The 63,230-nt window shown below is 38.2% G+C and overlaps 2 protein-coding genes and 2 pseudogenes across 2 annotated transcripts; 3 read left to right on the top strand and 1 right to left on the bottom strand.

Annotated features, from left to right (window-relative positions):
• Positions 1 to 3,372: 3,372 nt before the first annotated feature.
• LOC100970297 (tripartite motif-containing protein 49D) lies at positions 3,373 to 11,629 on the top strand. Its single transcript, XM_008966380.5, has 6 exons — positions 3,373 to 5,549; positions 5,835 to 5,930; positions 7,666 to 7,896; positions 8,613 to 8,635; positions 9,511 to 9,608; positions 10,709 to 11,629. Exons 1-6 carry the CDS (start codon positions 5,028 to 5,030, stop codon positions 11,206 to 11,208), a joined length of 1,470 nt encoding a protein of 489 aa, XP_008964628.5. The 5' UTR covers positions 3,373 to 5,027; the 3' UTR covers positions 11,209 to 11,629.
• Positions 11,630 to 22,100: 10,471 nt separating this feature from the next.
• LOC117978336 (cell adhesion molecule-related/down-regulated by oncogenes-like) lies at positions 22,101 to 28,257 on the top strand (annotated as a pseudogene).
• A 4,044-nt stretch (positions 28,258 to 32,301) lies between these two features.
• On the bottom strand, positions 32,302 to 42,021 carry LOC117978153 (tripartite motif-containing protein 49C). The gene is made up of 7 exons (XM_063608229.1): positions 41,884 to 42,021; positions 38,840 to 39,254; positions 38,479 to 38,574; positions 36,166 to 36,396; positions 35,431 to 35,453; positions 34,179 to 34,276; positions 32,302 to 33,095 (listed from the first exon to the last, which is right to left on the bottom strand). Exons 2-7 carry the CDS (start codon positions 39,248 to 39,250, stop codon positions 32,596 to 32,598), a joined length of 1,359 nt encoding a protein of 452 aa, XP_063464299.1. The 5' UTR covers positions 39,251 to 39,254; positions 41,884 to 42,021; the 3' UTR covers positions 32,302 to 32,595.
• Positions 42,022 to 55,637: 13,616 nt separating this feature from the next.
• On the top strand, positions 55,638 to 61,858 carry LOC129393063 (tripartite motif-containing protein 49D-like; annotated as a pseudogene).
• The last annotated feature ends 1,372 nt before the right edge of the window (positions 61,859 to 63,230 follow it).

Below are 63,230 nucleotides of genomic sequence, written 5' to 3'. Positions count from 1 at the left end.
TTTAAACAACAGAGTAAAACAGATCAACTTCACAATTTAACTGAAAGATGATTTACAAATTGTCTGAAAACACTAACTAAAGCCAATAAAACTTTCTCTAGCCACAGATATGACAGCCATGAACACTTTAGGGTAACCAACAATTGTTTTGTCTATTCTCAGGTTAGAGCAGAAGGACCCTCAGGTGCCGACCAGTGGGACATGACAATGCCAAGAAATCTGGGCCACAAACCAGGCCATTCCCCTGAAAATTTGCTGTAGCTTCCTTGGAGCTAAAAAGCCAAGATTCCCAACAGTACCCATGGGCAGAGGGCTTAGGTACCTGGTCAGTTACCTCTCTAACCACTCACTGCTGCATCAAGCAAGAAAATAACCAAGAATCTCAGTCACAGGAAAGCTGCTGTGTATAGATGTCTGTTTGTGGCAGGGGGTCAAGGTATTCATGCTGCAGAAGACAAGCTGGAATCTCCCTCCACCCCCATTTCGACCCAGCCAAGGGCTCTGATTCCTTTCATAAACCTGCCTCTAGTTTTCCCCACCTTTCTCTGTTCCTATCCCATCTCTAATTGCTGGATGAGGCTGTGCTGCTGCAGCCGACTGTCTGGCCCCTGAGCATTACATCCCCATACTCCAGGCCTTTATTCATCACCAAAACAGCATGGTACTGGTATAAAAATAGGCACATAGACCAGTGGAACAGAATAGAGAACCCAGAAATGAACCCAAATACTTAACAACCAACTGATCTTTGACAAAGCAAACAAAAACATAAAGTGGGGAGAGGACACCCTATTCAGCAAATGGTGCTGGGATAATTGGCAAGCCACATGTAGGAGAATGAAACTGGACTTTGTGGCATAGACAAACTTTCTTATTGTTATTCAATGAAACACTCACGTTGGACCTACTGGGAAGGTATTTTGCAGATGTAACGAAAGGTCCTGCTCTTATAACTAGCAAGTGTACTCAGGTAAGCCTGACTTCATCAGTGAAAGTCCCTTAAAGAAAGACATAGGCATTCCTTGAGCAACATTTAAAATAGCGAATGGGACTGTAATCTTCCAATTGCCCCCTACTGACTTTGGACCAAAGCTTTGAATCCTGACCATTGGGATCCAGCCAGCTGAGGATTTTTCTTCCTAACTGACTTTAACAGGGATCTCATACTTGCTCAGGCAGCCCATCAACTGTGGAAACCGGTTCCTTGCACTTAATTCATATGTGAATCTCCCTAAGTATTCATATATATTATGGGTTCTGCTTTGATTTTTGAACCTTGACAGACTTTTTGAACCTTGACAGACATAGGGCTGACAGATTTGTCTTCACTGTTCTGACACTCTTGAATATAAGTCTTGTGGGGGCTATTGGCAAAGAATTCCTCTGTCAGAATATATTTGAGTAGCCGCTTCTTAAATCTCTTTTCTTTTTTAAATTGTCACATGACGATAAAAATATTTGTTATAGAAAGAAAAATATAATCCATCCCTATCATTTGGATTCTGTATTTGTGAATTAGCCTACGTCCTAAAACTTGTTTATAATCCCCAAATTAATTACTATATTGCATTTCTAGTCATGGCAGAACATCATGCACCATGTGGAGAAAAGCATTAAAATAATAACTCGTATTTCACCCACGAGATTGGCAAAGGTTTGTAAATTCAATAAGGGACCTCAAATTAGTAGAGTTATTTGGTTAGTCAGTGATTTCTCTTAGAGTGGTAGAAAACAAAAAAAGTTTTATCTTCCTGTTGGACTTCTCTTCGAATATCCTATAAATGTACTAAAGCAGCATTTAAGGCTGGACGAGGTGGTTTATGCCTGTACTCCCAAGCATTTTGGAAGTCCAAGACCAGAGGATCACTTGAAGACAGGAGCTGGAGAACAGCCTGGGCTACAGAGCCATACCCTGACTCTATGAAAAGTTTTAAAAAAAACATTAGCCAGGTGGGATGGTTTGAGCCTGTAGTCCTAGCTACTAGGGAGGCTGAAGCAGGAGGATCCCTTGAGCCTTGGAATTCAAGGCTGCAGTGAGCTGTGACTGTACCACTGCACTCCACAAGGAGACATTTCCCCAAGAATAAATAAATGTGCCCTTAGAGGAATGCCTGTATCTTGGATGAAGCTCAATAAACAGTATAAAATGCATCTTAGTTAATTTCCAGTGTATGTCAAATCTGATAGGATTTATGTTACATATGATTCATTTAAGTCATGGTTTTTTAAGGAGTGATGATAATTTAATCAGCGGTGCAAAGGTGTGATCTAAATACTGCATAAACCTAATCATCTTATTCTCAACCTTTCTCAATACTCCACCCACTTAAAGAGGTGGGTGTGGCCTTCACAGATTCTTATAAAAGGACATAGAAGAGACAAGCTCAGTTTTCTCCAAAGGAGAAGGAGCGCACTTAGAGGGAGCTGTGTTTTGGTGACCTCTGAAAACCAGTACTGCGGCGAATGAGCTCCTGACCTTGAGGAGTACTTAACAGAATTATTTCTCGAAGAATCATTGTGGGAACCCTTCAAAGAACCCAGCGGTGAGTGAAACTGATATTGATAAAATTATATCTTCTTTCCTTTACAAAATAATAAATTAGAGTGTTAAAAATATCTCATTATCTTAAATCTACATAATGATACCATTTGTAATTCATATTCTTACTATAGATTTTATGAATTATGAGGATACTAATTGTTGTTATTTTGCGTTTTCTATCATTCTTCAATATAGTTTTGAAAAAATGGAAATATCTAGTGTTTGCTGCAACAGATATGTATGCATAATGAATATATGGAGTTGATATTTATACATGTATGTACACATAGGTGTGTGTAAATATATGTGTAATGAGTGTATTAATATTATACAATTGAATTGAGAAGACGTTAATGAATGTTAATCCATTCATTCGGCATTTACACATCGCTTTAAATTAGTAAGGTAATGATGAGAGATGCAAAATAGTGAAACTGAAAAAAATGAGAAAGCTCCCCAAAACATCCTAGTTTGGAAATCAAAACACAATATTTTGACCAAATATATACAAAAGATATAATTTGATACGTGATGGTGGTTGCCATCTCACTTGAGTCTTAATCTTATTAAACTATGAAAAATTCCTTAAAATGACTCAGATGACCTCTGGAGAATATTTACAATTCTAAGATTTTTCATTTCTTTCACTAAAATTCAGCAGTGTTATCAAATAAAGGAGAGTAAAGAAAAGGACGTAAAATTGCCAAAGACCATAGTTTATATATGAGTCAGGGCTCTCCAGACAGACAGAATGATAGGATGTATATGTATACATGTAGAGATACATTCATGAGCCAATTCAGTCAACCATAAACCACACATGGTGGTCACATAAGATTATAATACCAGTGTGTTTACTGTACCTTTTCTGTATTTAAATATGTTTACATACTAAATAATTACCACTGTGTTACAATCGCCTAGAGTATACAGTACAGAACATGCTGTAGAGTTTTGTAGTCTAGGAGCAACAGGCTGTACTGTATACCATAGGTGTGTAGCAGGCTGTACCATCTAGGTTTGTATAAGTATATTCTATCATGTCAAAACAATACAACCGCCCGGCTAGGCACAGTGGCTCATGCCTGTGATCCCAGCACTTTTGGAGGCCGTGGCGGGCAGATCACTTGAGGCCAGGAGTTCAAGTCCAGCCTGGCCAACATGGCGAAACCTCATCTCTACTGGAAAAAAAAAAAAAATGAGAAAATTTGCCGGGTGTAGTGGCATGTTCCTATAATCCTAGGTACTCAGGAGGCTAAGGCAGGAGACTCGCTTTGACCCAGGAGGCGGAGGTTGCAGTGAGCCGAGATTGCACCACTGCACTCCAGCCTGGGTGACACAGTGAGTCTCCATCTCAAAAAGTAAATAAATAAAACCTCCTTACACATTTCTCAGAACATATATCTGTCCCCAAGCTACACGTGATTCTACACGAGAGGGAATTCATCAGGAAAATTCGTTTGCTTGATTATGGAGTCTGAGCAGTTCTAATATAGGCTGTCTTTAAGCTGATGTCCTGAGGATACCGGTATCTTGACTGAGCTCAAGGCTGAAAGCCTCAGAACCAGCTTCAGGAGAAAGAAAGAGGAAATTGCCTTTCTTCTGGCCTTTTCCTTTTATCTGAGCTACCAGCTGATTGAATGGTGCCCACTCACATTGAGGGATGATGGTCCCACTCAGCTCACCAACTCACATGTCTCTCTCCTCTGGAAACACCTTCACAGACTCACCCAGAAACAATGCTGCACCAGTTCCCTAGGTGTTGGTTAATCCAGTCAGACTGATACCTAAAATTCACCACCACACCATAGAAATATAATTACACCTCTTTAAGTTTAACAAAAATCCTACTATATGTTAGTTCAGAGCCTGGGTATCTCTAGGAGAAGTTAATTTAATCCACGAGAAAATAAAGAGGCCCAATATCTTTAATGATTTTTTCTCTTCTATTCAACCTACATTGGTTTAATTGCTGTTTTTTATTTGTTTATTTGGTTGGTTGATTGGTTTTTCTATTTTGTTTTGGTTTTGGTTTTTTATTTTACTTTAATTTTATATTATTTTAAGTCCTGAGATAAATGTGCAGGACGTGCAGGCTTGTTACACAGGTAAACATGTGCCATGGTGGTTTGCTGCCCCACTGTTGTGTCTCTCTCTCAAAATATATCCTAGGACCCTCTAGCCATCTTCTCGTATTTCTTTGGCCAAGGCAGTTTTTCCCACTCTTTCATACTCATTCGGCAGTTATATGAAAGAAGAATAGGAACAACTACAATTTATTCTAGGCCACTTAGAATCAAACCCAATTTCCAGATCCACATTCAGAAAAATGGGAAATTGAATAGATTGGTATTGTGTTACAGACAGGCACTAGGAGTAGAAGGGGTTGTGAGTCATCTAGTCAGTAATATCTACTATAAAGCCGGGAGACTCTCTGTGTGAGATTTTTATTTTTGTTACAGAAGAAATAGTTTGCTGTGCTTTAATGAACACTGTCAAGAGAACAAACTATAGCTATCACTTATCTCCACATGTTCAGAAGCTTTTCATCAACCCAGACCCCAAAATGACATGTTGCTCTTTCTTCCTCAGAAACATGAATTCTGGAATCTCGCAAGTCTTCCAGAGGGAACTCACCTGCCCCATCTGCCTGAACTACTTCATAGACCCGGTCACCATAGACTGTGGGCACAGCTTTTGCAGGCCCTGTTTCTACTTCAACTGGCAAGCCATCCCAATTCTTACTCAGTGCTTTGAATGCCTAAAGACAACACAGCAGAGAAACCTCAAAACTAACATTCGATTGAAGAAGATGGCTTCCCGTGCCAGAAAAGCCAGTCTCTGGCTATTCCTGAGCTCTGAGGAGCAAATGTGTGGCACTCACAGGGAGACAAAGAAGATATTCTGTGAAGCGGACAGGAGCCTGCTCTGTTTGCTGTGCTCCAGCTCTCAGGAGCACCGGTATCACAGACACTGTCCCGCTGAGTGGGCTGCTGAGGAACACCGGGTAAGTGATGCCTCTGAAGATGTATTTCTATAAAGGACACATGAAATTCCTGTGGGCCTATTTTCTCGGAGATTGGGTAAAGCCAACTCTGAGTCCCTTTAAGCAACTCTCTTTTGGGCTTTCTTAGCTTCAAACCTCTGAGTTTTGACGAAGCAGAAGGGAAACAGAAGAAATGCCATTTACTGGGGACTTATTTGTCTCTCATTCTGGGCCTCCTCCCTATGAAACGGTCTGCATGTTACTTTATTGTCCTCACTGGTGCTTCAATTTATGGCTCTTTTGCAGGAGAAGCTTTTAAAGAAAATGCAGTCTTTATGGGAAAAAGCTTGTGAAAATCAGAGAAACCTGAACGTGGAAACCACCAGAATCAGCCACTGGAAGGTTAGTCCTGTACTAGTCTACCTTCTCCAGGAACTTATGGTGGGCAAATGGGTGACTCTTAGAATAGGAACTTGATATCAAACCGTAATGTTTCTGGGAGTCAAAAAAAAAAAAAAAAAGAAAGAAAGAAAAGAAAACATTGAGAATAAGTGGCCTCATTTCTTATGTAGAATAGTGTGACTGTTAGATGGGATTTCTAACAAAACCGTTGATGTTACCCAAAGCATGCTGGTTTGTTTTCATACAAACCTGTAGCTATACACCAACAGATACAAGATACTGGGCCATCTCACAGCATTCTATATGTGCTGGTTGGATAAATGCTGGGCATGAGAGTTATTTGGCAGTCATGGAAAGCTCAAGTGAACCTTCTGAGCCTGGGTCAGCATTACTCTGAATGCTGGTGGACAAGTAGTATTTGGAATTGCATGGAAAATTTGAGGCAGAAAGAGTGACAGGGGAAATCTAGGGCAACCATGAAATTAAGAATCTCAACTAATTAATACTGAATACTACATAACATATGATGAGAAAAGTGGTGAGAAATATGGATTTGTGTCTTGAGGGAGACATGCAAACATGCCCGAAATATGGGAACTAGTATCTAAATATAAGGAGAACTCTGAGGACTTCAGAAAAATATTAAAAATGATTTTCTCTTTGTGGATGTATACTCTGAGGGTATGATAGCTAATAGTAGTGTGTTGAAAAGTATTTCATAAGAACCTAGTCTATGTTGAATATTAAATTAGAAAATTTGCCAGTATAGAAGAAAGAAAGCATCTTTGTCCTCACAAAACGTATAATCCAAATGAGAGGCAAAAATGGTCAACGTGCAAATATGTGCAATACATGATGTGTTCGAGTGTGGTAGGTTCTTTGTTGGAGAATAATCAAGCAGGGAAGTAGAAAAGGACAATAGAGGCCAGAAACTGGAGATTAGTGTCTGATTTTTAAATAGGGTGGTCAGAAAAAAGACTCACTGAAAAATTCAAATTGAACAAAGTTTCGAAGCGGAAGGGGAGCACGAAAGTGTGTATGGATATATATGTGCACCATGAGTGTGTATACATGTATATGTATATGTGTGTTTGTGTGTGTGTGTAAAATTCCAGTTGGAGAGAACAGTATATGCAGTAATTTTGAGTTTGTGTATATTTGGAGGCCTGGGGAACCACAAAGAAGTCTATGTTTCAGATTGGGTTGACTTAGAAAAAGAATGGAAAGAAATGAATTCAGGGAGACAAAGATGGCCAAATCATAAATGCAGCCTTATTAGGATAGGTTTTGCTGGGCGAAATGCATTTAGCTGGACATGTTAGTCTAAGGTCATTTCATATATAATGAGTTTAAGCAACTTGTTACGTATCTCAGAAATAGAAATAATTATTTCCTTTCTAGTAACTATAGCTCTATACTCCAACTCTTAACCATGAACTGTTCTTACTTTTCCATAAATATGGGTTGGAATAGAGAAATTCAAATTGTGGTTTTTTTTTTATTTCCAACTATCTTAGAACACTCATTATCTTGAATAAATTTAATGTAATTGGTCAGATACATCTATGTTGATCTTTATGCAGAAAGAAAGGAAAGGAAAAAAATTTGTGGATTCTAAGAACTGGCAAGACTGAGGTTTAAACTACTGGATGTTCGAGAGACAAAAGGAATCAGTGAGATTTAATAGGAGATGGATATATACATTTCTCTTTTGACTAACCCATTATCACTGCAGGATTATGTGAATGTAAGGCTAGAAGCTATTAGAGCTGAGTATCAGAAGATGCCTGCATTTCATCATGAAGAAGAAAAACATAATTTGGAGATGCTGAAGAAGAAGGGGAAAGATATTTTTCATCAACTTCATTTAAGTAAAACCAAAATGGCTCACAGGAGGGAGATTTTAAGAGGAACGTATGCGGAGCTGATGAAAATGTGCCATAAACCAGATGTGGAGCTACTTCAGGTACAAACTCACAATGTGGTTTCAGGTTTTTGAATATTCACATGTTTAAGTATTTTCCTCATGGCTGAAATCCATCTCCCTACCTTTATTTCCATGATGTGTTTCCAAAAACACATTCGCATAACTAATGCTACTTTATTGGGAGAGTATAGCCCCGCCAAGGGATTCTACCAGGCCAAAGATCCCTCCTACTTTATCCACCAGCCACAAAACTTTGTGGAATGGTCAAGGTAACAGCCCCAATAACTATTCCCCAACTAAGTCAATAATACATTTCGGGTTGTCAAACATGTATAAAATAGTGAGTGATTCATTTACATTTAGGTTAATTTGAGGACATGGCAAGATCAGAAGTTTTGGGAATCTAGGCTCACATTAATATTATTTTGGGATCCACTCATTTGGGTAATAGGTTCTGGGAAAGATGACTGAGTAGGTTATTCGAGGTTACCATGGAGCATAGACTCTCTGGGCCTCTTCTCCCTTCACTTCTTTAGAGAATGTCTTCAAGACTCAGACTTTCCCAGGACATTAATTAGTGACAATACGACTGACTGGGTTTTTCGTTACAGAAGAAATAGAAAATGCTTTGCAGAAGAGAAGATGGTAGGGAAATAATATCTTGAGGAACTGACTCCAAATGTCACACTGAACTTAATGAAAGATGTATCTTGTGAACTGCACTAAATCTTTCTATTTTTTTTTTTTTTTTACAGGCTTTTGGAGACATATTATACAGGTGAGAGTGTACCTGGATTTTAGCATATGTTCTTTCACTTTCCACGAATATCAAAGCAGGCTCTACCAAAGTCATGGCATAAATGATTAAGATATTGATACTACTTTATTTCTTTTTTGCATCTACTTTTGTTCCCACACCAGAAAAGACAAGACCACTAAGTAAATAAACACATAAATAAATAAATAGTGAAGTAAAATTAAAAAAAAACATGTTTATTCCTGACTTTGTTTTATTGCTTAAAAGCCTGCATAGGTGAAAGATGAAGTTTTTTTTGTGGATGGTGAGAAAGTCACCAGAGGAAGCAGGAGAGAAGTGGGAGAAGTATTTTAGCAGTGAAAAAGTTGATGATTTGTTGTTCATACCTATACACATATCAGTTAACAGTTCTGAAAAACAGATTGAAAAAACTGTGGAGTGTTAGAACTGTATAGGTCTCTAGGGAAGCTTGTTTCAAAAAGGCAGGTCTAGCTGCCTAGAACAAGTTTCACATTCTTTATCTTGAAAAGGAAGCAGCAGATGCAGCAGTCTCCCCAGAACCCCGCTATTTCAGACAAAGGTGTCAGGGGAGTCTGCCAAGAAGTGGAACTCAGAATTTCATTTCTAAATATTCTCAAGGCCATAAGGCTAAGGAACCTTAAACATTTGGGGCAAAAAATAGGAAAGATCAGACTGAATTCTGACTCAGACTCTCCCACTGTGCTTTAAAATCTGGAAACTGTAAATCGAAATTAATTTCAAAAAGGAAGGAATAATTTTTGAATTATCAAATTTGTGGGTTCAAAGGATTCTCATGAAATGTCTTTTAAACACAAGTAGTGATTTTTATTTATTTTATGGCTGTAGATGTTGTAACTGCAGGTTTTTCCTTGCAGGAGTGAGTCCGTGCTGCTGCACATGCCCCAGCCTCTGAATCTAGAGCTCAGGGCAGGGCCCATCACTGGACTGAGGGACAGGCTCAACCAATTCCGAGGTAAGTCTCCACCCACAGGCAGCACTCCCACTATCTAAATTTTCTTATTGTTAGGATCACATAGGTAATAGTTCACCCTTTATCAAATATTTTACTACTTTATAGACGTAAGTGAACAATATAATCATGCAGCCCTTTTGTATCTGTGTCTGTAGAGTCCTATTTATAGCATTAAGATTAAAAGATAGTGAAAAACAAATACATTATGGCCTCATATGTACTGAGTAATGTAATGGGAAAAAGGAGTAGTGTAGCAAATCTAAAAAAGGAGCAAATGGAACAATGCTCAGAATGAAGGTGAGTTATTTAATGTTAAATACAAAATTTTACATTTCTTTGGTGTATTCATTTGAACAGCTAAGAACTGTTCTTTTGGGGAATATAGTTCACTGGAGATTCTTGGGGTTTTTAAATTTTTTTAATGGATATATATTATGTATTTCCAAGAACATTAGTTAATGGGTAAAAATAAAAAGAAATCATTTTGTGAATACAAGTAAAATTACAAACAAAAAGAAGTTCAGTTTAATTGCAATATGAAAAGCTACATGTTAAGTCTAAAATCCAGCTTCAGCCCCAAGCTAGCATGGAGGGCCACAGAGAGACTGGTAAAAGATTTTGCAGAAATCTGCTTTAAATGATCACTTATGACATGTACTTATGGATTTTTATCCAGTTATCTAGAGCAGTTCTTGAGTAACTGAAAATCTTCACATTCTTTCCAAAATGATAGCACTAGTTTTTAAGAATAAGAAACATTTCTAAATAATGATCTTGATAACGGCATAGCATTTAGGGCATATAATGTGCAAATTTTGCTTTGAAAATTGGATTGAAAGAAGTTGGTCTTACATTTGGCTCTCAGTATGTAAGTTTTCAAAACATCTTTAATATCTGTGGTTAGCGTTTTGTTTGTCTTGTAGATAATATTAATCATCTCTATACTTTATTAGAAGTTACAAGCAAAAGTGTCCTTGTGACTTTACGTTTCCTGGTAAATTAACTGCTTGATAGAACAATTTTTGCTCATCTACACATGCCTATGCATGTTTTCTTTCTTTCTTTCTATTTATTTATTTATTTATTTATTTATTTTGCAGTGGATATTACTCTGCCTCATAATGAAGCCAACAGTCATATCTTCCGATGTGGAGATTTGAGAAGCATTTGTATTGGATGTGACCGTCAAAATGCGCCCCATATCACTGCAACACCTACAAGTTTTCTTGCGTGGGGTGCTCAGACTTTCACCTCCGGCAAATATTACTGGGAGGTCCATGTGGGGGACTCTTGGAATTGGGCCTTTGGTGTCTGTAATAAGTATTGGAAAGGGATGAATCAGAATGGCAATATACATGGAGAGGAGGGACTCTTTAGTCTTGGGTGTGTTAAGAATGACATTCAGTGCAGCCTCTTTACCACCTCCCCACTTACACTGCAGTATGTCCCAAGACCTACCAACCATGTAGGACTATTCCTGGATTGTGAAGCTAGAACTGTGAGCTTCGTTGATGTTAATCAAAGCTCCCCTATATACACCATCCCTAATTGCTCCTTCTCACCTCCTCTCAGGCCTATCTTTTGCTGTATTCACCTCTGACCAGAGATAGATCAGACATGTGTTCATCTGCTGTGGGAACCCCTTCATCCCAGAAAGCCCTCTTCCTTGTGCCTTATCAAACAGGACAAATAGGTTCTGTTTTATGTCTTGAATTGCATTCTAATGTTATTAAAACTCATTTATTGTGTTACTATTAAAGGTGGTAAAAACACTAAAAGTATATGTATTGGTTCTTTATTAATTAATTTTTGAAAAATCATTATTCATGATCATGGCATGGAATATATTCTCTGTTTTTTTTTTTCTTTATTTCTGACTGCCACTGAGTGAAATAATAGTTGACAGACATGTCTGAATGGAGTTAAAATCAGTGGAAGAGAGTCGGGATCTTTAGCTTCATGCAAAAACTTGGAGTGAAGTGTTAATGATAAATGGGAAATGTTGTTTTTCTTTCTCTTTATCTAACTATATTGCACTTATCCATCATATTTCATTGTACTAATCTATCCTTTGAGTTAATATCATTTGACCTTCCATGCTGGGCTTCATTTTGGAATTCTCACCACATATATAAATAATCCCGCATTATTAGTGTGCTCTTCTACATTGAAATACACAAGGTGATCAGAACAATGCTGGATTAATTGAATTTTTTTAAAAAAGTAACTAAATATTGACTCCTACCTCAAAACACACACAGTCATTTTCAAATAGATTCAAGTCCTGAAGGTAAGGGGAGCATGACACAATATTCTCATAAGGATTTCTTAACCAGGACAAAAATTAACAATTAAAAAAAATTAGTTGGTTTATATTCATGAGGACTTCTGTGTTTCAAAAAACATGATACAAGAATTGAAATGCAAACAATTAGTGGAGAAAGATATTCACCCGAACATATATAAAATAAAATGCAATACATGTGCATGATGAATACTTAAAATGTATTTTAAGTATTTTTCCAGATTCTTCCAGAGTGGCCTAGAAGAAACTCGGATGGCAGAGTCAATGATGAGATTAGCTGTGGAAATGGGAAACCGTTTTTTGGAGGACAGTAGTAATGCTGTGAACTTATGAAAACAACCAAGTATTCAGTAGCAACTAAAATGTGTCTCCATAACGTTATTTTACAGATGCGTATCTGAAATCTGAAATTTGGGAGAACATTCAACTAGTGTTCTCTAGTGAGAAAATACAGCTGGAAGGAAGAAGGGAGGGAAGATGAAGGAGAGAGAAACAGAATGCATTTGAGAGAAAATGTTATGTAGACTAAAATAGAATACTGCAGATACCACGTCAAAGTGGTTAAATTGTGTCTTATGGAGCAGAAGTGGCAGAAAATACCACAGTGAAGAGATTTACTATTGGATTGTTAGTTCTGGCTTGTATCCTATCAATGTTGTGGCTTCTAAACACCTCAGTGCTCTACTTTGATCCATGTGCTAATTACCAACCAACACTCTGCCCCCTCTCCCAGATTCTTTCATCATTTTAAACCTAATCTAATTCTAATCCAGCTGGTCACTGTAACAAATGTAATCATCTAAGAATTTAAAAAATATTTTTGATGAACTAGTGAATATACCTCATTCTCAACAAAAATACTGTTTGAGAGGAAAAGTCGATGGTATTTGCAACCATTTAAGTGCATCCACACATGCAGACATATACATATATATGTATGTATTTATGTATCTGAGTTAATTGCATTAATTAGAGTGGCTACCTGGTTTAGGATTACACTGGGCTTTGCTGATGAAAGAATTTGAATCTTGTTTGGTTACCCTGTAATACCTATATGAATATATTAACCCTGTAATTTTACTACTGCCGAAGCTCCCTTAGATGTAATCAAGGATGATTGTATAGGGATGTATATTGTTGCACTCTTTCCAATCATGAAAGAGAGAAAAATAAATATACAGTAACGTGGAAATTGTTTAGAAAATTAGAATGCATTTTACTAAACCCTGTAAGAACCAACACCACCTATATGTGTTAATATATTGATACTAACAGATTTTCTTTTATCTCTTACGTGACTATAATTCCTACTTTTCCACTAGTATTTTTATTATGGACAGACACAGTATTTTATTATGGATGGATATAGAAACAAAAATAATTCCCTCTACAGAGGGTATAAAAATTATATATAATCATATATATTATATGTATTTTGTATTATAGGTAAATATTTATATATTTATATTATATATAAAATATATTATATACAAATCTTTATATATTTATATTATATATAAAATACATAATATACAAATATTTATATATTTATATTTTATATAATATGTATTATATATATAAAAATTATATATCTATAATATAGGGACTCGATTAGTTTCTGCTAGTGTGAAGACAAGTCATATCATGTCTAGGGGCCAGGATGATAGGAGCAGTCAGAGGATTTCTTGCATTGTGATGAGTGAATATAAGTTAAACGAGCCACTTATCTGTAGAATTGATAGCAGGATAATGGCTAGGGTTACTTCATATGAAATTGTTTGGGCTACAGTTTGTAATGTGCCAATTAGTGCATAATTTGAATTTAATTGCTCTTCCTGATCATAGAATAGAGTAGATGGCTAGGCTTGATAAGGTTAGTAAAAATAGGAGGCCTATTTTAAAATTAATTAGAGGATCTGGTATAGGGATGGGGGTTCACAATAGAAGAGCGAAAGAAAGGGCCAGGGTTGCAACAATAATATAAAGGTTAATAGTAGATGTTGAGGGCCATAGGGGTTCTTTGCTGAAAAGTGTTATTGTGTCAGCGAATGATTGAAGCAGTCCCTAAACGCTTACAATGTTAGACCCTTTGCGTAGTTGTACGTAGCCTGAGTTTTTGTTAAATGAGTGATTTAAAATCAATACTGATAATAATGATAATTATTATTAAATAGTTATATTAATGATAACAATAAAATTATTAATACTAATTATTAATAATGACTGATATTAACAATTGATACTGATCTTATTAATTAGAAAACAATAATATTAGGTACCAATAATTAATATTAATGTTAATAATATGAAACCTTTTTGTTAGCAATTATTTCTCAATATTGATACTGGTAATTAATGTTAATGTTAATAATAAATAAGTAATAATTAATAATAATATTACTCCTAATACCGCAGTGCGTGTACACCCACCTATGATATTGTTCCTAATGTCCAGGGAGGGAGAGAGCATGGTATTACTTTCAATATTGCAGTAGGTGTACACCCACCCGGTGATATTGATCCGAGTATCCAGGGGGTGGTGTATGACGTTACTCCCAATATAGCAGTGGGTGTACATCCACCCAGTGATATTGCTCCTAATATTCACGGAAGAAGAGAATGATATTACTCCCAGTATCGCAGGGAGTGTACACCCGTTCTGTGATATTGTTCCTAATATCCGGAGGGGGAGAGGGAGATATTACTCCCAATGTTGCAGGCTATGCACACCCACCCTGTGATATTGTTGCTACTAATATCCAGGAAGGGAGAGGATGATATGATTCCCCATACAGCAGCTGAATACCCACTCTGGGATATTATTCCTAATATCCATGGAGGGTAGAGGCTGATATTACTCCCAATGTCGCAGGGGGTGTACATCCATTCTGTGATACTGTTTTTTATATTCAAAGGCGGAGAAGTTGATATTACTCCCAATATCACAGAAAGTGCTCAAACCCGTGTGATATTATTTCTACTTCCAGAAGAAGAGAAGATGATATTACTCCCCATATCGCAGGAGGTGTACACCCACTCTGTGATATTTTTCCTAATATGCAGGGCGTGAGAGGATAATATTATTGTTAATAGCGCAGGATGTGTATAGCCCCCATGTGATATTGTCCTTAACATTCCAAGGCGAAGAGGATATTACTGCCAATTTTGCAGAAAGTGTACACCACCCTAGTGATATTGTTCCCATGATCCAGGAGAGAAGAGGATGATATTCCTTTCAGTATCACATGGGGTGGGCACGCCCCCAGTGACACTGTTTTGAATTTCAACGTGGGAGAGGATGGTATTACTCCCAATATCACAGGGGATATAAACACTTCTTTGATATTGTTCCTAATATTCAGGGGTGGAGAGCATGTTATCACTCCCTATAGTTCAGAGGGTGTACACCAATCTGTGATATTGTTCATAATTTCTAGAGGGGGCATGATATTACTCACAATATCGTAAACACGCTGTGTGTCCACCGTGGGTCATGATATCCAGGTGTGGAGAGGAGGGTGATATTACTCCCCATATCGCAGGGGGTGTCCACCCCGCCTGTCACACTGTTTCTTATATGCAAGGGGGAGAGGATGATATTACTACCAATATCAAAGACTTGTACAGCCCCCCTTGTGATATTGTTCCTAATATCCACGTTGGGAGAGGATGATATTACTCCCAATATCACAGAGGGTGTACACCCCGCCTGTCCTATTATTCCTACTATCCAGAATAAGAGAGAATGATATTACTCGCAATAGTGCCGGGGTGTACAACCCCCTTGTGATATTGTTCCTAATATCCAGGGAGGGAGAGCATGATATTAATAACTCCCAATATCGCTATGGGTGTACACCCACCCTGTGATATTGCCTCTAATATCCAGGGGGTAGAGTATGACATTACTCCCAATGTAACAGTGGGTGTACATCCACCCAGGGATATTGCTCCTAATATTCATGGAAGGAGAAAATGATATTACTCCCAATAACACAGGGAGTGTACGCCCCTTCTGTGATATTGTTCCTAATACCCGGAGGGCGAGAGGATGATATTACAGCAATATCGCAGGCTGTGTACACCCACCCTGTGATATTGTCCCTAATATCCAGGAAAAGAGAGGATACGACTCCCCATATAGCAGGAGGTGTAAACCCACCGTGAGATATTGTTCCTAATATCCATGGAGGGAAAGAGCCCGATATTACTCCCAAAATCTCAGGGGCTGTACATCCCCCCTGTGATATTTCTCTTAATATTCAAAGGCGGAGAGGATGATATTACTCTCAATCTCGAAGAAAGTGTACACTCCCGAGTGATATTGTTCCTAATATCCAGAAGGGGAGAAGATGATATTACTACTCATATCGCAGAAGGTGTACACCCACTCTGCGTTATTTTTACTAATATGCAGTTTGGGGAGAGGATAACATTGCCAATATCGCAGAGAGTGTACACCCGCCCTGTGACATTGCCCTTAATATTCAAAGGCGGAGAGGATGACATTACTCCCAATATTGCAGAAAGCGTACGCTTCCCATTGATATTGGTCCCACGATCCAGGAGAAAAGAGGCTGATATTACTTTCAATATCACAGGGTGTGTACACGCCCCCAGTGATATTGTTCCTAATTTCAACGTGGGAGAGGATGATACTACCCCCAACGCTGCTGGGGGTAGAAACACTCTCCAAAAAAACTCTGGGAGTAATGTCATACTCTACCCCCTGGATATTAGGAGCAATATCACAGGGTGGGTGTACACCCATAGCGATATTGGGAGTTATTAATATCATGCTCTCCCTCCCTGGATATTAGGAACAATATCACAAGGGGGGTGTACACCCCGGCACTATTGCGAGTAATATCATTCTCTCTTATTCTGGATAGTAGAAATAATATGATAGGCGGGGTGTACACCCTCTGTGATATTGGGAGTAATATCATCCTCTCCTGATATTGTTGTTAATATCCAGGGTCAAGAGGATGCCATTACTGCAAATAGTGCAGAGGATGTACACCCTTCTATGACAGTTGGTAATCTCCAGAGGCGGAGAAGATATTACTCACAATAACGTAAACACGCTGTGTGTCCACCGTGGATTGTAATATCCTGGGTGGAGAGGAGGGGTAATATTACTCCACTACTCGGATTTTACCTCTACTGCCCCTCTTCGTTAACACCCTGGGACATTATTTTCCATATTCTAGGAGGATGGCACTACCAAAATCACAGGGGGTGTATACCCTGCTATATTATTCGTAATATTGTAGGGGAATGTTCATCCTGATGTCACAGGACTGTACACACTGTGATATTATTCACAATACCCTAGTGGGACATTAATAATAATGTCACAGTGTGTGTACTCTTTGTGCTATTATTTGTAATATCCTAAGGGGAGGTTACCTTTATTGTCACATGGGGTGTGTTCCCTTTAATACTATTTGTAATGTCCTAGAGGGATGTTTCTCCTTGTGTCACAGGGTTTGTCCACCTTATCAAATTACTTGTATAATCCTTACAAGATGTTACTCCCTATATCACAGGGTGTGTACACTCTGTGATATTATCGTAATATTCTAGGGAAATGTTACTTTTAATGTTGCAGAGGGTGTACACCTTGTGAAATTATTCGTTATAGTTTTGTGGGATGTTACTCCTAATGTCACACGGGGTGTACACACAGTGTAATATTCTATGGAAATGTTACTTGTAAATCACAGGTCCTGTACACCCTTTAATATTCTTTGTAATATTCTAGGAAAACATTACTCTGAATGTCACAGGGCATATACATCCTGTCATAAAATTTGTAATATCCTAGCGGGAGTTCACTACTAATTTCACAATGCATGTACACCCTTTGATATTATTCGTATTATCCGAAAGAGATATTACTACTGGTGTCCCAATGCATGTACATTCTCTGATATTATTCGTTATATCCTCGGGGGATGTTACTTCTAATGTCACACAGGGTGTACTCCCTGTGTTATTTTTCACAATATCCTAGGGGAATTTTACTTTTAATAACACACGGGGTGTATACATTGTGGTACTATTTGTAGTATTCTAGAAAGATATTACTCCTCAGGTCACAGGGGATGTACACCCTGTGATATTATTCATACTATCCTAGGGGATGTTACTCCAAATGTCACAAAAGGTGTAAATGCTGTGATATTACTGGAAATGTGTCAGGGAAATGTACTTGTAATGTCAAAGGGCATGTACATCATGTGTGCACAGCCCCTGTGATGTTCTTTGTGATATTCTCCAGGGATGTTAATCCTAATATTACATATGTTGTTAACTATGTGTGAACACCTTTGTGGTATTATTCCTAACATACTGGAAGGATGTAACTCCTAACATCACAAGGGGTATACGCCATGTGTGTACACATTCTGTGATATTATTCATAATATCTTAGTGAGATGCTCGTAATTTTACAATTATTCACGTAATATTTTAGCGAGATGATACTCCTAAAGTCACAGGAGGTGTAAACCCTGTGATATTATTCAGAATATTCCAGGGGGATGTTACTCCTAATGTCACAGGTGTGTATACCCTGTGATATTATTCACACTTTACTCATGAGATATTACTACTAATGTCACAATGTGTGTACACCTTCTGATATTATTCGTAATATCCTGGGAGGATGTTACTCCTAACGTCACAAGGGAGTACACCCTGTGTTATTATTAGTAATATTCCTGGGGGATTTTAATTTTAAAATCGCATAGGGTGTCAGCCGTGTGATCTCATTCGTAATATCCAAGGAAGATGTTACTCCTAATGTCACACGTGGTGTACAAACAGTGATTTTATTTGTAAGGTTTTTTGGATATGTTACTCCTAATATCACAGGGGCCGTACACCCTGTCATATTATTCGTAATATCCTAAAGAAATATCACTACTAATGTCACAGGCAGTGTATACCGTGTGGTATTATTCCCAATATTGTAGGGTGATGTTACTCCTAATGTCACAGAAGGTGTTCACACTCTGATAATATTAGTAATATCCTAAAGGGATGTTACTACTGATGTCACAACACGTGTACACAATCTGATATTATTTCTTATATCTTTGGGCGATGTTACTTCTTATGTCACAGGGGGTGTACTCCCTGTGATATTATTCATAATATCCTAGGTGGATGTTACTTCTAATGTCACATGGGGTGTATCTTTTGCGATATTATTCATAATATTTTAGAAAGATGTTACTCCTAATGTCACAGACGGTGTACACCCTGTGAAGTTATTCCTAATAGTTTTGGGGGCTGTTACTCCTAATGTCACCCGTGGTGTACACGCAGTGATATTATTCGTGATATTTTATGGAAATGTTACTCCTAATATCACAGGGGCTGTACATCTTGTAACATTATTCATAATATCCTAAAGAAATGTTACCTCGAATGTCACAGGGAATATACACCATGTGATATTGTTCCCAATATTGTAGGGGGATGTTACTCCTAATGTCACAGGGGGTGTTCACAGTGTGATAATTTTCATAATATCCTAAATGGATGTTACTGCTAATGTCACAACACATGTACATCCTCTGCATTTGTTCGTTATATCCTTGGGGGAGGTTACTCCTACTGTCACACGGAGTATACTTCCTGTGATATTATTCATAATATCCTAGGTGGATGTTACTCCTAATGTCACAGGGACTGTATATTTTGTGATATTATTTGCATTATCCAAGAAAGATGTTGCTCCTCAGGTCACAGGGGATGTACACCCTATGATATTATTCGTACTATCCAGGGGACATTACTCGAAATGTCACAGAAGGTGTACACTCTCTGATATTACTTGTAATGTGTCAGGGAAATGTACTCCTAATGTCACAGGGCATGTACGTTATGTGTGCACACCCCCTGTGATGTTATTTGTAATATTTTCGGGGCATGTTAATCCTGATATTACATATGCCGTTATCCATGTGTGAACAATTTTGTGGTATTATTCCTAACATACTAGAAGGATGTAACTCCTAACATCATATGGGGTATAAGCCATGTGTGTACACATTCTGTGATACTATTAATAATATCTTAGGGAGATGCTACTCCTAATTTTACAAGGTATGTACATTATGTGTGTACACCCCCTCTGATATTATTTGTAATATTCTAGGGGAATGTTGCTGCTAATGTCACAGGGGGAAGACACCATGTGTCTTACATATATATTACATTTTTACACTACTTTCCAGGAGTCAATCAATTTTGTCAATCAATTCATTATTCTTGTTGCCCAAAAGGGTAGAGATAATTACAGATCACAGATCTGTCTAGCATTAGCTAAGGACGTTTTATTACAGAGACAGATGCATGTGTGTGCCTGCACGTGTGTGTGTGTGTGTGTGTAATTCAATCATAAATCGAAGGTTTAAACGTTGTGTGGGTGGAAGATAATGCGTTCTGACTCCTGGCTTCAGAGTCCCATGTGTATTGGGAGAAAAGAGAGTCAAGCTGGGAAGAATCGTAGCCCTGTGCCCTCCAGAACTGCAGCATGCTTGGGAATTGTGAGGCTTCCTGCTTTCCAGGAGATTTTGGAACTAGGAGGATGTCGCCAGTGACTAGCACATTACCACCTTCCTTACATCTGCCTGTCATCCCTCCTCAGGGCATCCAAATGTGGCCCTCTCCTTAACTCCTTCCTCTGCTTCTCTTCTCACAACCCCGGGATCTGAGCTCTCTCTTTACCTGTGCACAGTATCTACTTAGGGAAGCCCCAGCACCTGCTGCAGTCAGGGCTGCAACCCTGAGCTGAGTCTAGTAGAAATTTTGTGAACTAAAGATACAGCAAGAAATGTAAATTAGTGCACCCACTATGGAAAACAGTCTGGAGATTTCTCAAAGAACTTAACACGGAGCTACCTTTTGATACAATTATCTCATTACTGAGTACATACTCAAAAGAAAATACATCGTTCTAACAAAAAGACACATACTCTCCTATGTTCATGGCTGCACTATCCAAAATAGCAAAGACATAATCAACCCAGGAATCCATCAATGGTAGACTGTATAAATAAAATATGGTACATATACACCATGGAATACTATACAGCCATAAAAAGAATGAAATCATGTCCTTTACAACAATGTGGGTGGAGCTGGAGGCCTTAATCCTAAGCAAATTCATGCAGGATAGAAAGCCAAATGCTGTATGTTCTCACTTACATGGGGAGCTAAATATTGAACACACGTAGACATCAATATGGGAAAAATAGACTCTGTGGACTACTTGAGGGTGGCGGGAGAGGGATGGTTTGAAAAAATACCGACTGGGGGCGGTCTCTACAGCCTGCCTTGCCTGTCTGTCTCTGGGATCGCTCCTCCTCCTGCTCCTCTCCTGCTCCTGTTGGGCCTTGTGACCACCTGGTTACAAATGGAGGCTAAATGCCTCCATTTAGAGTAGCATTGCCACAGGGATGGATCCTGTCACTCCGCACCCCACCCCCAACCCAGTTACCCACCCCTGAGCCCTAGTTCCCAGTTGAGGTCACACAGTGCGAGGAGACCTGCGACCTCGCGGCCCGCTCGCCCAACCCAGAGCCTCTGCCCTGGCATGCGAGGCACCACACCCTCCTCTGTCCTGTGCCGGGCCTGAAGGGGCCCCTTCAGATCACAGCTGCCACCACAGCCGCTGCCTCACGCCGGAGGGCATGACACAGGGGTGGCTTTCCCAGCTGGCTGCCACACAGGAGCTCTAGATGCTTAGCCAGCGCCGTGGAGAGACCTAAAATTAAGGCACGACTTAACAGCTTATTTTGTAAGAGAAAAGCTCAACCCAAAGGCAGATTGTTAGTTTGGACTTTATTGCAAGCAGAACTGCTATGATGTGCTTTTAGCACTGAAGTGAGTTCCACCCTAAGAACAGAAAGTGGCTTCTCTGCTTTCCGTCCCAAGCACAAGTGTATTCACCTTGCAGACTTGAATCACTGAAGATGTAAGTCAGCTGTTACTCTCATTTTGGGAGACATCCTGTGGACAGCATGAAGACTGTCCCTGATCAAAGTCTTTAGTAAGCAGGAAGGAGTCAAGGTTAAAGAATGTGTTTGCTTACCCTGGACTACAGTATTTTGGAAAACGAACCAAGGCTTGGGTTTTGCTCTGGAAGCCTGTCCTGCCTGCTTCTGTAATCTGGCGCTCCGCATCCAGATCTTGGCCCGTTATGGACACCACCGTCTGTTACTCTTACGATTCTCTGCTCTTTTGGGAATTCAGACATGGCACCTTATTTCACTTTTGAGCTACCCTCTGCCGTCCAGAAATTTAGTGGACCTGTAGAACTATATTGTTCTGCTAAACCTGTGACCACTCACATCTCAAGGTCGCATAATGGAAAAAATAGAATAGAAACATGGAATATATTAAGATTCATCAGGGGACTTTGACAATTTTTTTCTCTTAACTCCTCCCTTTTGGGTTACTACCAATGCATTCTCAACAATAGGTCAGTGTTGTTGTAAGTGGCCCTGTAACAGTATCCACAGCAGTTCTTGGTGATTTTGATTCACCCACAAAGCATTTTATTACAGCAAAATAATAAAGGTGCTGGTTTCATTGGCTGCAGAGTACCAGAGAGTAACCCCAAAGCTGAGATGTGCGCTAAAATCCAGGGGAAGTGGCTGAAGCATTCCACAAAGAATTACTTAATCCCTCCACAAGAACATCTTTAGATTTTGAATGTATCCTCAGAGGACAAGGGATCACACAAATGTGCAGCTTATAATCCGGCCACACATGAATTAAGTGTTGAACCCATTGGCCAAAAGCTCCTTGTGAGTCACCTTTCTTCAGATGATTTTGGCATTCTTCCCCTGCTCGTTCACAGGTATTAGCTGTTCATTCACATAGCCCTGTAACTTTGGAGTGTGTGTTTAGTGGGGTCCTGGCTCCTCAAGTGTGTTGGCTAAAGAACAGGCAGGATGTTGCCCCGGGAAGCAACTGGAGAAGGTTGTGTTCTCATCTTGCCATAGATAGCATTGACCCAGTGGACTCTGGAAACGATTCCTGCATGGTGGGAAACAACTCTGGAGATGTAAAATATGTGGCATACATGGTTAATGTACTTGAACACGCTCCTACTCTAAGGGACTACAGGATCAGATAGTGTCTCTATTTTCCACAGTACACTTTATCTCTGATGTTTGTAGGAACCCACCTGCCAACCATAACTGGTTTCATAATTCACAGCCTAATCATCCTTCCTCAAGACATCGACCTGCAGGAAATTGACTGAAATTCAGTGGGGTTATTATGCAAGATACTAGGCTACATCAGTGTTTAGCAGATAATGAGGCTGGATTTATGCAGTCTACTGGAAGACTTGAAATAGAAAAAGGCAATGGATTCAAGCAAATTATAATTATGGCACCAGCAAGCATAAAAGTGGTAGATGGAGACTTTGTTTACTCTGTCCTACAATGCTACCAGGCTGCTGGGTCCGGTCATTTGTTGGTATGACATCCACGGATTGATAACCAGCCATCTGTCTTAAGTCCTTAGATCTAAATCCCAAAAGTCACACTTATCAAGACCTGGAATCTTGGACCTAGAGCCTGTCTATTTCATCATGTCCCAAGCTGGCTTGAGCTCTCTCCATACTCAGGCTGTGATGCAGGAGCATGTGGAGAAATACATCTGCGAAGCTACAAATGAACATGGTACCATGCAGGCAGAACCACCTCTCATGGTTGTTCCTTTTGAAACAAACAAAAGCAGAAACAGTCGCACTTTTTGATGTTACTCAGAATAATGAAAAAAATAAGAGATGGTTCAGAAAGTGGATTATTCAGCTCATTTCCAGAGAAAGTACATCCCAGTGCAGTGGAATCACCATCAGAGAAAAATGCTGGTGGCATCTCTGTTCCTGAGGTCCCCATCAAATTGAAACCCTACAGACCCCCATAGAAGATACATACAACCTGGTGTGGAGGGCAGGCAAGGAAAGTGGACTGCCCATCAATGCCTATTTTGTGAAGTATCAAAATCTGGAGTATGAAGTTGGTGTGGTGGGAAGTTGGCACAGGGTTTGAATCCCAGGAGGTGAAAGTGAGCTTCATTTAGCTGAAATAGAGCCATCTAGTCTTTATGAACTCTTGATGGTAGCAAGAAGTGCTGCAGGTGAAAACCCACCTGCCATGCTTACCTTCTGAACCAGCAAAGAAAAAACAGCATCATCAAAAAACACCCAGGCATCCTCTCAACCCACAGGCACCCCCGAGTATCCTGTTGTTTCAGAAGCTTCAAACAACAATTTTGGAGTGGTGCTTACAGATTCATCTAGGCACAGTGGTGCTCCAGATCACCTGATTATCTCCACTGCGTCAGAGAGGTTGGTCTATGTCACTTGAATTCCTTGGGCAGATGGGAATTCTTCAATCCCTGCCTTCAAGGTCAAATATAAATGAATGAGGACCAGTGACTGGCTGGTGGCAGCTGAAGATATCCTTCCTTCCAAAATTTCTATGGAAGTTTGTAGTATAGAACCAGGTTCAACATACAAATTTAGGGTCGTTGCTATCAACCATTATGAAGAGAGTTTTCAGAGTTCAGCGTCTCATCCTTATCAGGTGACTGGGTTCCCCAAACTTTTTTCCAACTGTCCAATAATGGACCTCACATTGTATACACAGAGGCTGTCAGCGTTACTCAGATTCTGCTAAAGTGGACATACATTCCGTGAAATAACAATAACGCTTCCATTCTTTTATATCTATTACCGACCCACAGATAATGAAAATGACAATGTTTATAAGAGGGATGTTACAGAAGTTTCAAAGGAGTGGCACATGATTGGCCATCTGCTGTCAGAAACTTCCTATGGCATTAAAATGCAGTGCTTCAGTGAAGGAGAAGAAAGTGAGTTTAGCAGTATGATGATCTGCGAGACTAAAGTAAAATGCGTTCCTGGAGCTTCTGAGTATCCGAAAGACTTGAGTACCCGTCTGAATTCCTCAGGAAGTGAAGGAAATGTGAGGCCAGCAACCAGCCCTGACAGAAGCAGTGACCTGTTCTATCTGATCCTTGGCTGTATGCTGGGTGTCTTGGGCCTCATTCTTATGGTTTTCACTGAAATGTGCCTGCGGAAGAATCGCCAGCAGAATATCATACAGAAATATGACCCTCCAGGATACCTCTATCAAGGATCAGATATTAATGGGCAGATGATGTAATACACCACTCTCTCAGGAGCAAATGAGATAAATGGAAGTGTTCATGGAGGTTTACTGAGCCATGTCGGTATCAGCAGTGGCTGTTCCCACCTTCACCATAAGGTTCTCAATGGAGTCAGCGTAATTGTGAATGGGAGCTTAAATGGAGGACTTTACTCTGGGCACACCAACTCTCTTACAGCAATGGGAATGGAGCTGGAGGTTGTAATCCTAAGTAAATTAATGCAGGATCAGAAAATTAAATGCTGTTATGTTCTCACTTATAATTGGGAGCTAAGCATTGAACACACAGAGACATCAGTATGGGCAAAATAGACTCTGTGGTCTACTTGTGAGTGGAGGGAGAGGGATGGGTTTAAAAAACTACTTATGGGAGGCGGCCTCTACAGCTGGCCTCGCTTGTCTCTCACAGGATCCCTCCTCTTGCTCCTGGCATGCTCCGGGCAGCCCTGAACCCGCCCGGTTACATGTCCACTCCCCTCCGCCTGGAGGAGAGCTGCCGCGGGGGCGCGCCCCAGGTCCTGTATCCAGAGCCCTGATGCCAGGCTCCAGAGTCAAGGTGCCAGAAGAACCAGGACCCAGCGCCCGCCTGACCTACCCAGCGCCTGCGTCCTGGCCTGCAAGACACCGCGCCCTCCTCTGCCCTGCGTGGTGCATGGAGGAGCCCCTTCGGATCGCAGCCGCTGCCACCATAGCCGCTTCCATAGTAGCCGCCCTGGCGTCGGAGGGAAGGAGCCGAGGGTGGCTTTCCCAGCCGGCTGCCCCACAGGAACTCCGGATGCTTAGCCTGCTCGGCCGAGAGATGTAAAATCAAGGCATGACTTAACAGCTTATCTTGTAGGAGAACAGCTCAACCCAAAGGCAGATTGCTAGTCTGGACTTTATTACAAGCAGGGCTGCGGTGATGTTTATAGCACTGAAGTGAACTCCGTTGTAAGTACAGAAAGTGGCTTCTCTGCTTTCCTCCCGAAGCACAATCATATACACCTTGCAGACTTGAATCACTGAAGATGTAAGCCAACTGTTACTCTGAGTTTTGGAGACTCCCTATGGACAGCATGAAGACTGATCAAAGTCTTTAGTAAGCAGGAAGGAGTCAATGTTAAGGAATGCGTCTGATTACCCTGAATTGCAGTACCTTGGAAAGTGAACCACGGCCTGGGTTTTGCTCTGGAAGCCTGCCTTGCCTGCTTCTGTAATCTGGCACTCTGCATGTGAATCTTGGACCCGTATGGACACTGCTGTATGTTACTGTCATGATTCTCTGCTCTTCCATGAGTTCAGACTTGGTGCCTTATTTTACTTCTGAGCCACTCTCTACCGTCCAGAAACATGGTGGACCTGCAGAACTACATTGTTCTGCCAAACCTGTGACCACTCATAGCTCATGGTTGCATAATGGAAAAAGTAGGATGGAAACATGGAACATATACAGATTCATCAGGGGACTTTGACAATTCTTTCTCTTAACTCCTCTCTTTTGGGTTTCTACCAATCCCTTGCCAACAATAGCGTTGGTATTATTTTGAGTGGCCCTGTAACAGTATCCATGGCAGTTTTTGGTGATTTTGGTTCATCCACAAAGTGTGTTATTACAGAGGAGGAAAAAAGTGCTGTCAGGATAATAGAAACGATGTCAGCTGTGATTGCACAGAAAATCCAGAAGAGTTCACTAGAGGAGACAGCTGTGTCTATTCAGAAACAGACAGCAACAATTTACGTTGGAATCCTCTTATTTTGCCACCTATCTGAGAGGACGGTGCTGAAAAGACAACATGGCCTCCGCCTGGTGTTCCTTTGGACAGCCCCTCCGGGGTCCTCCAGCAGCCCCAAGAAACCGGAGGATGTGCAAACAACCAGTCATCTTCTGACTTCAAGCCTGTAACCAACTGCACAAAACAGGCCTGGGAGTGAACTGTGTGAAGGATCTTAATTCAAATCAGAGAAAACCATTCTTTATTTTTTTTGCAGTATAATGTCATGTGAATGTGTCCTAAAAATGTGTGCCCTTTTGTATTATTTATGCCTTAAAAGTTTTTTTACCCATTGCTTCCTTGTGCTCAGTAACAAACAACCTTGTTTTGCATAGCTTTCAATCACCTGGAGGGCAGAGGGATCATTCCATATTTTCTAACAACTGTAGTGGCAGTAAGAACTCCTCATGCAAACGATTCCATCCCTTGGCTGCTTCAGCTCAGAGGAAATGCAGGGGCCAATTGAAGGTTGCCACCAGTCAGGTTTTCAGATGGAAAACAGTCTTTTAATAGTGTATTATCAAACTTTCTGAGAACACTTTGAAGTCAACCACGGTTTTGACCCAGTGTTTATAATAGCAGACCTGGCTGATGAATTTTAAAAGAATGTCTTCCACTAAAGTGGTAATGTGACCAGACAACATTCTCCCTATCTGCACGTGGGCACAAGTGGTGTTCAGTCTTCTAGTCTAGTCATAAGCAGTGACGTGGACATGGTAGAGTGTAAGATGTAGTTGAATGATTGCAGTATGCGGAAAAGGAACCAAGGCCAGAGAGACAAATAATGCTTTACTATCCCTGTGCGTTAAAATTACATTGATTCATAAAATGGCCGGTACGGTATGGGGCTCTTTTTTTTTTTTTTTTTTTTTTGAGACGGAGTCTCGCTCTGTCGCCCAGGCTGGAGTGCAGTGGCGCGATCTCGGCTCACTGCAAGCTCCGCCTCCCGGGTTCACGCCATTCTCCTGCCTCAGCCTCCCGAGTAGCTGGGACTACAGGCGCCCGCTACCACGCTCGGCTAATTTTTTGTATTTTTAGTAGAGACGGGGTTTCACCGTGTTAGCCAGGATGGTCTCGATCTCCTGACCTCGTGATCCGCATGGGGCTCTTTTTGACTGTTTCTAAGAGTAGGAACAAAATAAGACTTTAAGTCGTGGCTTGAAAAGAAAGATACACATTTTCAGAAGAAAAAAGGGGAGGGCTGCAGGGAGCCTCTCTTGGAGGGAGCTCTTCTGTCTGCTCCATTAGCCTAGGAGCATGTTCATGGTGTCACACTGCCAGAAACTAGTCATTCTCTCACTTCCAACAGGGGCAACAGCCTGAAGGTGTGAGTGTCAGAAAATACTTATTCTGGAAGAAAAGGTGTTTGTTGTTCTTGTTGTTTATTTTATGAAGTTTCCTGACTTTTTTTTCCAGAATATCTTCCTTTTAAACAGGCACCAAAAGCATTGGTCAGCAGAGCTCCTGACCACTGCTGCCTCTGTGTGACAAGGACATTGGAGCTGTCTTTGGAAGGATCTTCTCCACATTAATAAATGATTATGATATATTTTTTAAAAACTACCTATTGGGTACTATGCTGACTACTAAGGTGACAGGATCCATATTCCAACGACAAGGGTAATGGAAACATAACAATTCTATAGTCATTTATATTTTAATAGCATTATACTCTTTTAACCATCTTCATCTTGTATATAATCTCATTGTATATTAGAATACAGCTATTAGAGCAATAAGGAAGAATGGATAAATACAGTCAGCTTTTTGTTTTTGTTTTGTTTAGTTTTGTTTTTGAGACAGGCTCTCACTCTGTCGCCCAGGTTGGAGTACAGTGGTAAGATCACGCCTCACTGCAGGGTCGACCTCCCCAGATCAAGCAGTCCTCCAACCTCAGCCTCCCAAATAGCTGGATACAGGCTGAACTGTCATGCCTGAGTAATTTTGTTGTTGCTGTTGTTGGAGAGAGAGGGTCTCACCCTATTGCCCAGGCTTCTCTGCAACTCCTGGCTCAAGTGATCGTCCCACCTCAGCCTCTAAAAGTGCTGGGACTATATATATATATGAAAAATAGTGCTTGGAAAATTAGCTTACTAATTGAAAAATATACAAATGAATGACTGCTTTGAAATATATATGTATATTATATATATGCACACACATATATATGTATATATATATGCAACCTTCATCTGAGAGTAGCTATGCTTTTGGCTTCTGAGATGAACCTATTCATGATGATAAATATTTACTATGAATTCAGCTAAACATGAAACTCAGCAATCTTTGTATCTATTTATCTCTATTTCTACCTAAATCTGTATTTCGAAAGTTGTGGCTAAGCCTTCCTAGTTAGTTAGATTTTTATCCTTTACCATTCAATGTGTGTGTGGCGTGGAGACTGTTTTCACAGATCAGGAAGTTGACAATTATGTCCCACATTCAGTGGACTAACAGCTCAGAGATCCTCTCTCTGGTTACTGCAATGACAGTGCATGGTCAATCTTCCAGATTACCGGAGATGATTGTGATTTTATTTTTAAGTCTAGCTTCTAGGAACCACTCCCTGGAACAGAATAATTTATTGTTCACCCAGTGTTCACTCAGAATTTGTGCTTTAGCTCTTCAGCCAGTAGGGCTAAAGGCTCTTTATTGATGAATCAGTGGTTAGCTTGGGGAGTGCTTACAAATTTGTCCGCATTCCACCTTGATTGCTCTTGAGTGGGTGCAGGCTAGCACAGATAGCAAATCAAAACCACAATGAGATACCATCTCACACCAGTTAGATTGGCGATCATTAAAAAGTCAGGAAACAACAGGTGCTGGAGAGGATGTGGAGAAGTAGGAACACTTTTACACTGTTGGTGGGACTGTAAACTAGTTCAACCATTGTAGAAGACAGTGTGGCGATTCCTCAGGGATCTAGAACTAGAAATACCATTTGATCCAGCCATCTCATTACTGGGTATATACCCAAAGGATTATGAATCATGCTGCTATAAAAACACATGCACACGTATGTTTATTGTGGCACTATTCACAATAGCAAAGACTTGGAACCAACCGACATGTCCAAAAATAAGAGACTGGATTAAGAAAATGTGGCACATATACAACATGGAATACTATGCAGCTATAAAAAAGGATGAGCTCGTGTCCTTTGTAGGGACATGGATGAAGCTGGAAACCATCATTCTCAGCAAACTATCACAAGGACGAAAAAACGAACAGTGCATATTCTCACTCATAGGTGGGAATTGAACAGTGAGATCACTTGGACACAGGAAGGGGAACATCACACATAGGGGCCTGTTATGGGGTGGGAGGAGGGGGAGGGATAGCATTGGGAGATATACCTAATGTAAATGAGGAGTTAATGGGTGCAGCACACCAACATGGCACATGTATACATATGTAACTAACCTGCACGTTGTGCACATGTACCCTAGAACTTAAAGTATAATAAAAAAAAAATCAAACTTTCCAGAGAAGACATCTCCAGAGAAGACACACTGAATATGCATCTGCTAGGCTTCAGGCACCCAATAATTACTGCTTACCTAGATATCCGCAAATCCTCTAGACATGAGACTATTCATAGCAGATTCTGGTGTGTATCACATTTGTCATAAAGCACTTCATCCTCACTTACTCTAATAAAAATACTTTAAACTTACTTCCCAAGGCACTTTTGTCTGGTCTAAGCAAACATGTAGCTATCCCAGCTTTCTCAGTTATTTTAAATAAATCAATATTTAAAATACCTATAATTAGCACATTTATAATATATTGGTTTGTGTTATATCAAGTAATTATAGTTTGTTTTATTATGAGACAGACTGTCATTCTGTCACAGGCTGGACTGCAGGGCACCACCATGGCTCACTGCAGCCTGGACCTTCTGGGCACGAGCCATCCTGCTGCATCAGCCCCCTGAGTAGCTGGGACTATAGCATGTGCCATCATGCCAGGCTGATTTCTAAAGGAATGTTTAGTAGACATGAGGTCTCACTATGTTGCCTCCACTGGTCTGGAACTCCTGGCCACAAGCCATTCTCACACCTTGGTCTCCCCAAGTGGTGGGATTGGAGGTGTGTGCCACCATGCCTGGGCTCCTATTTTATTCTGCTACCTTATGCATTATTTGATATTTTGGGTCTTAAAAGTTATAATTCCACAGCGTTCATGTAATTATGGAACCCATAAAGAGCTTACAATTACCAATATATTATATACATGGAAAAGTCTTTTCTTAACTTCAATTTTATCGTTTAAATTGGCATATGTTTATTAACTTGTTTCTGAGATTCATCAGCTTTGTTGCATTCCGTGAGGTATTTATTGTTTTATAGGATTATTTTGCATAAACACACCAAATTTATTTAGCTATTCTACAGTTGAAGAATATTTTGGGTCTAATTTGGAGCTACTATAAAAATTGATGCAGTGAACAATATTGTGTATGTTGAAGTATATGTAGGCAATCAGTTGACTATATTTTAGAATTAGAATATCTAGCCCATAAGAAATGCTAATAGTCAGTTTCCCAAAAGGGATTTCCATTTACATCTCTCCAGCCATGAATAAATTTCATTTATTCTGTATCTTTGACAACACACAATATTGTGTGTCTTTAAATTTTGGTATTTTTTTATGAGGGCCTGTGGTACAACTGGTGGATTAATTCTTACTTTTGTAAGACTAATGAAAGTGAGCACTTTTTTATATTTGGCTAGTTATTTATGTATCCAATTCTGTAAAGTGTCTGTTCAGATATTTTAGCCAATCTTCTGTTGAGTTCACTGTCTTTTATTTATTACAATTTAAGTATTCGTCATATACATGCATTATATTTTACTTTATGTATGTTGGGGTGAATATCTTTCTCCACTACTAGTTTGCATAATGTTTTTTGAAACACAGAAGTCATCATTATCAATATAAATGAACTAATTGTTTTAATTATTAATTTGTGCCCTGGTTAAGAAATCCTTATGAGAATATTGTATCAGGTTCCCCTTCCTTTCAGGACTTCAATCTATCTGGAAATGACTGTGTATGGTTTGAGGTAGGAGTCAATATTTAGTTACTTTTTAAAAAAAATTCAATTAATCCAGCATTGGTCTGATCAATTGTGTATTTCAATGTAGACGAGCACACTAATAATGAAGGATTATTTATATCTGTGGTGAGAATTGCAAAATAAAGCCCAGCATACAAGGTCAAATAATATGACCTCAAAGGATAGATTAATACAATGAAACCTGATGGATAAGTGTAATATAGTTAAAGAGGAAGAAAAACATTTCCCAGTTATCATTGAGACTTCACTCCAAGTTTTTTGCATGAAGCAAAAGATCCCAACTGTCTTCCATTGATTTTTACTTCATTCAGACATGTCTGTCATCTATTATTTCACTCAGTGACAGTCAGAAATAAAGAAAAAAAAAGAGAATATACTGTATGCCATGATCATGAATAATGATTTTTCAAAAATTATTTAATAAAGAACCAATACGTATACTTTTAGCGTTTTCAGCATATTTAATAGTAACACAATAAATGAGTTTTGATAACATTAGAAGGCAATTCAAGACATAAAATAGAGCCTATTTGTCCTGTATGTTAAGGCACAAGGAAGAGGACTTCCTGGGATAAAGGGGTTCCCACAGCATGTGAACACATTTCTGATTTGTCTCTGGTCAGAAGTGAATACAGCAAAAGATAGGCCTGAGAGGAGGTGAGAAAGAGCAATTAGGGATGGTGTATATTAGGGAGCTTTGATTAACATCAACAAAGCTCACAGTCTTAGCCTCACAATCCAGGAATAATCCTACTCGGCTGCTAGGTTTTGGGATATATTGCAGCATAAGTGGGGAGGTGGTAAAGAGACTGCATTGAATGTCATTCTTAACACACCCAAGAAGAAAGAGTCCCTTCTCTCCATCTATCTTCTCATTCTGATTCTTCTCTTTCCAATACATATTACAGACACCAAAAGCCCAATTCCAGGAGTCCCCTACATGGACCTCCCAGTAATATTTGCCCGAGGTGAAAGTCTGAGCACCCCATGCAAGAAAACTTCTAGGTGTTGCAGTGAAATAGGGTACATCTTGATGGTCACATCCAATACACATGCTTCTCAAAATTTCATATAGAAAGGTATCACTGTTGGCTTCTTCATGATGCAGAGTAATATGCACTGCAAAAAAAAAAAAAAAGAAAACATGCATAGACGTGTAAATAAGAAAAAAATAATTGTTCTATCAAGAAGTTACTTTAACAGCAAATGTAAAATCATAAAAAGTTTTGCTTGTAACTTCTAGTAAAGTATAGAGATGGTTAATATTATATACAAGACAAACAAAACCCTAACCACAGATATTATGTTTTTTTTGAAAACTTACATATTGAGAGCCAAATGTGAGACCAACTTCTTTCAATCCAATTTTCAAAGTAAAATTTACACATTGTATGCCCTCAATGCAATGCTGTTATCAAGATCATTATTTAGAAATGTTTCTTATTCTTAAAAACTAGTGCTATCATTTTGGAAAGAATGTGAATGTGAAGATTTTCACTTACTCAAGAACTGCTCTAGATATCTGGATAAAAATCCATATTTACATGTTATAAGTGATCATTTAAAGCAGATCTCTGCAAAATCTTTGACCAGTCTCTCTGCGGTCCTCCATGCTAGCTCTGGGCTGAAGCTGGATTTTAGACTTAACATGTAGCTCTTCATATTGCAATTAAACTGAACTTATTTTCATTTGTAATTTTACTTATATTCACAAAATGATTTCTTCCTTTTAGCTTTACCTATTAATTCAAATGTTTGCAATATATGAATAATATATACACATTAAAAAAATACAAAACCCCCAAGAATCTCCAGAAAACTATATTCCCCCAAAGAACGGTTCTTAGCAGTTCAAATGAATACACTAAAGAAATGTACAATTTTGTATTTAACATTAAATAATTCACCATTCTGAGCATTATTTCATTTGCTCCTTTTTTAAATTTTCTACACTACTCCTTTTTCCCGTTATATAACTCAGTACATATTATGCCAGAAAGTATTTCTTTTTCACTATCTTTCAAACTTAATGCTGTAAATCTGACTGTAAATACAGACACGGATACCAAAGGGTTGCATGGTTATATTGTTCACTTATGTCTTAAAAGAAGTAAAATATTTGATAAAATATGAAATATTACCTATGTGATCCTAACAATAATATTTAGATAGTGGGAGTGCTGCCTGTGGGTGGAGACTTACCTCGGAATTGGTTGAGCCTGTCCCTCAGTCCAGTGATGGGCCCTGCACTGAGCTCTGGATTCAGAGGCTGGGGCATGTGCAGCAGCACGGACTCACTCCTGCAAGGAAAAACCTGCAGTTACAACATCTACAGCCGTAAAATAAATAAAAATCACTATTTGTATATAAAAGACATTTCATGAGAATCCTTTGAATCTACACATTTGATAATTCAAAAATTATTCCTTCCTTTTGCAAATTAATTCTTTACAGTTTCTAAATTTTAAAGCATGATGGAAGAATCTAAGCCAGAATTCAATCTGATCCTTCTTTTTTTTTGCCCCAAATGTGTAAGGTTCCTTAGCTTTATGGCCTTGAGAATATTTAGAAACGAAATTCTGAGTTCCACTTCTTGGCAGACTCCCCTGACATCTTTGTCTGAAATAGCGGGGTTCTGGGGAGACTGATGCATCCACTGCTTCCTTCTCAAGATAAAGAATGGAAACTTGTTCTCTCCCCTTTTAGCAAAGAACTTCCCTAGAGACTTATACAGTTCTAACACTCCACAGTTTTTTTCAATCTATTTTTCAGAACTGTTAACTGATATGTATATATGTATAAAAAACAAAACATCAACACTTTTTCACTGCTAAAATACTTCCTCCTCTTCTCTCCTGCTTCCTCTGGTGACTTTCTCACCATCCACAAAACAAAACTCTTATCTTTCTCCTGTGCAGGCTTTCAAGCAATAAAACAAAATCGGGCCGGGCGCGGTGGTTCACGCCTGTAATCCCAGCACTTTGGGAGGCCGAGGCGGGCGGATCACGGGGTCAGGAGATAGAGACCATCCTGGCTAACATGGTGAAACCCAGTCTCTACTAAAAATACAAAAAATTAGCCGGGTGTGGTGGCAGGCGCCTGTAGTCCCGGGTACTCAGGAGGCTGAGACAGGGGAATGGTGTGAACCCGGGAGGCGGAGCTTGCAGTGAGCCGAGATCGCGCCATTGCACTCTAGCCTGGGCGACAGAGCCAGATACCATCTCAAAAAAAAAAAAAAAAAAAAAATCAGGAATCAAATTGTTTGTTTTAGTTCACTCTTCTTGTATTCATTTATTTACTTCGTGGTCTTGTCTTTTAAGGTGTGAGAACGAAAGTAGATGCAAAAAAAAGTGGTAGCAATATCTTAATTATTTATGCCATGACTTTAATAGAGCCTGCTTTGATAGTCGTGGAATCTTAAAGAACATATGCTAAAATCTAGGTACACACTCACCTGTGTAATATGTCTCCAAAAGCCTGAAAAAAAAAAAAGAAGAAAGATTTAGTGCATTTCACAGGATGCATCTTTCACTAAGTTCAGTGTGAGATTTGTACTCAGTTTCTGAAGATATTATTCCCCTACCATCTTCTCTTCTGGAAAGTATTTTCTATTTCTTCTGTAATGAAAAACCCAGTCAGTTGTATTGTTATTAATTAACGTCCTGGGAAAGTCTGAGTCTTGAAGACATTCTCTAAACAAGTGAAGGGAGCAGAGGCCCAGAAGGTCTATGCTCTGTGGTAACCATGAAAAACCTACTCAGTCATCTTTAACTGAACGTGTTACCCAAATGAGTGGACCCCAAAATAATGTTAATGCAAACCTAGATTCCCAAAACTTCTGATCTTGCCATGTTTACAAATTAACCTAAATGTAAATGAATCACTCACTATTCTATACATGTTTAATAACCCAAAGTATATTATTGAATTAGATGGGGAATATTTCTTGGGGCTGTTACCTTGACCATTCCACAAAGTTTTGTGGCTGGTGGCTAAAGTAGGAGGGATCTTTGGCCTGGTAGAATTCCTTAGTGGGGCTATACTCTCCCAACAAAGTAGCATTAGTTATGTGAATGTGTTTTTGGAAACACATCATGGAAATAAAAGTAGGGAGATGGATTTCAGCCATGAGGAAAATACTTATACATGTGAATATTCGAAAACCTGAAACCACATGGCGAGTTTTTACCTGAAGTAGCTCCACATCTGGTTTATGGCACATTTCGTTCAGCTCCTCATACATTCCTCTTAAAATCTCCATCCTATGAGCCATTTTGGCTTTACTTAAATGAAGTCGATGAAAAATTTCTTTCCCCTTCTTTTTCAGCATCTCCAAATTCTGTTTTTCTTCTTCATGATGAAATGCAGGCATCTTCTGATACTCAGCTCTAATTGCTTCTAGCCTTAAATTCACATAATCCTGCAGTGATAATGGGTTAGTCAAAAGAGAAATGTATATATCCATCTCCTATTAAATCTCACTGATTCCTTTTGTCTCTCGAACGTCCAATAGTTCAAACTTCTGTCTTGCCAGTTCTTAGAATCTACAAATTTTGTTCCTTTCCTTTGTTCTGCATAAAGATCAACATAGCTGTATCTGACCAATTACATTAAATTTATTCAAGATAATGTGTTTTCTAAGATAGTTGAAAATAAAAAAACATTTGAATTTCTCTATTCCAACCCATATTTATGGCAAAGTAAGAACAGTTCATGCTTGAGAGTTGGAGTATAGGGCTATAGTTACTAGAAAGGAAACAATTATTTCTATTTCTGAGATATGCAACAAGTTGCTTAAACTCATTATATGAAAATGACCTTAGACTAGCATGTCCAGCTAAGTGCATTTCGCCCAGCAAAACCTATCCTAATAAGGCTGCATTTATGATTTGGCCATCTTTGTCTCCCTGAATTCATTTCCTTCTATTCTTTTTCTAAGTCATCCCAATCTGAAACATAGACTTCTTTGTGGTTCCTCCGGCCTCCAAATATACACAAACTCAAAATTACTGCATATGCTATTCTCTCCAACTGGAATTACATATATATGTATACAAACACACACACATACATACATATATATATATATACACACAACCACACACACATATATACACATACACACTGATGGTCCACATATATATCCACACACACATTTGTGTTCCCCCTCCTCTTCAAAACTTTGTTTCAATTTGAATTTTTCAGTGAGTCTTTTTTCTGACCACCCTATTTAAAACTCAAACACTAATCTCCAGTTTCTGGCCTCTATTGTCCTTTTCTACTTCCCTGCTTGATTATTCTCCAACAAAAACCTACCACACTCAAATACATCATGTATTGCATATATTTGTGTATTGACCATTTGACTCTCTTATTTGGATTGTATGATTTGTGAGGACAAAGGTGCTTCCTTTCTTCTTTACTAGTATATTTTCTAATTTAATATTCAACATAGACTAGGTTCTTATGAAATACTTTTCAACAAACTAATCTTAGCTATCATACCCTCAAAATATACATCCACAAAGAGAAAATTATTTTAATGTTTTTCTGAAGTCCTCAGAGTTCTCCTTATATTTAGATACTAGTTCCCATATTTCTGGCATGTTTACATGTCTCCCTCAAGACACAAATCCGTATTTCTCACCGCTTTTCTCATCGTATGTTATGTATTATTCCATATTAATTAGTTGAGATTCTTAATTTCATGGTTTCCCTAGATTTGCCCTGTCACTTTTTCTGCCTCAAATTTTCCATGCAATTCCAAATACTACTTGCACACTAGCATTCAGATTAATGCTGACCGACACTCCGAAATTTCAGTTGAGCATTCCATGACTGCCAAATAACCCTTTTGCCTAGCATTGATCCAACCAGCAAATATAGAATGCTTTGAGATGGCCCAGTTTCTTGGATCTGTTGGTGTATAACTATAGGTTTGTATGAAACAAACCAGCATGCTTTGGGTGACATCAGTAGTTTTCTTAGAAATCCTACCTGGCCGGGCGCGGGGGCTCACGCCTGTAATCCCAGCACTTTGGGAGGCCGAGGCGGGCGGATCACGAGGTCAGGAGATCGAGACCATCCTGGCTAACATGGTGAAACCCCGTCTCTACTAAAAATAGAAAAAATTAGCCGGGCGTGGTAGCGGGTGCCTGTAGTCCCAGCTACTCGGGAGGCTGAGGCAGGAGAATGGCGTGAACCCGGGAGGCGGAGCTTGCAGTGAGCCGAGATCGCGCCACTGCACTCCAGCCTGGGCGACAGAGCGAGACTCCGTCTCAAAAAAAAAAAAAAAAAAAAAAAAAAAAAAAGAAATCCTACCTAACAGGCATACTATTCTATATAAAAATGAGGCCACTTTTTCTCAATGTTTTCTCTCGCCTTTTTTTTTTTTTTAACTGAATCCCAGAAACATTACAGTTTGATATCAAGTTCCTATTTTAAGAGTCACCCATTTGCCCACCATAAGTTCCTGGAGAAGGTAGAGTAGTACAGGACTAACCTTCCAGCATCTGGTTCTGGTGGTTTCCACATTCAGGTTTCTGTGATTTTCACAAGCTTTTTCCCACAAAGACTGCATTTTCTGTAAAAGCTTCTCCTGCAAAAGAGCCATAAATTGAAGCACCAGTGCAGACCATGACGTAGGGAGGGGGCCCAGAATGAGAGACAAATAAGCCCCTAGTAAATGGCATTTCCTTTGTTTCCCTTCATGTTTGTCAAAGCCCAGAGGTTGGAAGCTAAGAAAGCCCAAACAGAGCTGCTTAAAGGGACTCAGAGTTGGCTTTATCCAATCTCCAAGAAAATAGACCCACAGGAATTTTATGCTTCCTTTACAGAAATCGATCTTCAGAGCCATCACTTACCCGGTGTTCCTCAGCAGCCCACTCAATGGGACGGTGTCTGTGATACCGGTGCTCCTGAGAGCTGGAGCACAGCAAACAGAGCAGGCTCCTGTCCACTTCACAGAATATCTTCTTTGTCTCCCTGTGAATGCCACACATTTGCTCCTCAGAGCTCAGGAATAGCCAGAGACTGACTTTTCTGGCAAGAGAAGCCATCTTCTTCAAATGAATGTTGGTTTTGAGGTTTATCTGCTCTGCTGACTTTGTGCATTCAGAGCACTGGACAAGAAATGGGATGTCTTGCCAGTTGAGGTAGAAACAAGGCCTGCAAAAGCTGTGCCCACAGTCTATGGTGACCGGGTCTATGAAGTAGTTCATGCACATGGGGCAGATGAGTTCCCTCTGAAAGACCTGTAAGATTCCAGAATTCATGTTTCTGAGGAACAAAGAGAAACATGTCATTTTGGGGCCTGGGTTGATGAAAAGCTTCTAAACATGTGGAGATATGTGATAGTTATATTTTCTTCTCTTGACAGTGTTCATTAAAGTACAACAAACTATTTCTTCTGTTACAAACTTAAAAATTTACACTTAGAGGGAGTCTCCTGGCTTTATAACAGATATTACTAACTAGAGGACTCACAGTCCCTTCTACTCCTAGTTCCTGTCTGTAGCGTAATACAAACCTATTCAACTACCCATTTTCTGAACATAGATCTGGAAATTGGGTTTTGATTCTAAGTGGTCAGAATAAATCATAGTTGTCCCTATTCTTCTTTCAATAACTGATGAATGACTGTGAAAGAGTGGGAGGGGAAAAACTACCCGGGCCAAAGAAATATGAGAAGATGGCCAAAGAAATAGGAGAAGATGGTTCTATGACATATTTTTATAGAGGGTCACAAAAGCCGGGCAGCAAACCACCATGGCACAAGTTTACCTACATAACAAGCCTGCAAGTCCTGCAGTTATCCCAGGACTTAAAATTAAATTAAATTAAAAACAAAGACCCAAATCAAAACAAAATTTAAAAAAAGCCAACCAACCAAATAAACAAAGAAAAAGACTGCAATTAAACCAATCAAGTTTCACTAGTAGGGAAAAGAAAAATTATTAAAGATATTGGGTCTTTTTATTTTCTTGCGGATTAAATTAACTTCCCCTAGGGCTGTGCAAGCTCTGAACTAACATCTAGGAGGTTTTTGTTAAACTCAGAGAGGTGTAATTATATTTCCATAGTGTGATGGTGAATTTTAGGTATCAGTCTGGCTGGATTAACCACCAACTAGGGAACTAGTGAAGCATTGTTTGTGGGTGAGTCTGTGAAGGTGTTTCTAGAGGAGAGAGACATGTGAGTTGGTGAGCTGAGTGGGAGCCTCATCTCTCAATGTGTGTGGGCACCATCCAATCAGCTGACAACTCAGATATAAAGAAAAAGGCAGAAAAAAGGCAACTTCCTCCGTCTCTCTCCTGAAACTTGTTCTGAAGCTTTCAGACTTGAGCTTAGCCAGGATACCGGTATTCTCAGGACACCAGCTTAGAGACAGCCTATATTGGAACTCTCTAGATTCCATAATCAAGCAAATTAATTTTCCTGATGAATTCTGTCCCAAGTAGAATCATGTATAGCTTGTGGACAGATGTATGTTCTGAGAAATGTGTCAGGTGTTTTCAGTTTTTTTTTTTTTTTTTTTTTTTTTTTGAGACAGAGTATCCTTCTGTCACGCAGGCTGAAATGCAGTGGCGTGATCTCGGCTCACTGTAACCTCCGCCTCCAGGTTCAGAGCGATTCTCCTGTATCAGGTTCCCAAGTACCTGGGATTACAGGAACGTGACACTAGGCCTGGCTAATTTTTGTATTTTTTTAGTAGAGATGGGGTTTTGCCATCTTGGCCAGGCTGCACTTGAACTTCTGGCCTCAAGTGATCTGCCTGCCTTGGCTTTCCAAAGTGCTGGGATTATAGGCACGCGCCACAGCGCCCAGCCAGGCGGTTTCATTGTTTTAATATGATAGAATATACCACACAAATCTAGATGGTATAGCCTACTACACCTATGGTATACACTATAGCCTATTGTTCCTACAATAGGCTACAAACCTGTACAGTATGTTCTGTACTGCATACTGTAGGCAACTGTAACACAATGATAACTATTTGTGTATCTAAACATAATTGAATACAGGAAAGGTACAGTAAACATATTGGTATTATAATCTTATGGGACCACCATATGTGGTTTGTGGCTGACTCAAATGGCCCATGAATGTATCTGCACACATATACGTATACATCCTATGGTTCTGTCTGGAGAACCCTGACTAATATAAAAACTATAATCTTTGTTTTGGCAATTTTAAATCCTTTAGCATAAAGCAGCATAAAGCTGCTAGTTTGATATCACTTCTGAATTTAAGTGAAAGCAGTGAAAAATCTTAGAATTGCAAATATTTTCCAGAACTCATCTAAGACATTTTAAGAAATTTTTCACAGTTTAATAAGATTGAGACTCAAGTGAGATGACAATCACAATCACATACCAAATTAGGTCTTATAAATTTACTTGTTCGAAAAATTGTGTTTTGATTTCTAAAGTAGGATATTTTGGGGAGCTTTCTCATTGTTTTAGTTTCACTATTTTGTATCGCTCATCATTACCTTACTAATTTAAAGTCATGTCTAAAACCTGAATGTTATGAAAGCAAATAACTTCATCATTCATTAATGTCTTCTCAATTCAATTTGACAATATTAATACACTCATTACATACATATACACACACACCTATGTGTACATATATGTATCAACTCCATATATTCATTATGAATACATATCTGTTGCAGCAAACACTAGATATTTTAAGTTTTTCAGAACTATATTAAACAATCATAGAAAGCACAAAATAACAACAATTAGTATCCTTATAATTCATAAAATCTATAGTAAGAACATGAGTTACAAATGGTATCATTGTGTAGATTTAAGATAATGAGATATTTTTAACACTCTAATTTATTATTGTGTAAAGGAAAGATGATATAATTTTATCAATGTGTTTCACTCACCCCGGAGTTCTTTTAATGGTTCCCACAACGATTTTTCCAAAAATAATTTTGGTAAGTTCACCTCAAGGTCAGAAGCTCATTCACTGCAGTACTGAATTTCAGAGGTCGCCAAAATGCAGTTCTAAGTGCAGTCCTTCTCCTTCAGAGAAAACTGAGCTTGTCTCTTCTGTGTCCTTTTATAAGAATCTGTGAAGACCACACCCACCTCTTTATGGGTATTTAGAGCACTCAGAAAGGTGGAGACAAAGATGATTAGGTTTATGCAGTATTTAGAACACACCTTTGCAGCTCTGATTAAATTATCATCACACTTCCATTCTGAACACCAGTGCCTGAATGAATCATATGTAACATAAATCCTGTCAGAGCATACATAGGCTAGAAATTAACTAAGATGCATTTTATACTGTTTATTGAGTTTCTTCCACGATACAGGCATTCCTCTAAGTGCACATTTATTTATTCTAGAGAAAGGGTCTCTTTCTGGAGTGCAGTAGCATAATCATAGCTCCCTGCAGCCTTGAATTCCAAGTAATCCTCCTGCTTCAGCCTTCCAAGTAGCTAAGACTTTAGGCTCACACTATATCACCTGGCTAATTTTTTTTGTTGAAATTTTTGGTAAAGTCAGTGTATGACTCTGTAGCCCATGCTGTTCTCCAACTCCTGGCTTCAAGTGGTCCTCTGGTCTCGGCCTTCCAAAGTGCTAAGAGTACAGGTATAAACCACCTCATCCAGCTTAAATGCTGCTTTAGTACATTTATAGGATATTTCCAGAGAAGTCCAATGGAAGATAAAACTTTCCTTTTTGTTTTCTGTTTTCTACCCCTCTAGGAGAAATCACTGATTAACCAAATAAACCCACTAACCTGGGATCTCTCATTGAATTTACAAAACTTCACCAGTCTCATGGGTGAAAGATGAGTTATTATTTTAACGTTTTTCTCCATATAGTGCATGATGTCCTACAATGACTAGGAGTGCACCACGGGAATTATTTTGGGGATTACACATAACTTTTAGGATATAGGCAAATTCACAAATACAGAATCCAAATGATAGAGATGGACTATATTTTTCTTTCTATTCCAAATCTTTTTGTTGTTATATGAAAATTATTTTTTTAAAAAGAGATTTCAGAAGGGACTACTCAAATATCTTCTGATAGAGGAATTCTTTGCCAATGGTCCAGAAGACTTATGGTCAAGACTGTCAAAACAGTGAAGACAAATCTATCAGACCCAGGTCTGTCCAGGTTCAAAGACAAAAGCAGAACCCATAAGATATATGTATAGTTAGGGAGATTCACATATGAATTAAGTGCAAAGACTTGACTTACCCAATTGTGGGGGCTGCTTAAGCAAATGTGAGATCCTGGGTACAGTCCATCAGGAAAAGAAATCCCCCGCTGGCTGGATCCCAGTGGTCATGAATCAAAGCTTTGGTTTAAAGTCAATAGGGGACAACTGGAAGATTAGAGTCCCATTTGCCGTTTAAAATGTTGTTCAAGGAATGCCTATGTGTTTCTTTAAAGGACTTTCACTGATGAAGTCAGGCTTACTTGGGTACACTTCCTAGTTACAGGATTAGAACCTTTGCTCGCATCTGCAAAATGCCTTTCCAGCAGGTCCTAAGTAAGTGTTTCATTGAAGAATAATAAGGTATGTCTATGCCACAAAATGGCTACTGCCCTCATTTCCCTCTTTGTACATACATGTACTCAAGTTGACACATCATAAAATCATCCAGAGTTTATATTTAATTAAATACAAGGAATTGAACAATAGATTTTCTTGTTCTATTGTCAGTTTACTGTCCAAGACCACCAACTGACTGACCACCCTGTATGCACATTCTGTACCTCAATAAATCTAAGTAATTAACCAAAGTGTCCACACAGAAGTAAGATCTGCGCTGGTTGTGTGTGGGGGCCCTTTTGACTCAGTCCTGGACTCCAGAGTGGGAAACTTGTGAAACCCTCGGTCATGGACTTGATCCTGTGGACACTCTCTGCTTAAATTCTGGAGCTCCGTGGCGGGGCCCTGGTACTCCATTACAAGGTCTGATGATGCTGTGTATCAGGAAGGAATTAGGGCAAGGAGAGAAAGGAAGGTAGGTAGCTTCTGATTTTATTTCAACCACTTTTTGCACCACATCATTCACTTATTCAAACACTCAGCTTTAGGCAGTTGAAGCCTAGAGCACTGGAAATTAGGAGCTTTCAATTACAGACCTACCTCTGTCTACTGTGGCATTATCAAGGAAACAACCTATTTTCCTACTTGAGTCTCAGACCATGAAACAAATATAAGAAAGTAATTCTCTTTAGAGTTGGCATTTTGTAGGTTCCAAAAGTCCTACCCAATCCAGAAGAGAGAGTAGAGGTGGGTATAGGCAAGAACAATCCGTGATGTGGATAAAGGACACTCTAGCCAATTTGGAATATTTCCTTATTTCCCAGTGCTTCTCCTTTTAATAAAAAAGATACTTTTTTGTACATGAGACTGTTTTCATTCTAGAATCTGAAACCTACCTCTACCACAAAGTTTTCTGTTGAATTACACATCTAGTTTTGAGAATCTGGTAATAGACTCTTTTGTTCATCTGGGTTCTAAAACTCATTGGAAAATCTTTGTATGAAAGTTGGGGATCTATTTCTGCTTCCTTAACATATGTAGAAATCTGACTTTATTTAATTCTGGAAATTTTTAAATTTTTATAAAAATGCCATTCTATGATAAATACCATTTAAAACCTAGGTATTATAACTACTTTGACATTTTGTTTGTTTTATTTGCGCACATGGAGAGAATTCTGCATATTTTTTCCCATGCTAACAAAATTTATTAATTTTCCAAAAATTTATATTTTGCTTTCTGGATCCTGAATGTCCAGGGCTATCTTTTCTTTAACACTTTTTTTTTTTTTTGCATTTCTTCTCAATTGTTTTACCTGTTTATTGTCTATTTTTCTACAAACCCCAGTCATTTTCTCTTGAAACCTCTTATCTATTTGAGTGGAGAGAAATATGTTAGAAAAAGGAAGGGGACAATGTGATACATGGGCTATGATGTACCAGTTACTGTGCTGTCTCCATGCACACATTGTTCCTAATCTCCACAGAAAATATGCAATATGTGTAGCATTGTCCCAACTTTACATATGAGCACATAAAAGGTAAGCTTTTTTTTTTTTTTTTTTTTTTTTTTTTTTTTTTGTTGAGACCGAGTCTCACTCTGTCGCCCAGGCTGGAGTGCAGTGGCGGCGTGATCTTGGCTCACTGCAAGTTCCACCTCCCGGGTTCACTCCATTCTCCTGCCTCAGCCTCCCGAGTAGCTGGGACTACAGGCGCCCGCCACCAGGCCCGGCTAATTTTTTTGTACTTTTAGTAGAGACGGGATTACACTGTGTTAGCCAGGATGGTCTCAATCTCCTGACCTCGTGATCCGCCCGCCTCAGCCTCCCAAAGTGCTGGGATTACAGACGTGAGCCACCGCGCCCGGTCGTAAGCAAACTTTTTATGGTCCTGTTTCCTGTATGGGATGGATTCAGGGATCAATCCCATGTGTCAACTCCATAAATCCTCAAATCTCTCAATGTATTTTCTCACTTAGAGCCACAGAAACACATATGATTCCTTCTGTGCTTGTGTGTTCAGGTGAGGTTCAGCCTACATTCTGAAGTTTCTTCCTCTGATGAATGAAACATTGAGTTCTTGAATATAGCTACATTATCATTAGGCTGTAAAAATCAGAATCAAATAGGTTTTCTTCCTTGAGAAAATAATGGAGGCAACAATTACAAACAGCACTCTAGGTTTTAGATTTCAATCATGTTTTTCCTTTTCTATTCTTTTTTCTTTTCTTAGAGACAGGGTCTCACTCTGTCATCCAGACTATAGAGCAGTTGCTGGATCATAGCTACTGCAGCTTCAACCTCCTAGGCTCAAGTGATCCTCAACCTCGGCCTCCTGAGTAACTCTGACTACAGGCAGACACCCGCACTTCAGGTTAGTTTTTAAATTGTTTGTGGAGATATGGTCTTCTTATGCTGTTCTGGCTGGTCTCAAACTCCTGGACTCAATCCTCTTGCTTCGACCTTCCAAGGTACTGGGATTACAGGCGTGAGCCACGGTTCCCAGCCTCGAAGCATTTTCATAGCAAAGAGTTAACAGAACATTTTCTTCTCTAGATTCAGTAGACACAAGATTCTTATATTTTATTCTTCCCATATCTGGCTGTGTATCCTGTTCGCAGACATTACATTGCCAAATTTGTTTTCCATTCATCTTTCCTAGCACAGTCTAGAAAAATGAGTACTGTGGAGTAGAGTTTTCACATTCTTTCCTGAACCCTGCCAGTTCTAATGGTGCTCATGGACTTAGCCATTTCCCTTCACTGGAATCGATTTTTGTTTATAAACAACAGTAAGTGTTGTTTATAAAATTTCCAAGGAACAGAGCAGAATGTAAGGTTAGCATATCTTGTGTTTTTACCTACCCTAAGCCCAAAGGATCATGAGTACTACATATAGAAATCTTTCCTCCTTACCCCTGTCACATTCTACTTGGATGCTGTGGAGAAATAAACCCAGTGTATCCCCTTCTGCTATACAAAATAATACTATTTGGCTTAAACTGATGTTTGTAAAATTTCATCCACAGATTTCAGTCACATTTTCAAATAAATCCATTATAAAACCATGTAATACAAGTTGACTGTTTGTTATTCACAATGTTAGGGCCAGAAGAATTTCAGGTTTTGGATATTTGTGGATTACAGAATATTTGCATATACATAATAAGATATCTTGTGTATCAACCCAAGTGTAAACACAAAATTTATATTTCATATACACCTTATACAGATAGGCTAAAGATAATTTTAGACAATATTTTAAATAACTTTATTCATGAAGCAAAGTTTGTGTACACATGCCATTTTATTACCCTTTGTGAGCGCTCTTGCTCGGGGGCATCTAGGTGGACCCAGAAAGATATATTGCAACTGAAGGGGCTGGGAGAGTCTTTTGTTCACTGAGAATATGTTTTGACTGTAACTTCTCATATGAGGTCACGTGTGGGATATTTCACTTTTGGTGACATTTCACAGCTCAAAACATTTGAGATTTTGGAGTATTTTGGATTTTTAGATATTTTGATTAGTGGTGCTCAACCTGTATGTTATTTCATCTTTTTTTTCTCCAGGTAGGAATGGAAAATGCATTTTTGTTTTTACTTGTATTACACATTTTTTTCCAACTCAAATTCATTATGCATATTGTTAGATGTCTTCAAATTTTGATGAAAAGTCTCAAGTTATATCAATTACTATTTTCAAAAATTTTTTGTAATAAGTAGATTAAATACCATGATAATCCACAGTTAAAAAAATAAACACAAATTCATGTGCTTGTATTCCAGTTGGGTTGTTTTTCCAAATGATGAGCATTAATGAAATACTATACCTTAAAACCTTTTTCTAAATATATTTGAGAATATTGTTTGGAAGTAAAAAATTGGAAAGGACTGAACATACCATAATAAATGACATTTGTGCTTAAGAAGGCTGCCTTTTTCAGAGATTATTTATAAAATAAAAATACACATTTCTAACCTTGTCTCTGTTAAGAGCTTGTTACTGATGTGTTACTTATGATATTGAATGTTGTTAGGCTAACAGGATGCACTGGTAATAGGACCCTGTCAAGCTGAACTTTCCCGACTTAAATGCTACCTCACCATTCCTGTGCAGTATGTTTTTATTAGAATTCTAGCAGTATGTATTTTATATTGTGACCTAAATAACAAGCATACACAAAAATGATTTCACACTGTGTATGCCGGTGTATTTTAAAGTCTATGAAAAATATTGTAGGTATCAGCAAGTAGAACAGTGCTTCATACATGGAAAGGGACCAATTAATGCTAAGTAAATGTTATTAGTTACTTAAAGAACTTTGTATTATGTAAATACTTCCAAATCAATTATTATTTGGATGGTAATATGATAGCAAACCTAGATGCAGATTTAAGAAGAATATTGAGCAAGAATGGGTTAGGAGGGTGTGAGGAGTAGGCCACAGAGAAAGTTAATACCTATAATTTGCTGAGTCAGAGTTGAAAGCACCTATAGGCTAAGTGGATACCTCCCATTCTGACCCATTTCAGCAAAATATTTGAATCTTCCATGTTTTTCATAATTCTGGGATTTTAGAAAATGCTTTAGAGAAGTGAATGAGCCATGATATTTTATATTCATTTATTTATTGTGTTTGGTGATTTGAGAATTTCTCTAAGTCACTAGAGATAGAGCTTCAGAATATTAATCTCAGGATACAAATCTGTTTTTCAATTTTATAACCATAACCCATTCTCCAAAGATGACCCCTCTGTTAAGTAATAGTAAATTATCTTCAATGTCATTTAAGTTCACAAGTTTCTTGTGAAATGTTTTTAACTTTAAAAAGTTTAAAAACACAAAAAGCCATTCTTTAAAACTAAACATGTATAAATCAAGTTCTTAAAAACCAATCCAGTCTGGGCGTGGTGGCTCAGTCCCAACACTCTGGGAAGCTGAGGTGGGCGGATCCCTTGAGTTCAGGAGTTCAAGACAAGTCTGACCAACATGGCAAAACCCTATATCTAATAAAAATACAAAAATTAGGCTGGCATAGTTGCACAGACCTGTAGTCCCAGCTACTCAGGAGGCTGTGGCAGGAGAATCACCTGAACCTGGGAGGCAGAGGATGCAGTGAACTTAGACAGTGCCATTGCAATTCAGCCTGGGCAACAGAGCGAGACTACGTTTCAAAATAAATAAATAAATAAAGTCTTCTACTCTTTAAAAATCATGGAAAATCTAGTATTGTAGATAAAAGTAGAAAACAAAATAGTTCTTCATATATTTTAGGTTTTAATAAGGAGTCATTAAAAGATAATTATAAAGTCACTTTAAGTGGACTTAAAAAGGTAACATCAGGCTGCTGTGGCAGCTCATGCCTGTAATCCCAGCACTTTGGGAGGCCAAGGGGGGTGGATTATCTGAGGTCAGAAGTTCGAGACCAGCCTGGCAAACATGGTGAAACCCCCTCTCTACTAAAAATACAAAAATTAGCTGGGCATGGTGGCAGGCACCTGTAATCCCAGCAGGAGATTTGCTTGAACCCCTGGGGTGGAGGTTGCAGTGAGCCGAGATCCTGCCACTTCACTCCCGCCTGGGTGAAAGAGCCAGACTCCATCTCAAAAGAAAAAAAAAAAAAAAATGTAACATTGTATAATGACATCAGACAACTGATTTAGTTATCTAATATTGGAATGTATTTGTAGAAGTTTTTTTTAATTTTAATCGATAAAGCAATTATACAATTAAATAGAGCCAATCGAAAGGACTAGGTTTTGCCTTTGAAACTGCAGAAACCTAATCTTCTATTAAGGATGTATCCATGCATAGTTTAAATTTTTAAAAAAATACATAAATAAAAGGAATGTAGTGAAGTGTTTTAAGAAAAGTTTCTAACTTTGGAAATTCTACACAATGTACATGTAACAAAGTTCAGTCTTTCACATTATTAAAAAAAATAAAAAATCCTCAGCGTTGGCCATTAGGATGCCAAGACATATCCAGTGAATGCTCAATTATAAAGCATCTAGCCTGGCTCACTTTGAAAACTTTTCTTCTAAAATTGTCTTCCTGGGGACTTTAATACATGACTCTAATTTATAGTTCTAGAAACTATTGAGTTTAGAGAAAGTAAATTCCAATCCATCCTTTCTAAAAAAACTTAAGTAGGCTTAGGACTTTCTTCCTAAAATGTATGAACATTGTTGTTCAAGCGTGTCATCGCATCACATTGAGAGGTGGACACAGGAAAGGAGTTTGAGAAAAGCCTAGGCAACATTGCGAAAACTCGTCTCTCCAAAAAAATAAAAATTAGCGGAGCATGGTGGGGTGAACCTGTAGTCCCTGGTACTGGGGAAGCTGAGGTGGGAAGATTGCTATAGCCAGGGGGGTTGACACTGCAGCTAGACAGGATCCAGGGACTGCACTCCAGCCTGGGTGACAAAGCCAGACTCTGTCTCAAAAAAAAAGAATATAAAATATCTCACTAATATTTGTAATGTTTATTATGTTGAAAACATTTTGGATATATTGGGTTATAATGTTTTATTAAAATTAACTTCAATTGTTTCTAATTGTTTCAAATATCATTAGAAAAATGCATTCCCTCCCCTCTCTGTTATAGTTTCTCTGAAAATACATGCATTAAAGAAAAACGAAGAAAGTATGTTTAATTAAATAATATTCAAAATACAAAACAAAAAAACTTTTGAAATGTATTTAAGACAATGTTTACAAAACAATGTATATCATTAAATGCATCTGTTATTAACAAAGAAAGGTCTGTCGCAAACAGCCAGAAAATTAAAGCAAATTCCCATTAAAAAAATAAAAAAAAATTAGAGAAATTGCAGAAAATTGATTAAAAAGCATGCAAAAGATACATCAACAAATTCAAAAGTAGGCTCTTTAAATAGATAAATTAAATTAGTAAATTCCCAATGAGATTCATTTAAACAATGGAGAGGGGGAGTTCAAATCAAGAATAAACAGGCAAACTCATAGGTCATCCAGATATCAATAAGCCAGTATGAATATTTTAGGAACAATTTATACCTATACATTTGACAATTTTGATGACATGAGAAAATTTCTTGAAAAACACAGCTGACTAAAACAGATGGAAGAGAACATAGAAAAATGAAAGATATGATTTGGATTCTTAAAATTCCGTGTATTATTTAAAAAACAAAACTCACAAAGAAAACTCCAGTGATCTCTTTCAGCGAAATTTTCAAAGCATTTTAGAAAGAAATAACACACTTTTAGACAAATTCTTCTAGAGAACAAAGAAAAAGCAACACTTTCTAACTTATAACTTTGTTTTCCTTTCATTTTTTTCTTTCCTTTATTTAGACAAGTTCTCCCTCTGCCACTCAGACCAAAGTGCAGTGCATGATCATAGCTCATTGCAGCCTCAAACACCTAGGCTCAAGTGATCCTCCTGCCTGGTCCTCCTGATTAGCTGGAACTGCATGTGCTTGCTTCCAGGCCTGGGTAAAAACATTTATTTTTAGAGACAGGTGTCACCCTATGTTGCCTGGGGAAACCTGGAATTCCTAGAGTCAAGTGACCCTTTTACCCAGCTGTCCAACTAGCTGGAATTACAGACAGGAGTCACCAAACTCTATTCAAAATTAGTTTTCTGTAGGTACTTTGTTAAAGATAATTATACACATAATTATTGTTTAAATAATTATTTATGACATTGTATCATATTTTAATATAAATATACATGCTGTACATCTTCTACATGTCCATACATATATACTGATGTAAAGTATCTAATTTAAAATTATTCACCATGGCGTAAAATCAAAAAAACACATTTTATTTTTGCATAAATTCACCATTGAAAATAGTCATAAAATAGGGAAGACAACAAAAAAATTAGACAAGTAAATTCACCAACTGTTGTATATAGAATCATAGTATTTAAAATACAATTAAGTGCCTAGGTGCACTTTTTTATGAGAGCTCCATAGATGGGTTAGTTATTTCATTTAATATTTTAGAGTTGTACATATTCAGATAAATAATGACTGGAGACTTATTTAGCAATGATATATTTTCAAACTAGACTGACACTTCACTGGCTTCCCATAATTTCTAGATAGCAAACTCATCTTTTCCATGTTCTGATGCCTGTACCTGCCTCTGCAGCCTCATCTCCCATCAGACCACTCTCATTCTTGTCACTCTAGCTCCAATGGCCTGGAGCTCAACTGTACCAGGCTTCCTCCATCCAGGAAGCTTTTGCATCTGCTGCTGTCACTGCAAAGAAAGTTTCTCTCTATCTCTCTTTGCCAAGTTAATGTATTCCTATTCCTCAAATCTCAATGCTTTCATATCTTCATAAAAGCCTTGTGTAAGCTTGCATTCAGCACCTCCCTCCTACTACCGACCCTCAAAACATGTACTGCTCATTTATTGAGCTTATAGTTCTAATTGTATATTTACTTGTGTGATTCTTTAATTATGATACATCTCATTCACTAGTCTGAATGTTCTAGCAGGACTGAAATTGTCTATGATAGTTTAATATAATTTATTTCTAATACCTAGTTTATTGTCATTAGTATATGCTTGTTGAAGAATAAATAAAAAATCTTTCATGGAAATATAGATGATACATTTCAGTTTAAAATAATAAAGCAATTGTTTTTAATTGTGAGGGCATTGTTTGTGAAACAAAACATTACTTAATGAAATAATTGTTTCAGTTGTAATGTCTGTGAACAACCTATGTCAGGTTAAGATTCTTGCATCTCACTCCAAAATCCTCTACCTTCTGTTGGGCTATAATCCCCTAGGCATGATTGTCTGTACTTTATAAATCCGATCACTCCATGTTACACCCTTCCCCAATGTTACACCCTTCTGTGTAACCTAATCTTCCATTTCCACTTCTTTCTCCAGACAGTAGCCACAGAGCCATACCCTGACTCTACGAAAAGTTTTAAAAAACATTAGCCAAGTGGGATGGTGTGAGCCTGTAGTCCTAGCTACTTGGGAGGCTGAAGCAAGAGGATCCCCTGAGCCTTGGAATTCAAGGCTGCAGTGAGCTATGATTGTACCACTGCACTCCACAAGGAGAGAGTTTCTCTAGAATAAATAAATGTGCCCTTAGAGGAATGACTGCATCTTGGATGAAACTCAATAAACAGTATAAAATGTATCTTAGTTAATTTCTAGTGTATATCTAATCTCATAGGATTTATGTTACATATGATTCACTTCAGTCACGGTTTTTTGGAATGAAGGAGTGATGATAATTTAATCAGTGGTGCAAAGGTGTGTTCTAAATACTGCATAAACCTAATCGTCTTATTCTCTACCTTTCTCAATACTCCACCCTCTTAAAGAGGTGGGTGTGGCCTTCACAGATTCTTATAAAAGGACATAGAAGAGACAAGCTCAGTTTTCTCCAAAGGAGAAGGAGCACACTTAGAGGGAGCTGTATTTTGGTGACCTCTAAAAGTCAGTACTGCGGTGAATGAGCTCCAGACCTTGAGGAGTACTTAACAGAATTATTTCTGGAAGAATCACTGTGGGAACCATTCAAAGAACCCAGCGGTGAGTAAAACTTATACTGATAAAATTATATCTTCTTTCCTTTACAAAATAATAAATTAGAGTGTTAAAAATATCTCATTATCTTAAATCTACACAATGATACCATTGTAATTCATATTCTTACTATAGATTTTATGAATTATAAGGATACTAATTGTTGTTATTTTGCATTTTCTATCATTCTTCAATATAGTTTTGAAAAAATGGAAATATCTAGTGTTTGCTGCAACAGATATGTATGCAAAATGAATATATGGAGTTGATATTAATACCTATATGTGCACATAAGTGTGTGTAAATATATGTGTAATGAGTGCATTAATATTAAACAATTGAATTGAGAAGACATTAATGAATGTTAATTAATTCATTCAGCTTTTAGACATAACTTTAAATTAGCAAGGTAATGATGAGAGATGCAAAACAGTGAAACTGAAAAAAATGAGAAAGCTCCCTAAAACATCCTAGTTTGGAAATCAAAACACAATTTTTTGACCAAATAAATTTATAAGATATAATTTGATACGTGATGGTGGTTGCCATCTCACTTGAGTCTTAATTTTATTAAACTATGAAAAATTCCTTAAAATGACTTAGATGACCTCTGGAGACTATTTACTATTCTAAGATTTTTCATTTCTTTCACTAAAATTCAGCAGTGTTATCAAATACGGGAGAGTAAAGAAAAGGACTTAAAATTGCCAAAGACCATAGTTTATATATTAGTCAGAGCTCTCCAGGCAGACAGAATGATAGGGTGTATATGTATATATGTAGAGATACATTCATGAGCCATTTCAGTCAACCACAAACCATACATGGTGGTCACATAAGATTATAATACCAGTATGTTAACTGTACCATTTCTGTATTTAAATATGTTTACATACTAAATAATTACCACTGTGTTACAATTGCCTACAGTATACACTACAGAACATGCTGTACAGTTTTGTAGCCTAGGAGCAACAGGCTGTACTGTATACCATAGGTGTGTAGCAGGCTATACCATCTAGGTTTGTGTAAGTATAGTCTATAATGTCGAAACAATAAAACCGCCTGGCTGGGCACAGTGGCTCACGCCTCTAATCCCAGCACTTTGGGAGGCTGTGGCAGGCACATCACTTGAGACCAGGTGTTCGAGTCCAGCCTGGGCAATATGGTGAAACTTCGTCTCTACTAAAAAAAGGAAAAAAAATGAAAAAATTTACCAGGTGTAGTGAGGTGTTCTGGTAATCCCAGGTACTCAGGAGGCTAAGGCAGGAGACTCACTTTGACCCCGGAGGCAGAGGTTGCAGTGAGCCGAGACTGCACCACTGCACTCCAGCATGGATGATAGAGTGAGACTCCATCTCAAAAAGTAAATAAATAAAACCTCCTTACACATTTCTCAGAACATATATCTGTCATCAAGCTACACATGACTCTACCTGAGAGGGAATTCATCAGGAAAATTTGTTTGCTTGATTATAGAGTCTGAGCAGTTCTAATATAGGCTGTCTTTAAGCTGATGTCCTGAGGATACCGGTATCTTGACTGAGCTCAAGGCTGAAAGCCTCAGAACCAGCTTCAGGAGAAAGAAAGAGGAAATTGCCTTTTCTCTGGCTTTTTCCTTTTATCTGAGCTACCAGCTGATTGAATGGCGCCCAGTCACATTGAGGGATGATGGTCCCACTCAGCTCACCAACTCACATGTCTCTCTCCTCTGGAAACACCTTCACAGACTCACCCAGAAACAATGCTGCACCAGTTCCCTAGGTATTGGTTAATCCAGTCACACTGGTATCTAAAATTCGCCATCACACCATAGAGATGTAATTACACCGCTCTGAGTTTAACAAAAATCCTACTATATGTTAGTTCAGAGTTTGGGTATCCCTAGGAGAAGTTAATTTAATCCACGAGAAAATAAAAAGGCCCAATATCTTTAACTATGTTTTTCTCTTCTATTAAACCAAAATTGGTTTAATTGCTGTTTTTTTGGTTGGTTGATTGGTTTTTCTATTTTGTTGTGGTTTGGTTTTTTATTTTACTTTAATTTCGTATTATTTTAAGTCCTAAGATAAATGTGCAGGACGTGCAGGCTTGTTACACAGGTAAACATGTGCCATGGTGGTTTGCTGTCCCACTGTTGTGTCTCTAAAAATATGCCATAGAACCCTCTAGCCATCTTCTCATATTTCCTTGGCCAAGGCAGTTTTTCCCAGTCTTTCATACTCAGCAGTTACATGAAAGAAGAATAGGAACAACTACAATTTATTCTAGGCCACTTAGAATCAAACCCAATTTCCAGATCAACATTCAGAAAACGGGAAATTGAATAGATTGGTATTGTGTTACAGACAGGAAATAAGAGTATAAAGGGTTGTGAGTCATCTAGTCAGTAATATCTACTATAAAGCCGAGAGACTCTCTCTGTGTGAGATTTTTATTTTTGTTACAGAATAAATAGTGTGCTGTGTTTTAATGAATACTGTCAAGAGAAGAAAATAGGGCTCTCAGGTATCTCCACATGTTCCGAAACTTTTCATCAACCCAGACCCCAAAATGACATGTTGCTCTTTCTTCCTCAGAAACATGAATTCTGGAATCTCGCAAGACTTCCAGATGGAAATTACCTGCCCCATCTGCATGAATTACTTCATAGACCCGGTCACCATAGACTGTGGGCACAGCTTTTGCAGGCCCTGTTTCTACTTCAACTGGCAAGACATCCCAATTCTTACTCAGTGCTTTGAATGCATGAAGACAACATGGCAGAGAAACCTCAAAACTAACATTTATTTGAAGCAGATGGCTTTCCTTGCCAGAAAAGTCAGTGTCTGGCTATTCCTGAGCTCTGAGGAGCAAATGTGTGGCACTCACAGGGAGACAAAGAAGATGTTCTGTGAAGTGGACAAGAGCCTGCTCTGTTTGCTGTGCTCCAGCTCTCAGGAGCACCAGTATCACAGACATCGTCCCATTGAGTGGGCTGCTGAGGAACACCGGGTAAGTGATGCCTCTGAAGATCTATTTCTATAAATGACACATGAAATTCCTGTGGGTCTATTTTCTTGGAGATTGGGTAAAGCCAAATCTGAGTCCCTTTAAGCAGCTCACTTTTGGGCTTTCTTAGCTTCAAACCTCTGAGATTTGACGAAGAAGAAGGGAAATAGAAGAAATGCCATTTCCTAGGGACTTATTTGTCTCTCATTCTGTGCCCGCTCCCTATGAAATGGTCTGCATGTTACTTTATTGTTTTCACTGGTGCTTCAATTCATGGCTCTTTTGCAGGAGAAGCTTTTAAAGAAAATGCAGTCTTTATGGGAAAAAGCTTGTGAAAATCAGAGAAACCTGAATGTGGAAACCACCAGAATCAGCCACTGGAAGGTTAGTTCTGTACTACTCTACCTTCTACCTTCTCCAGGAACTTATGGTGGGCAAATGGGTGACTCTTAAAATAGGAACTTGTTATCAAACTCTAATGTTTCTGGGAGTCAATAAAAAAAAAAGAAAACACTGAGAAAAAGTGACCTCATTTCTTATATAGAATAGTATGACTGTTAGATAGGATTTCTAAGAAAACTACTGAAGTCAACCAAAGCATGCTGGTTTGTTTTCATACAAACCTGTAGCTATACACCAACAGATACAAGAAACTGGGCCAACTCGCAGCATTCTATATGTGCTGGTTGGATAAATGCTGGGCACAAGATTCATTTGGCAGTCATGGAAAGCTCAAGTGAACCTTCTGAGCCTGGGTCAGCATTAATCTGAATGCTGGTGGACAAGTAGTATTTGGAATTGTATGGAAAATTTGAGGCAGAAAGAGTGACAGGGGAAATCTAGGGCAACCATGAAATTAAGAATCTCAACTAATTAACATTGAATACTACATAACATATGATGAGAAAAGTGGTGAGAAATATGGATTTGTGTCTTGAGGGAGACATGCAAACATGCTCAAAATATGGGAACTAGTATCTAAATATAAGGAAAACTCTGAGGACTTCAGAGAAATATTAAAAATGATTTTCTCTTTGTGGATGTATACTTTGAGGGTATGATAGCTAATATTAGTGTTTTGAAAAGTATTTCATAAGAACCTAGTCTATGTTGAATATTAAATTAGAAAATTTGCCAGTATAGAAGAAAGAAAGCATCTTTGTCCTCACAAATCGTACAATCCAAATGAGAGAGGCAAAAATGGTCAACATGCAAATGTGTGCAATACATGATGTGTTCGAGTGTGGTAGGTTCTTTGTTGGAGAATAATCAAGCAGGGAAGTAGAAAAGGACAATAGAGGCCAGAAACTGGAGATTAGTGTCTGATTTTTAAATAGGGTGGTCAGAAAAAAGACTCACTGAAAAATTCAATTTGAACGAAATTTTGAAGAGGAGAGGGAACACGAATGTGTGTATGTATATACATATATGTGGACCATGAATGTGTATATATGTATGTGTGTGTGTGTGTGTGTGTATAAAATTCTAGTTGGAGAGAACAGCATATGCAGTAATTTTGAGTTTGTGTATATTTGGAGGCCTGAGGAACCACAAAGAAGTCTGTGTTTCAGAATGGGATAACTTAGAAAAAGAATGGAAGGAAATGAATTCAGAGAGACAAAGATGACCAAATCATAAATGCAGCCTTATTAAGATAGGTTTTGCTGGGTGAAATGCATTTAGCTGGACATGCTAGTCTAAGGTCATTTCACATATAATGAGTTTAAGCAACTTGTTACGTATCTCAGAAATAGAAATAATTATTTCCTTTCTAGTAACTATAGCTCTATACTCCAACTCTTAAGCATGAACTGTTCTTACTTTTCCATAAATATTGGCTGGAATAGCAAAATTCAAATTGTATTTTTTTATTTCCAACTATCTTAGAAAACACATTATCTTGAATAAATTTAATGTAATTGGTCAGATACATCTGTTGATTTTTATACAGAAAGAAAGGAAATGAACAAAATTTTGTGGATTCTAAGAACTAGCAAGACTGAGGTTTAAATTATTGAGTGTTCGAGTGACAAACAGAATCAGTGAGATTTAATAGGACATGGATAAGTACATTTCTCTTTTGACTAACCCATTATCACTGCAGGATTATGTGAATTTAAGGCTAGAAGCTATGAGAGCTGAGTATCAGAAGACGGCTGCATTTCACCATGAAGAAGAAAAACATAATTTGGCGATGCTGAAAAAGAAGGGGAAAGATATTTTTCATCAACTTCATTTAAGTAAAGCCAAAATGGCTCATAGGAGGGAGATTTTAAGAGGAATGTATGAGGAGCTGAAGGAAATGTGCCATAAACCAGATGTGGAGCTACTTCAGGTACAAACTCACAATGTGGTTTCAGGTTTTTGAATATTCACATGTGTAAGTATATTCCTCATGGCTGAAATCCATCTCCCTACCTTTATTTCCATGATGTGTTTCCAAAAACACATTCACATAACTAATGCTACTTTATTGGGAGAGTATAGCCCCGACAAGGGATTCTACCAGGCCAATGGTCCCTCCTACTTTATCCACCAGCCACAAAACTTTGTGGAATGGTCAAGGTGACAGCCCCAATAACTATTCCCCATCTAAGTCAATAATATATTTTGGGCTGTTTAACATTTATAAAATAGTGAGTGATTCATTTACATTTAGGTTAATTTGAGGACATGGCAAGATCAGAAGTTTTGGGAATCTAGGCTCACATTAATATTATTTTGAGGTCCACTCATTTGGGTCATAGGTTCTGGGAAAGATGACTGAGTAGGTTATTTGAAGTTACCACAGAGCATAGACTCTCTGGGCCTCTTCTCCCTTCACTTCTGGAGAGAATGTCTTCAAGACTCAGACTTTCCCAGGACATTAATTAATGACAAAATGACTAACTGGGATTTTCATTACAGAAGAAACAGAAAATGCTTTCCAGATGGTAGGGAAATAATATCTTTAGATACTGACTCCAAATTTCACACTGAACTTAGTGAAAGGTGCATCTTGTGAAATGTCCTACATATTTCTATTTTTTTTTACAGGGTTTTGGAGACATATTAGACAGGTGAGTGTTTACCTAAATTTTAGTATATATTCTTTCAGTTTCCATGAATATCAAAGCAGGCTCTACCAAAGTCATGGCATAAATGATTAAGATATTGATACTACCTTTCTTTTTTTGCATCTGCTTTCACTCTCACACCAGAAAAGACAAGAACACTAAATAAATAAATAAATAAATAAATAAATAGTGAAATAAAAAAAATGTTTATTCCTGATTTTGTTTTATTGCTTAAAAGCCTGCATAGGTGAAAGATAAAGTTTTGTTTTGTGGATGGTGAGAAAGTCACCAGAGGAAGCAGGAGAGAAGTGGGAGAAGTATTTCAGCAGTGAAAAAGTTGATGATTTGTTGTTCATACCTACATACATATCAGTTAACAGTCCTGAAAAATAGGTTGAAAAAACTGTGGAGTATTAGAACTGTATAATTCTCTAGGGAAGCTTGTTTCTAAAAGGCAGATCTAACTGCCTAGAACAAGTTTCACATTCTTTATCTTGAAAAGGAAGCAGCAGATGCAGCAGTCTCCCCAGAACCCCGCTATTTCAGACAAAGATGTCAGGGGAGTCTGCCAAGAAGTGGAACTCAGAATTTCATTTCCAAATATGCTCAAGGCCATAAGGCTAAGGAACCTTACACATGTGGGGCAGAAAAAAAAGAAAGATCAGACTGAATTCTGACTCAGACTCTCCCACTATGCTTTAAAATTTGGAAACTGTAAATAGAAATTAATTCCAAAAAGGAAGTAATAATTTTTGAGTAATCAAATTTGTGGATTCAAAGGATTCTCATGGACTGTCATTTAAATAGAAATAGTGGTTTTTATTTATTTTATGGCTGTAGATGTTGTAACTGCAAGTTTTTCCTTCCAGGAGCGAGTCCGTGCTGCTGCACATGCCCCAGCCTCTGAATCTAGAGCTCAGTGCAGGGCCCATCACTGGACTGAGGGACAGGCTCATCCAATTCTGAGGTAAGTCTCCACCCACAGGCAGCACTCCCACTATCTAAATATTATTATTGTTAGGACCACATGGGTAATATTTCACCCTTTATCAAATATTTTACTTCTTTATAGACATAAGTGAACAATATAATCATGCAACCCTTTTGTATCTGTGTCTGTATAGTCAGATTTATAGCATTATGTTTGAAAGATAGTGAAAAACAAATACATTTTGGCCTCATAGGTACTGAGTAATGTAATGGGAAAAAGGAGTAGTGTAGCAAATTTAAAAAAGGAGCAAATGGAACAATGCTCAGAATGAAGGTGAGTTATTTAATGTTAAATACAAAATTTTACAATTCCTTAGTGTATTCATTTGAACAGCTAAGAACTGTTCTTTTGGGATTATGGTTTACTGGGGATTGCTGAGGATTTTTAATTTTTTAAGTGGATATGTATCATGTATTGCAAAAAAAAATTAGTTAATGGGTAAACATAAAAAGAAGCAACCATTTTGTGAATACAAGTCAAATTACAAACAAAAAGAACTTCAGTTTAATTGCAATATGAAGAGCTACATGTTAAGTTTAAAATCCAGCTTCAGCCCCAAGCTAGCATAGAGGACCACAGAGAGACTGGTAAAAGATTTTACAGAAATCTGCTTTAAATTGTTACTTATGACATGTACTTACGGATTTTTATCCAGTCATCAAGAGCAGTTCTTGAGTAACTGAAAATCTTCACATTCTTTCCAAAATGATAGCACTAGTTTTTAAGAATAAGAAACATTTCTAAATAATGATCTTGATAATAGCATAGCATTTAGGGCATATAATGTGCAAATTTTGCTTTGAAAATTGGATTGAAAGAAGTTGGTCTTACATTTGGCTCTCAATAAGTAAGTTTTCAAAACATTTTTAATACCTGTGGTTAGTGTTTTGTTTGTCTTGTAGTTAATCATCTCTATGCTTTATTAGAAGTTACAAGCAAAAGTGTCCTTGTGACTTTACATTTCCTGGTAAATTAACTTCTTGATAGAACAATTTTTGCTTATTGACACATGTCTATGCGTGTTTTGTTTCTTTCTTATTTATTTATTTATTTATTTATTTATTTTGCAGTGGATATTACTCTGCATCATAATGAAGCCAACAGTCATATCTTCCGATGTGGAGATTTGAGAAGCATGTGTATTGGATGTGACCGTCAAAATGCGCCCCATATCACTGCAACACCTACAAGTTTTCTTGCATGGGGTGCTCAGACTTTCACCTCCGGCAAATATTACTGGGAGGTCCATGTGGGGGACTCTTGGAATTGGGCTTTTGGTGTCTGTAATAAGTATTGGAAAGGGAAGAATCAGAATGACAATATATATGGAGAGGAGGGACTCTTTAGTCTTGGATGTGTCAAGAATGACATTCAGTGCAGCCTCTTTACCACCTCCCCACTTACACTGCAATATATCCCAAGAACTACCAGCCACATAGGATTATTCCTGGATTGTGAAGCTAGAACTGTGAGCTTCGTTGATGATAATCAAAGGTGCCTTATATACACCATCCCTAATTGCTCCTTCTCACCTCCTCTCAGGCCTATCTTTCGGTGTATTCACCTCTGACCAGAGATAGATCAGACATGTGTTCATCTGCTGTGGGAACCCCTTCATCCCAGAAAGCCCTCTTCCTTGTGCCTTATCAAAGAGGACAAATAGGTTCTGTTTTATGTCTTGAATTGCCTCCTAATGTTATTAAAACTCATTTATTGTGTTACTATTAAAAATGGTAAAAACACTAAAAGTATATGTATTGGTTCTTTATTAATTTTTGAAAAATCATTATTCATGATCATGGCATAAAATATATTGTTTTTTTTTCTTTATTTCTGACTGCCACTGAGTGAAATAATAGATGACAGACATGTCTGAATGGAGTTAAAATCAATGGAAGAGAGTCGGGATCTTTTGCTTCATGCAAAAGCTTGGAGTGAAGTTTTAATGATAGCTGGGAAATGTTTTTCTTTCTCTTTACCTAACTATATTGCACTTATCCATCACATTTCATTTTAGTAATCTATCCTTTGAGTTAATATTATTTGACCTTCCATGCTTGGCTTCATTTTGGAATTCTCACCACATAGATAAATAATCCTGCATTATTAGTGTGCTCTTCTACATTGAAATACACAAGGTGGTCCGAACAATGCTGGATTAATTGAATTTTTAAAAATAACTAAATATTGACTCCTACCTCAAAACACACACAGTCATTTCCAAATAGATTCAAGTCCTGAAGGTAAGGGGAACATGACACAATATTCTCATAAGGATTTCTTAACCAGGACAAAAATTAACAATTAAAAAAATTAGTTGGTTTATATTAATGACGACTTCTGTGTTTCAAAAAACATGATACAAGAATTGAAATGCAAATAATTAGTGGAGAAAGATATTCACCCGAACATATATAAAATAAAATACAATACATGTGCATGATGAATACTTAAAATGTATTTTAAGTATTTTTCCAGATTCTTCCAGAGTGGCCTAGAATAAACTTGGATGGCAGAGTCAATGATGAGATTAGCTGTGGAAATGGGAAACCGTTTTTTGGAGGACAGTAATAATGCTGTGAACTTATGAAAACAACCAAGTATTCAGTAGCAACTAAAATGTGTCTCCATAAGATTATTTTACAGATGTTTATCTGAAATCTGAAATTTGGGAGAACATTCTACTAGTGTTCTCTAGTGAAAAAATACAGCTGGAAGGAAGAAGAGAGGGAAGATGAAGGAGAGAGAAATAGAATGCATTTGAGAGAGAATGCTATTTAGACTAAAATAGAATACTGCAGATACCATGACAAAGTGGTTAAGGTGTGTCTTATGGAGCAGAAATGGCAGAAAATACCACAGTAAAGAGATTTACAATTGGATTGTTAGTTCCGGCTTTTATCCTATCAATGTTGTGGCTTCTAAACACCTCAGTGCTCTCCTTTGATCCATGTGCTAATTACCAACCAACACTCTGCCCCCTCTCCCAGATTCTTTCATCGTTTTATACCTAATCTAATTCTAATCCAGCTGGTCATTGTAACACATGTAATCACCTAAGAATTTTAAAAATATTTTTGATGAATAAATGAAAAATTAGCTAGGTGCAATGGCATAAACCTC

Source organism: Pan paniscus, chromosome 9, assembly GCF_029289425.2.
Source record: "Pan paniscus chromosome 9, NHGRI_mPanPan1-v2.0_pri, whole genome shotgun sequence".
Classification (NCBI taxonomy): domain Eukaryota; kingdom Metazoa; phylum Chordata; class Mammalia; order Primates; family Hominidae; genus Pan; species Pan paniscus.
The sequence above is the reverse complement of the archived record's forward strand: the minus strand, read 5'-3'. Positions and strand labels throughout refer to the sequence as shown.

Coding starts and splice junctions, on each gene's coding strand:
- LOC100970297 (XM_008966380.5), top strand. CDS start 5,028: ATGAACACTGTCAAGAGAACAAACTATAGCTATCACTTATCTCCACAT. Junction 5,931..7,665: donor CCAGAATCAGCCACTGGAAG/GTTAGTCCTGTA, acceptor TTATCACTGCAG/GATTATGTGAATGTAAGGCT. Junction 9,609..10,708: donor CAGGCTCAACCAATTCCGAG/GTAAGTCTCCAC, acceptor TTTATTTTGCAG/TGGATATTACTCTGCCTCAT.
- LOC117978153 (XM_063608229.1), bottom strand. CDS start 39,250: ATGAATTCTGGAATCTTACAGGTCTTTCAGAGGGAACTCATCTGCCCC. Junction 36,397..38,478: donor CCAGAACCAGATGCTGGAAG/GTTAGTCCTGTA, acceptor TTATCACTGCAG/GATTATGTGAATTTAAGGCT. Junction 34,277..35,430: donor TTTGGAGACATATTACACAG/GTGAGTGTGTAC, acceptor TTTTCCTTGCAG/GAGTGAGTCCGTGCTGCTGC.